The sequence below is a fragment of the Astatotilapia calliptera genome, chromosome 14 (genome assembly GCF_964374335.1).
Source record: "Astatotilapia calliptera chromosome 14, fAstCal68.1, whole genome shotgun sequence".
NCBI lineage: Eukaryota > Metazoa > Chordata > Actinopteri > Cichliformes > Cichlidae > Astatotilapia > Astatotilapia calliptera.
The window spans coordinates 34,320,095-34,378,569 of NC_137435.1; the positions used below are offsets into that span (position 1 = coordinate 34,320,095).

The window sequence follows — 58,475 nt, forward strand, 5'->3', positions numbered from 1 at the left end:
AAAAAGATATTTTTAATGGAGAAATATAATTACAGTAATATTGTAAAAGTAGAAAAAAACACCGAACCACAGTATTGTTTTGTATTTACATTCATATCTCAACAGAAAAAATCGTTTAGTGGTTTGATGCTTGATTGATTTCTGACTTCTGCTTTCAGTTCAGTGAATTCAGTCATTTAGTTTTAATCAAGTTTTTTGACAGATTAAAACAAATGTTATGGCAGGTGGTCTAATTATTTATTAGCACTGTAGGTGCAAAACACACAAGATCCGAGCAGAGCAAAAAGAAAAAACAGCTGATACAAGCCAATACATCTGTGAAGGTTCTCAGTCATCCAGGTCATCGTAATCAAAGGAGCTTGCAAAGAAAAGCGTCTGGACTTCTTTAAGTTACTTGAAGACGTTTCACCTCTCATCCGAGAAGCTTCTTCAGTTCTAAGGTCAAATGGCGGAGAGTCCCAGATATAAAACTAGTGGGAGTATACCCCACTAGCTAGAGAATGGCAACCTCAACATCGAAGTTTACCGGAAGCCCAGACACACGGACCAGTACCTCCTCTTTGACTCCCATCACCCTCTGGAACTCAAACTTGGAGTAATTAGGACCCTACACCCTACGGGCAGAACATGTTCCCTCTAAGCCTGAAGGAAAAAAGAAGGAACACACACATGTAAAGGAAGCACTCAAAACGTGCGGCTATCCTAAATGGGCGTTCTTAAAGTCAGCAAAGACGCACAGAAAAGAAGATTGGACACCAGCGAGGGAGGATAAGAAGGACAGACGCAACAACATTGTCATCCCCTATGTAGCCGGTGTATCAGAGAAACTCAGGAGGGTTTTCTCCAAGCATGACATCCCGGTGCATTTCAGACCCAGCAACACGCTCAGACAAAAACTGGTTCACCCGAAAGACAAAACTCCAAAACACAGACTTAACAATGTGGTGTATGCTGTACAGGGTAGCGAGGAATGCCCAGACCTCTACATTGGAGAGACTAAACAGCCACTTCACAAGCGCATGGCACAACACAGAAGAGCCACCTCCACAGGACAAGACTCAGCAGTCCATCTGCATCTTAAGGATAAAGGACACTCTTTCGAGGATGCCAATGTTCACATTTTGGACAGAGAGGACAGATGGTTTGAAAGAGGAGTGAAAGAAGCCATCTATGTCCACTGTGAGTAACCATCTTTGAACAGAGGCGGTGGTTTACGACACCAACTCTCTGCCATCTATAATCCAGTTTTGAGTTCCCTCCCCAGACGCCTTAACGCCCACTCACATCCTGGGCCATCTGACCTCAGGAATTTGCATGATAAGGTGGGGACAGGTTTCACAATGAACTCACCCGAAACTCTGGCTGATTGGGACCCACACCCAGTTTCACACCTTGGCTCAGGCAATTAGAGGATCATCAGGGGGTCCTTTTGTCCCTCTGTGGGGGGTTACTCCCACTAGGTTTATATCTGGGACTCTTCACCATTTGACCTTAGAACTGAAGAAGCTTCTCGGATGAGAGGTGAAACGTCTTCAAGTAACTTAAAGAAGTCCAGACGCTTTTCTTTGCAAGCTCTTTTGACAAGCCAATACAGTTTATCCCATCTATGACTGTGTTATGCAAAGTCATCTGTAGAGCAGACAGAAGAGACCTGTGAAAAAAAACGCTCATAATAAAATATTCAGTAGATCTGTGCTGTGGGAGCTTTGGGATTGAGAGAATCAATAAGAGGAAGCAAACGACACAGCATCTGAGACATATTTTTAAAAAGGGATGAAAAGGGGAGGTTGTAAACGCTGTGGGTTAAGAAGTGCAACAAGCCCCGAAGAGAGCTGAAACCCCAGTGTTCAGCTGAAATAGAAGCACAATTCAGCTTATGACTGCAGCCTTTTCTTCTACTGTCATGCCCACTGACTGTTAGTTTTACGGTTTTGTGAGTTTTTTGCATCACCTCATGTGCGCCCCTCGCGTGTCCCTCCGTGTGTTGTGGTGTCTTCCGGTCTTATGCTACTCTCTTTGCGTTGCTTCTTTTGATTTTTTTCTTCTTCCTGCCCTTATTTGTTTCCCTTGTGTTCAGTCACTTTAGTGTATTTATTGCAGCTTCATTGCCTTGTGCACTCTTGGAAAAAGATTTTATGTTTTCCCTTATTTGTTTATTTTCACCTTGTGTTTTTGCTGCCACCTTTTGTCATGATGTTTTCATGATGTTTTTTTTCTTTTCCTTTTCTGTCTTTTTTTTTAATTAAAGTTCTCCATTTGCTTTTTTTGTTTGTTTTTTTTAAAGTCTGTGTCCTGTGTTTGAGTATTTGTTTTGACCATATTTAACATCTACGACCATGGCCAGTTTTTACACGGTTGAAGCAGCCAGTGTTGCTGCCATGCTAGTGTGTTTATTTTAAACAGGTCTACAAGTCAAAATAACTCCTCTTACATTGTAGTTTCTTTACTTGTGCCCATGACATTGAATCCCCAAGGATTACAAATATACTTTACTTTATAGCAGCATTACTGTATTTATGATTGTCATGAGCAGAGATGGGCGCGTTACTGTAATCCGATTACTTTTTTCAAGTAACGAGTAAAGTAAGGGATTACTATTGCAAAAACGGTAATTAGATTACCGTTACTTTCCCGTAGGAACGCTGAGTTACTGCGTTACTAAAACCGTGATTTTTTTGCGAGAATGTCTCACGACAGTGACGTAAGCAAGTGCGACGTTCGTGACAACAGCTGTGTGCAGATCAACAATGGATAATATATATCGAGTGCGGGAGACAGTATGAGCGTTTAAAGTGTGGAAGTACTGACCTTACTTTGAGTTTGATTCCATAAAAAGTGACAAAAACATTAGTGTCCGTTGTGTGTGGGAAGAAAACTTCTTTTTACAGCGAAAAAAACCCCTAAACTTCCAAGCAAGCACCGAGTGCGCTATGACGTAATGGGAAACTCACAGAGAAACTCGCGGATTCTTCCACTGACCGCCGCGGCACACCTGCACCAGGGTAAACCTCCACCTACCCAACTCCTGCTTTACAGGTGAAAATAGAGCAAAAGGACCGCTAGTCTTTGATTTTATTTATTTTCTGCTGTGTTTTACTTGCATCTATTTGAAAGACTGAGTGTAAACACACACAAAAAAAAATTATGTGCTGGAATGTGCAGAAAATAGGTTGAAATATTAAACAAATTTCTTCCAGTCAGAGAATGTTGCATATAATTAAATGTTTGCTTGATGCATAAAGTTAAAAGATTAAAACTAATAAAACATGTTTTAAAAAGGGACCTTTCCATTTGATTACATTTTGTATGATGGATTATGTAGAAAAAGTAGAATTGGGCTGAAAGATCTATCGCTTTATCACCTATTCAGGTTGTAAATCGTGTTTTTAAAAAGTAACTAAGTAATTAATTACTTTTGAAAATAAGTAATCAGTAAAGTAATGGGATTACTTTTTGGGGAAGTAATCAGTAATTAGTTACTGATTACTTTTTTTCAAGTAACTTGACCACTGGTCATGAGTCTAACACAAAGAGTCGTGTAGCTTCATGTGTTTCTGTGTGGGATTTACGTTAGTCGGTTTAGAAGTGGTGCTTCCTGTGTTGTTTTTCCCATAATAACCCAGCTTTAAGTTGTAACCATGGTAAGCACAGCTTTCATCATTCACCTGAGAGTTATCCTGCTGCACTTGAGCACGACATCATCAGGGGCCGTCTGGTCAGTTGGCATAAATGGCATATTGATACCAATTGTAGCTGTCAATAACAAGTGGGATGAAAAATTCAGAATAATTAATTCAAATATGAGGACAAATAAAATGGTTCTATATTTGGATCTGATTAATTGATAAGAAGAGTTTCTTTTTTTCTTTCAGAATGTCCCCAGACTCAGTGAAACACAGGATTAAAGACTAAAATCTATGTGGGCAGTTATTCTGGAGACTCTCTTCCAGTTAATGTGTTGTAAGCAATAACTTTAAATTTAATGGTTAAAATTTCACAGATGGAATCATCAATCAAATCTGACAATAACTAACTTAATACATTTCTTGACTTTGGAAAAGCAAATACCTTAAAATCCTCACAAGTTATCCTCCTGCAAATCATCTGCAAAGCTGTATCCTTTTTAGGAAAAAATAAAGATAGCAAGCATTACGTCACCAACAGGTTATGAAGCCATGAGCTGTGAGATTTGAAACCGAACATCACAAGCTTACGCCGCCACATCAGGGTTTATCCGACTTTCTGGACCCAGTCATCATTCACAAAATACACTTGAGGTGTATTTTCAGGCTTCAGGCTTGAAACTAGTGAATGAGTTCATAAACTCTTTGGCAAAGTGTTTACTGAGGTCGCACACGGAGGAACTGAAGAGTTATTTTCTAATAGGCTTCTAAACTGCTCGACTTCTTTTAGGAACCAGAATAGTCGCCCCCTGCTGACTACTGTGAAGAATCCAGATTAAAAACCCTTAATAATGGGTTTTACTTTTCAGACCTGAAAGCTAGCTCCATCTCCTCAAACTATGTCAATGTCATGCTAGTTCATATTACGCAAGTGGTTAGCTAGGTTTATAATGAGCAGCAAACCGAAATCATGGCACAGGGTATAATAAAAAGGTCGGTCCACTGTGTCCATTTCACACTTCGCCTCTCAAATGTCTGAAATGTGCACATTTCACACATGTAGAAGTTGGGTCCACTACTTTCCACTCCACATGGTCTGCCAGCCCAGACCTTGACAATACATCTTTTGCTCACTACCAACTTCTTGGCTTTAAATGTTTAATCTCCCCCTGCTGATAATGTAACGTTTGCATGCGTGTTATTTTTACGCTTTAGCTCTCTAAAACAGGATTCTGTCAGTGCCAGCCTGTGTTAGCCTAATATGGTTTTTCATGTGCTTCTGGATGAATGCCCATCTTTATTTGCATGTGTGCCTACATGTGATACCTGCCTGTCCAACCGGTATTTGCTGCGACCCTGGAGCAGAGGGTGCACTCCCTGCAAGCAGACCATGAAGCCGGAGAGCTCAGACAAGAGCTTTAACTTTATCCCTACAGCTACAGTCAGGAGTCAAAGCTCAGCCTCTCTGCTCTTCCTCCCTCTTTTGCTTCTCTATAAATTTTCCATAGTAATGCATTACAATTTATTTGAGAAGCCTCACATTTAGCCCAATGCTCCTTTATAAGTATCCCCACTGTTTTTGGATGTGTCACAGCACAAAGATTGTCTCACAGATATACCAGCAGGGCAAAAGAGGAGGGATGGGCAGGTTTATTTTTGTCTTTCAAGAGGATATAAACAATAAATATTCCCCTGCATATCCACAACACAACATCTGCTCTGTGGCTTTAAGATGAAGGGATGAGGCAGAAGCCTCATTCAAAAGCAGCAGCATCAAAGCCCCGTGAAAAGGCAGCATGACTCTGCACTGTATTTCAGAAGCAACGAGTGGATAGTCTGAGGGTTTTTTTTCTTTGTCCTCAGTGAAAGCTCAGTGAACCTAAAAGTTTAACTTTGCAGCAATAATTTGAGAATAATGCTTCAAGATGCACCAGAGTAATCCAGTGTATCCAGTCCATAATACCCTCAGACAACTACTCCTAATCTGTTTTTTGGGTTTTTTAAAATAAATTTCATCATCATCTCTGTCTGTGTCTCAGCAGTTGCCTTGGGCATGAAAAGCAGGAGAAGAAAGAGATATGCTTAATACAAAAGAGAAAAGATCATGCACCAATGTACTATTACTGTGGTAAAGCGGTGCTGCTGTGTGATGTGTTGTGACAAGACTGATTAAAAGTGGCCAAGAATAGACACAAGTGAGGGGGTGGAGAAGGAATGAGAGGATTGTCTTATAGAAACCACGAGAAGTTAAATTCACAGTAAGTCATCTCAATTCAATTCAATTCAATTTTATTTATATAGCGCCAAATCACAACAAAAGTCGCCTCAAGGCGCTACAGAGAAAAACCCAACAATCATATGACCCCCTATGAGCAAGCACTTTGGCGACAGTGGGAAGGAAAAACTCCCTTTTAACAGGAAGAAACCTCCGGCAGAACCAGGCTCAGGGAGGGGCGGCCATCTGCTGCGACCGGTTGGGGTGAGAGAAGGAAGACAGGATAAAAGACATGCTGTGGAAGAGAGACAGAGGTTAATAACAGATATGATTCAATGCAGAGAGGTCTGTTAACACATAGTGAGTGAGAAAGGTGACTGGAAAGGAAAAACTCAATGCATCATGGGAATCCCCCGGCAGCCTACGTCTATTGCAGCATAACTAAGGGAGGCTTCAGGGCCACCTGGCCCGGCCCTAACTATATGCTTTAGCAAAAAGGAAAGTTTGAAGCCTAATCTTAAAAGTAGAGATAGTGTCTGTCTCCTGAATCCAAACTGGAAGCTGGTTCCACAGAAGAGGGGCCTGAAAACTGAAGGCTCTCCCTCCCATTCTACTTTTAAATACTCTAGGAACAACAAGTAGGCCTGCAGAGCGAGAGCGAAGTGCTCTAATAGGGTGATATGGTACTACAAGGTAATTAAGATAAGATGGGGCCTGATTATTTAAGACCATGTATGTGAGGAGCAGGATTTTGAATTCAATTCTGGATTTAACAGGAAGCCAATGAAGGGAAGCCAAAACAGGAGAAATATGCTCTCTCTTTCTAGTCCCTGTCAGGACTCTTGCTGCAGCATTTTGGATCAGTTGAAGGCTTTTCAGGGAGTTTTTTGGACATCCTGATAATAATGAATTACAGTAGTCCAGCCTGGAAGTAATAAATGCATGAACTAGTTTTTCAGCGTCACTCTGAGACAGGATATTTCTAATTTTAGAGATGTTGCGCAAATGGAAGAACGCAGTCTTACATATTTGTTTAATATGTGCTTTGAAGGACATGTCCTGGTCAAAAATGACTCCAAGGTTCCTCACAGCGTTACTGGAGGCCAAGGTAATGCCATCCAGGGTAAGAATCTGGTTAGATACCATATTTCTAAGCTTGCAGTACGACGAAACAATAACAACCGGAAACAGGCACAATAATAAATCATAAATAAATAACATGTTACAGCAACGTAACATATTATCAAATAATTGCAAATAATAGGAACTGTTTGGGGAATTATTAAAGCTAAAATCAAATGCTCAGGTGTGTCACCATAAACCTACTCAGCTAGTCACAGCCTCTCTCAAGCAAGCGAATTCAAAGAATACTACCAAATTTAGCATGTTAGCTCCTTTTACCTGGAGCAACTGCAGCAAAATAAAGATTGCTGCTCCAGGTAAAATACACAGAAAAGAGTAAAAAGATTTTATTCTGTTTATTTGTCTATTTAAGTTAAGTCTAAAATGTTCCTTTTTTGTTGCTGCATGAACTCTGATTATGATGCTGAAAAGTGTTGGAGTTCCTGTAACGTGCATTCTTTTTTATCACCACTAGGGGCATCTCCAATGGTTACAACAACAAGTCCAGTTAAGAGACTACCAAGAAAAAGCCTCGTGTTCCCTTTTCTATGTCTTCAATAAAAATTATCTTGGAGAGTATATGGGTACAACCAGTTGTTTCAGGTCTTACTGAAAAAAACACGATGCTCATTTTGTAAATTGTTGTCACCATCAGAGCCAAACTGACAAGTCACCCGACGACATCCTCACATGTCACGTTTACTTCCATAACCTCTACGTGGCAGCGGAGGGAAACGATCAACCTCACTAACGAAAGGGGGATGTCATAGTTGGTACAGCCATCTTTTTATACAGTCTATGAAGATAAAAAAAAAACAGTTTTGGTCTAATTTAACAGTTCCTAAATGTGACAGGGTAAAATTTATACTTAAAGTTATGCATAATGAAGGGAAGGCTGTTAAGTTTGGTTCAGCAAAAACATTTTATATTTCTCTGTCGGTTTTATGTTTGCCATCAAGGGCAATTTAAGGTGCATGTTTGTGTGGAAGCCACTAATGTCATGGTGATTAATGTGATTTGAACATACATGAAATTCTGTTAATTAAAGATATCCATGTGAAATAACATCTTAGAATGAGGGAGTTTTGTTTTGCTGACTTCTTGAAATACGATAAACCAACTGGCTGAAATGCAATACAGAAATGTAAGCTAATAATAATTAATGAACGTGGGATGTGAAATTTCACTGATGAAGCCTCAATTGGTGTTAATATCTGTGTAAACTTCTTAGTTGTGCCTCTGAACGTCTCTTCTGCATCCTGTATCATTTACTTCCTTTTTTAAGCCTGTATATGTGTCAGTCATGTGATCCTGCCAATTACATTTAGATTTTCATGAATGGCCAAAGTGCTTTGATTGTTTCTGATGTACTGTCTGCACAAAGCATCAGTAAACAAGTGAGTCATGGGTCTATAGATGCATAAAGCACCTTTTTTTTTCCTACCAGCAGCCGGGCTCTCCTTTTCACAAAAATGGATTTGAGGACCGTTACGTAAATGCTGCTTTTAGGTGAAGCACTTCAAAATTAGCACCTCGGGGTCTTTTAATGGTTGTTCCACAAAAAAAAAGATCATTTCATAAAATGTCAGGGTTTGGGTTTTCATCCTTTGATCCCTTTTTAGCAGCTCACATTCAATCTCCTGTAACCCTCCCCGGCAGATGTGCAGGCTGTAAACGTTCTGTTTCAGGAACCCAATGACTTCATTGTTTCCATCATTTCAGAGAAAGGTAACACACGTGGTGAGGGACATTTTGTATGTCTGCCCCGGTGTGTTGTAAAATGCCTTGGAGAGACTCTGAACACACTCTGGTGCCACATCATGCATTTCAATAAAGACCAAAAAACTGATGCGTCTCACCTATTCACACACAGAGACACACACAGATACACACATAATCGACCGGAGAGAGGGGAGGCTGACGTCAAAGTCCCATTCACAACCACTCCCTCTGCCTCTCTCGCTCGCTCTCTCTACATTGTGCCTGCCAAGCTTCTGAAAACCTGAGTTACGGAGCTGAATTATTGGCTGCTGGCCTCAGTAGTAATGAATGGAGAGCAGCCGGTCAGTCGCCAGGAGACAAACGCACAGAAAGGAAAGGCACAAAAGAAGAGAGGTGCCCTCAAACATTATAAGGCACACACACAAACACCACACCTACTATATTCAACACATTTTCTCAGTCATTTGGTTTACATGAGCAGCGGGAGCCTGTAAATGCAACATTTTTGCCACATTTAGAGCAGTTTAGGTTCATTTCTAGAAGCGGTTTAAGTCCTGTTGTACTGTTTGAAGGGGGTGGGCTCAGCTTACAAAAGGTGATGTAACTTACATATGTACACCAATCAGGATTTAGCAACATTAAAGAATCTGACAGACAGAGGTTCTTTGTTTTGCCCACTGTCTGTGAAATCTAATTTAAAGCTTTTTATTTTTCCATTTTGGCTTTAATTGCTGATTTTTACACTCCACCATACGCCTGATGGCATCACCAGGTCTTTTACTGTCCAGTTTACACATTGTAGTTATTCTGTAGTTTCCTTGTGTAATGTAATATATAAGGCCATATACTGCATTCATTGAGTTAAAGGAATAAATAGCTCAAATAAACAAGAAATTCTCCATCCATTCAAGATTTCTTTCTAATCTTCTGAACTATTAAATGACTTGACTTGCAAAGGTACAACGATGAGTCAGCCAAAAATATAAATCTTGAAGATAGTACGTCTCAGACTGTCCCAGTAGCTTAGCTGAATGTTAAAAACTTTCAGTTACATTTGAAAAATCTAGCTGAATATCTTGATGCACCTTTAATGTTTAGGATTTGACATTTGTGAAAGCTTAAGATTTTAGCATTAAATACCTTATATATACCGATAAATACCTATTGCCCAAAGCAGCAGTAATAGTTGTAATCATGTTGTGCACTCAGCATTTGTGGAAAAGTGGTTTGTTTTTGGCTTTTTTTTTAGTTAGAAAAACCTAACTAGCTTAGGCTATGAATGCTGTGGTATGTTGCATGGTACATGCTTGTCTGTTTTTCTTCTGCTTTGAGCTGCTCCCTTTAGGGGGTCACCACAGTGGACCATCTGCCTCCATCTCATCCGAACCAGCATCCTCCTCTGTCACACCACCCCTCTGAATGTCCTCCTTCACTACATCCATTAACCTCTTCTGGGATCCTCCTTTTTTCCTCCTGCCTGGTGGCAGTCCATCTTTATATCCTTTGTCTGATATGTCCCTCCTCTGCATATGTCCAAACCATCTCAGCATTCCCTCTCTAACTTTGTCTCCAACCTACTCAACCTGAGCTGTCCTTCTGTATTCCTTTTATGTACTCATTTCTAATCCTTTTCATTCTGGTGACTCCCAGCGATAATCTTAACATGTCCAGCTCAAGATCCTTTTGGTTAGTTACAATCAGCGCAGTGGTCTCTACAGAAATAAACATAAAATAAAATAATTGATACAACTTGCTGCTTGTTTCAGACAGTGAATGAAGTGAAGGGCTGCATCAAGGTCAAGTATAAGAAAAATAAATATCACTTTGAACTGTTTTGTAAAGTCACTAGAATCAAAGAATTAAAAATAAGAAGTAGAAGTGATAATATATTATTATATGCCTACTATTTTCCATCTTTATTCAAACTAAAGTAAAAGAGAACCTTCTAAACTTCCTCTTCACTTAAGTTTCTGTTCGCCAGAATAAACTTAATCGCCCTTGTGAGAGACGGCTGGAACAAAGACTCAGCCCAATTATTTTACATAATGTGTAATGAGACTGCAACCTGAGCTAGAAGTCAGTGTGGCAAAGTCAATCCTGTGCTTGAAAAAGTTTCACATTCACCACGTTACAAACGACATAAATAAATTACCATTTTGAAAAAGTGTGACATAACACAGCTGTATGAAAAAAAGGAAATTCTAATTGCCAATGAGAAACTTGTCATCTGACCTGAGAAAGCACTTTGTCTTTTTCAGTGGACAGGCGGTGGAAATGGGAGCGGAACTGAGCTGTAATTGGTTTCTGTTTACCAGTAATCTTTCCACGGACACAACCACAAGCAATTAGTCAGACAGCTCGGGCTTTATCAGTACAAAAGTGGCACAGTGTGTGGATGGGTGCATGTGTGCGTGTTATCCATGAGGGAGGGTGTAATTAGGCTGAAGGAGGCATGAGATAAAAATTAGCTCTTTTGTCCTGGTTCTCTTTTACTCCCTTGGCCCTGACAGTGTCTTCTAGAAGTTGTGAATGTGACAACAGTGAGCCTCTAAAGTTCCTTAATGAATGGGAAAAGATGCTGTATGACTCATCAGTTCCCACCCCATGTACATACACATTTTAAACACAAAAGGGTTTTAAAGCAGATTGTATAATGTTTTGAAAAGCTTGAAAATGGAAGTGCTGACAAATGTTTTACCAAAAGAAAAGAAGAAGAAGAATTGGGCTTTTTAAATCACATTAAATTGTTTACATTGTGTCAGGCTTTGTGAGTCATTGTGAGGAAGGACTGTGAGGATGCTGAAAAACCCAGAGAACCGTTTTACTGCAGCTGTGACAAAGCGAAAAAACAAGAAAAGCTCCACTGAATGTCAGACAGCCCGGTCAGTGGAGGATAGCCAGAACTGAAATCAAACGCAGCAAAGCAGTGGATTTATGAATGAAACTGCAAGCACTGCACACACACACGCACACACAGATTTATAATAGACAAGATTTGACAGGCAGCCAAAAATAAATAGAGATCATAGTGCACGCTGGTTGACGGCACTCTCTCTCTCTCTCTCTCTCTCTCTCTCTCTCTCTCTCCACACACACACACACACACACACACACACACACACACACACACACACACACACACACCTCCGCAGTCCCTCTGTCACCCCGCCCGTCTCTGGCTTTGGCGGAGTCCGTATGTGAGTCATCGGTGGACTTTTAACTGTCTCCGTCCCTCTGTGCTGCAGCAGAGACACAATGACAGCAGCCATTCAACACTTTCTGTTGGTAAACACACTATAAGCGCACTATATAATCAGCGCAGGCACACGGTAACTCATACATTCTGATTTCATTTAGTCCCTATCATTTAGGATTTTAACGGTGAATGGACCCTCAAAAGGTGAGTTAGTGTAAACAGCTTGGTCTTCCTCCTCCACCACATCTGAACAACAACAATAAGGTTTCTCAGAGGAAACTGAATTTCAAACACCGCCTGAGTCGCGCTCTGTGATACCCCGGGCAGCCCTATAAATACGGGGCTTTATGCATCTCTATTATAAGCTGTGATGATGGCTGCACGAACTAATTTCAGTCCGTATTTAGAGACAGAAGCACTTTTGTTTGGCTGCCTCAAATGAAATACCCGCGTGCGCGTGCTGGGCGTTTTTAATGTAAGTGAACTCGTGCGCGTGGGTGTGTTGCGTATCTCCTGGCTCTCTGACGCACGAGTCAGGTGGTTCCTCTAATAGCGCGAGGAGCTTTCCGCGGTCCTGAAATCCAGACTCGCACCGCGAGGCAGAGAGATGCTCAGCTCACTCCCGACCCTCGGCAGAAACTGAACTCCAGAGGTGAGCTATCTGTTGTTTGTACTCATGCCGTCTAACGCACGCGCTTTTCTCTTTTCTCGCCGCGAACAGAGAGCGGGCTTTTCAGTCGTTTAAAAAGAGCTTCGTTTTTTTGCCAACCTGATGCGCCGCTACAGATGTTGAGGAGCAGAGGTTGTGTTGGTCGCAGAGTGTCTTTGTTCTCGCGCCGCTCCAGGTTATTTTCGGAGCCTCTGTGGCTTTTAAGAGTAACTTTTAGTGCTGCAAATGTAAACATTAGTCTAACCATAATATTTGCTGAAGTTCGAGCAAGTTAAATGTAGCTCTGAAGAACCGATGGAGACGTAAATATGGTGCTTGTGATGCCGTAGCACTTCTGGTCTTTTCTCGTGTTCTTATTATTCTGTTATTCTCTATGTCCTTATTATTTCTCTCACTGAGACACAATTCTTGTCTTAGTGAGAGAAATGAAATGAAAGAAATAAAATTATTCTGTAAGTATGATTTAATGAACGCTGACATTTATGTGCGGACTTAAAAGTTCGAAAAATAAAAAGGTCAGAAAATGCAAAAAAATTGTTGTTCAGAGGTTTTCGGGCTAAAGGAGAGATTCCATGGGAACATCAGCCCTACCGGGTTACCTTGACAACAAGGGCCGTGACTCACGGAGAGCAGCAATTCGATGTCTAATGAGATTTTAGACGGGAGCTGGAAGGCGCTGCTGTTCCCGCTGCTGTTCCGCTGCTGGCGAACAGGCGGCACATTCCAGTGTGATCTCCAAATATCAGCGAGGGAAAACAAACAGTGTCTGACCTGCACGGTGATTTACACTCAGAGTCACGGCTACTACGTATTTTTACTTTGTAAAAAATATATTAACATACACTTGAAATGTGTCAGGTTAATAAAATAAAATAAACAATTCACTCTTCTGTCTGTCTTCAGGATTTTTTGTTAATTTAAAAAATGGTATGGAGTATGAAGTGCAGTATTTGTTTCCCAAATTCAGTAGAATACAGTCTGAAATAGGAGTGAATGAGGCCAAAATCTTTAAATCTGTAAGTACTTCTGTAAATGTAGCCTACTAAGGGTGGGGGTAGATGACATTTAGGAGGGCAATCATATTTAGTGGGAGCCCCACCACCGCTCCCACGCCCTCCCTGATTCTAACTACAGCAGAGCAGAGCGGATGTAAAAGGCTAACAGTAATTTAATAGTTTCTTCCCTGACATTTCACATTTATTCCAAGGTGTTTGACCTGGTTTCCATCAGAGCACCAGTCATCCCTGTCACAGACAAACAAATGGACTCAGTGTCGCCAAAGATGTCACTGTGGTTTGCGCTGTTATCATCAAAGCAGACATTTAAATTGACAATGACAGCAGAAGGCATTTTAGAAATGCCAGAGCGGTAACCACTGAGAACCTGTTAGGTATAACCGTGTAAAGGTCAGAGCTGACATGTGCTTCTTTTGTCTTTCATCTACAGGCGTCACCATGTCGTCACTCCCTGAGACCTCTGCCACAGGCAAACCTTTCCTTGTCTGTTTTGCCAACCTCCTCTTGCTCCTTCTCTTCCTCAGTTCCTCCAGCATTCATGGGGCTTCACTGAGGGCGCATAGACTTCGTGGAAGTGAATCAGAGAGTAGGAATGTCCACCAGGTTCCTAACGCAGATATGCTGAAAGCCTTGGAGTTCATTGAGAGCCTCCATCAAAGAACCAATGTGGAGCCTCCTCTCACTCCAGCTGCCGATGCTGGCCACATGGATGATGCTGAGAAGCTGCGTGCCATGGTGAGGCTTGCTTCCAACCCTACACAGAGCAAAGATGAGGAAGAGGAGGACGAGGAAGGAAGGGAGGATAAGAGTGAAGAGCTGCTGCAGGCTGTGCTCAGCACGCTCCAGCAGACGGAGGCCTCCAAGCCTGCTCTGCTTCGTCCCAGCGCAGAGAGGACAGACATGAAGCACAGGGTGTACGTGCAGCAGAAACAACAGAGCATCACGCCTCACAAGAAGCTGCCCTTAATGTTTGAGGATGAGGAGGAAGGTGAGGGGGATGAGGAAGAGGACGAGGAGGGGCTGGAGCATGACAGCCCATACAAACGTACCAATGAGAATGTGGAGGAGAAGTACACACCTCAGAACCTAGCCACGCTGCAGTCTGTTTTTGATGAACTTGACAAGCTGACCAGCCCAAAGACCACACATAAACGCTTAGATGAGGAGGACAACATGGAGAAGGATGATGTAGATGAAGATCTGTTTAATGCGAGGAATGCAGCGTATGACGATATAGGAGGGGATCTGACAGACTGGGGTCCACTAGAAGGACAGGAAGAGGAAGACGAGCAGGAGGAGAGGCAGAATAAATATGAGGCTTACAGAGGGCTCGATTACATCGACAACAATGACGAAGGGGCTGATGCGGATGAAGATGAGGAGGATGGTGAAGGGTACCCCGTTAAAAGGTCAAAAGATCTGGATGATGCAGGAAATCTGGTGGACTACTACCTCCTGAAGGTGCTGGAGAAAACGGAAGAGGAAGAGCAGAAAAGAGAGCTAGAGGAGGAAGAGGAAAGAGAGAGGGCGGTGAGGATGGTGGCTCAGAGTCAGTACAGAGATAACATAGATCCACGGGTCATCTACAAACTCATTCAGATCTCCCAAAAATACCAGATCCCACCCGAAGACCTGTTGGACATGCTGAAAACAGGAGACTTGACGAATCAGGACAAGTCGCAAAAGAGCAATGGTTTAGCCAGAGGAGAAACTACGCTCTCTAAGATATCCTCAAAGAAGATAAACACCATTCCTCAGGAAAAATTCTACAACAGACGGCTGCCTTATCCACAAAAGACCCCAGAGGAGCTAAGAACGGAAGAGATCCTTAAAATCCTGGGGCTGGGAGCTGCGGAGAATCCCATCAGGAAGCAGAAGCACCACAGAGGCTCACTGTCACGACTTCACAGTCAGCCTACGGGAGTGTTTGGGGAATCCACTCCCACGCAAAGGCGCCTTCCCAGCACTTTCAAAGATGACTACGATGACACCGTGGATGAGGATGAACTGGCAGCATATCTAGCTGCTCAGATGCTGGCACAGTATCCCAAACCTGCGTACAGGAACAACAAGGCGAGTCAAAAGCGGGAGGAAGCTGGCCAGAGCACAACAGGCTCTTTTGAAAAGGCCATGGAGGAATATTTTGATCAAATGGATTCAGATAATAGCCCAAAGGAAAAGAAACTGTCTGAGGGTGACGACAGGGGCAGTAACGCTCAAATGCAAGGCTTAGAGAATGAGGCGATGATGAAACTGCTGAGCTATCTGAACCCAGAAACTGAGGAAAGCGATGCCAAAACTGCCCCGGGAATATAAATCAGGCTGTAGATATATATACATAATTCTCTATTGTTTTGGTGGAAGGAAGAAAAATAAAGTATTTTGAAGAATAAAACATGCAGTCAACTTTAGTTATTCTGTAGGTTTACAACCGTTCCTGTTTATTAGCAGAAATGTAAGTGTTCAGACATTCTCTTGATGTTTTTATTTTTGTTTTTTTCCAGATGACTTGGTTGCTCAAACAACACTTAATGAGTACACGTGTCTCACCAGCCTTACATTTCAACGCACACACAATCAAAACCAGTGTTGGATCCTTTAGATTCACTTGTGTTTTTTTTGGTAATTCTTTCTTAAATGTGGTCATATGTGACATAGCTGAGGTAAATAAAGCATTGACTTTATTTTTTTCCTTACTGTCTAGTGTTTCTCCATTTGCTCACCACCACACAAAGCATTGGTCTTAATAAAGTCACAAAACAACTAATACTAAGTGAAAAAGGTGATATTGGCTCATTTCAGTCACTTACCTGTCACGAAACCCTGAGATTAATAAATATGAGCCTTCAAAGGCACTTACAGATGCAAACATCATTACTATTCTTCACACCTGAGTCAAAATATCACCAGGTTTGTGGTTGTTGTATGACCACAGCACTACCCTGAAAGAGTCTTTACTGCCAAGCGATAAACATCTCGCTTCATGCTTTCAAATGTGAACCATCCGCCGTCCTCTCTTGGCTCAGTAGGCAGGTTTGCTCATGTATTCTTCCATCGTCTGTGGTGACATAAGAGTCACAAGAATGAATTTTCAAAGAGTCAGGGCAAAGCTTGCACTAGCTAAATGTTTGACAAAAGCTTAATATACCTCTTGGAGTGTGTCGGCCTCCTCCATAGACACACCCACGGCCAGTTTGGAGGTTTCTAAGATCTCTCCTCCCATGAGGAATTCATCCAGGATGAAGTAAGCCTTCTCGAAGTTGAAAATAATGTCCAGCTCACACACCTGAAAAAGAACGACACAGCATGCATCAGATCAGAGAAATGAATACATCTCGTAACACTTCACTGAATAGTTGTTTTACCATAAACAATCAAACGATAATAATGTTAATGAATCATTTGCAATCAGCTTAAATCATTAGGGTGTGTACAAAAAATAACTCTGTGAATTACATACTGTTGTACACAATAACTATTATGGAATATGGAATGTACATTTTAAATATTACAAAAACAATTTGATAAAAACGTAAAATTTCATAGGTGGGTGATCATTTTTCTCTCATCTGTATGCACTCCTGAAAAAATGTGTTATGAACATCAGCTGTGACTGTAACCATTTAGATAATGTTGATACATGTTTTACAAATCAACTCTTTACCGATCAATAAACATCTATGTCTCTCAAACTACAAACTCAAGTTTAATTAACTATCAGTTTATTTTTTAAATGATACTTATTTAGTTATTTAAGTGTTATTAAGTGGATGAAACCACCAATTAAATTTCATTAAATTTTAGAAAGAAATTGCAAATATATGAAAGAAAGAAAGAATTACAAGGAAAAATAAATACATATATGCAGACTTTTATATATTGTTGTCAAGCCAGTTTGTTTCCCAAACAAATTAACCTCCCAGTGTTTTGCATTGAGAACGCAAACCACTCGTTCTCATTGGCTGGTTTTTGTAAATAAGAAGGTTCAGCTGATTTCTAAGTCTAGTCAAATCAGGAGTGCTTCAAAGTGTTTTGAAGCAGCGACAGATTACAGACACTAGAGGGAGTCTGACAAGCTTGAGCAAGGGAGTTTTTACTGTCCTCACCATGAAAAAAAACCCCACATTGCACTGTTTCACCTAAAAAGGCACCCACAGTTACTCTGTGTACTTGATTTTTAGACTAAGCTCCTTTAACCTAATCAAGGGGTCTGAACTGAAGTTGATAGAGCTACATAAAGTGCACTCAACTTCCATTCAACATATCTGTATCTATGTGCAGAAGTTGAACACAGGCTGTGAGCCAGGGCCTGCCACCTGACATCACCCAATGTATAAAAAAGCTGAACCAATTTAGCCTGAGTGAGAAAAAATGCCAGTAGTCAGGGTGTCCAACAATCACATACTTGAGTCCATACACGGTGGCTGTATCTTTTCAATATTTGAGAAGAATTTTGAGAGGCTTGCATAACTCCCATTATAACACTGGTGACTTAGGTCAACCTGTGCAGAGCTGTTATTAGCCAAAATAATTGAGAACATCTTAGCAGAGGTGCAGGGACAACTGAGAAAGATGGATGATGTTTAAAAAGAGCCCCTTAACAACCTCTGGATTGTTGTAGGCCATGGCATCCAACTCTACTTACGTTTCCAAAGTATTTATCCAGCAACTCAACATATCTGTGCAGCACCTCGAGGGCAAGCAGCTCATTATCCTTGTCCTCCAGACCAGCACAGAAGTACAGGCTGGCATACCTGCAGTGGAGGAAGAGAAAAGCTTATTGTGATCATTTTTACAATGTTGTCATAAAACAAGAATGCAATACAATATGGTGAAATATAAAAATACATATATATATGTTAAGTCTAATTGTTGAATGTGTCATTGTGTTTCTTAAATTTGTAAGGTCTTAGTTCGGGGGTGTAGCTGGGCTTGTGGAAACACAGACCCAACAATATATATATGTATATGTATCTAATAGATCTCCAATTTGTACATGTAAATGGAGAGTCCTCTTCACACACTGAGGTTAATTATGGAGTTCCACAGGGTTCAGTGCTAGGACCAATTCTGTTTACATTATACATGCTTCCCTTAGGCAGCGTCATTAGAAGACATAGCATAAATTTTCACTGCTATGCAGATGACACCCAGCTCTATCTGTCCATGATGCCAGATAACACACACCAATTAGTTAAACTGCAGGAATGTCTTAAAGACATAAAGACCTGGAAGGCCGCTAACTTTCTGCTTCTTAATTCAGAAAAAACTGAGGTTATTGTACTCGGCCCTGAAAAGCTTAGAAATATGGTATCTAACCAGATTCTTACTCTGGATGGCATTACCTTGGCCTCCAGTAACGCTGTGAGGAACCTTGGAGTCATTTTTGACCAGGATATGTCCTTCAACGCACATATTAAACAAATATGTAAGACTGCGTTCTTCCATTTGCGCAACATCTCTAAAATTAGAAATATCCTGTCTCAGAGTGACGCTGAAAAACTAGTTCATGCTTTTATTACTTCCAGGCTGGACTACTGCAATTCATTATTATCAGGATGTCCAAAAAACTCACTGAAAAGCCTTCAACTGATCCAAAATGCTGCAGCAAGAGTCCTGACAGGGACTAGAAAGAGAGAGCATATTTCTCCTGTTTTCACTTCCGTTCATTGGCTTCCTGTTAAATCCAGAATTGAATTGAAAATCCTGCTCTTCACATACAAGGTCTTAAATAATCAGGCCCCATCTTATCTTAATGACCTTGTAATACCATATCACCCTATTAGAGCACTTCGCTCTCGCTGTGCAGGCCTACTTGTTGTTCCTAGAGTATTTAAAAGTAGAATGGGAGGAAGAGCCTTCAGTTTTCAGGCCCCTCTTCTGTGGAACCAGCTTCCAGTTTGGATTCGGGAGACAGACACTATCTCTACTTTTAAGATTAGGCTTCAAACTTTCCTTTTTGCTAAAGCATATAGTTAGGGCTGGACCAGGTGGCCCTGAATCCTCCCTTAGTTATGCTGCAATAGACGTAGGCTGCCGGGGGATTCCCATGATGCATTGAGTTTTTCCTTTCCAGTCACCTTTCTCACTCACTATGTGTTAATAGACCTCTCTGCACTGAATCATATCTGTTATTAACCTCTGTCTCTCTTCCACAGCATGTCTTTTATCCTGTCTTCCTTCTCTCACCCCAACCGGTCGCAGCAGATGGCCCCGCCCCTCCCTGAGCCTGGTTCTGCCGGAGGTTTCTTCCTGTTAAAAGGGAGTTTTTCCTTCCCACTGTCGCCAAAGTGCTTGCTCATAGGGGGTCATATGATTGTTGGGTTTTTCTCTGTATCTACGAGGCGACTTTTGTTGTGATTTGGCGCTATATGAATAAAATTGAATTGAATTGAATTGAATATGTATATATGTATTTAAGCTTGGTTCCTCTACCAGAGGCCTGGGAGTTTGTGGGTCCTGTGCAGTGTATGAAGCAACTTCTTTTCTAACTAAAGTTAACTAGACAGCTGACCAGTAAGGTGCTTCATGGACACGTGTTAGTTTATTTCCTTGTTGTTTCTTCACCAGTGAATAAGGTAAAAGAGTTGGTTCCAAGGTAAATTTGCATTTGGGAACTTTGGCTGCGAAGCCATGACATGCAATCAAATAATCTCTCAAGATGCAAGTGAAACATGTCATCATTGGACAGCAAAAACAAACAAGTCCATCAGAGAGACAGCAGAAGCACTTTAAGTGTTGAAATGAGCAACCTGGCACACTCAAGAAGAAAAAAGTGCATAGGTAAGCATAGCAACAGAATGGCCTTGAGCCACGATCGCCCCAGAACTGCAGCCGATGATCACAGCATTCTTTCTAAGTAAAGAAAGCATACTCTCCATAAGGAATAAATTATCAAAGTGTGACACAAAGACCACAAAAGTTGCAACCATTCATCAGTCTTGATAGGCCAGAAACTGCAAAAAAAAACCCAAGCGCTACATCTCAGACTCTACAGGCATTTAACTTTAAATATCAAAGTTCAGGTCAATGCAATTAGAAAGATACTAGAAAGAACAAGTATGTTTTATTTGGAAGGTTTTTTAGGAGAAAGCCTCTTCTCTCTAAAAAGAACATGGCAGCACAACTTAGGTTTGCAAAGTTCTGCCTGGACAAACCACAATACTTGTCAAACAATGTCCTTTTGACAGACAAGACTGGAGTGGCGATATATGGCTGTAATGCACAGGGGTGGGGTTTGGGGGTGGTGCACACTAGAGACCTGTTCAAGGTGTATCCTGCCTCTTACCCTATGGTAGTTTAGATGAGCTTATATGATTCAGATAAGCAGTGGGTGGTTGTAGCTCAGGGGTTGAGCAGGTTATTGGGCCAAAATCCTCCTCAACAATGTGTGACACTAATAAAGCCACACAGAAAGCCATTATTTCAAATTATTGCTGCTACAGGCGACAGAGAGAGAGAGAATCTGCATAGTGTTTGTTAAGTAAATAATGACGTGTAATGTGCCTTGATATGTAAAATCTTAGAAGTGAAAGAGGGTGTGCTTTCAACATCAGTGTGATTGGTTGCATCTTTCCAGGACAGAAATCATATCAAACAAAAGAAAGGTGAAGAACCTCCAAATAAATACAGCATGTGTAGATGTTTTAACAGCTCTTGTCCGTTCTTTTCCATAACTACTGGATCTATTGTGAATTTCTCAACATTTACCATAAAGCCCAGTCTCAATACAAATGTGGCATTAAAGGCATCATATAGAAAAAATCTTTCCTTATTGGACTGTGTTCCCCACCTGTAAGCTAGGTCATCTGTGATCTGTGTGTTTATCTAGATCTTGACGTTATCTGCTGATAACAAGTGTGTTCGCTCTGTGTGCAATTTTGAAGTATGAGCAAAGGCAACATGCACGTTAACCATTAAGCAATAAAGAGCTGTGTGTTGTGCCGCCACCTCTTGTAAACTATCTTGAGGTCCCTCCATTGGAGAAAGTTGCAGGAACGTGGTGGACGAGCCAACACTAGCATCATCATGTCCCGGATCACCTTCTTTTTCTCCCGGTCTGTTAATGGCGTGAACCATTTCTGCAGTCGCAGCTTCCCCTGTCGACTGAACAGCAACAGAAAGCGCATCTGAAGGTAAAGCGGATGGAAGAGCAGAAAACAGTGACTTTGGTTTAGTCATTTTTAGCCCTGCAAACACATTGCTTGTAGCTAAAAAGTGGTTAATGTGTAGCTTTTCAGAGAAACACAAACATAGAGCGAAGCAGTGAACGGTAATACCTGCCTTTGCATGTGGCTGTGCCAAACCGCAATTACATTTGCCAACTAGACATGTGTAAAGATCACTAGGGAGACATAACACCTCTAAATCACCTTTGAGTGCAATAACACAGTAAATATAGTGGTTGTGTTGTGCAACAGCAATTAATGAAAGCTCTTTGCCCTGGGGTGTAGCTGCACAAAGCACTGCTTCTACCTGCAACAAGGTGACTATGAGAACGTGTGGAGTAAAAATAGCCATGTGTGGAACAATACTTGCTGAATCAGACACTTTTTAACCCTGATGCAATTATTTTCTATGCTGTGTAAATACCAAAGAAACTCAAGCACCACAGATTTGCATTCATTTACTTGTCTGACTGGATCTGGGCTTTACCCAAAGTCTAGTTATCCTAACATGAGGAGGAGAGGGCTCACACTATTTTTTCTCCTCTAATTTCCACTTCTTAAAAACGTTTGGGCCATGCCTACCGATTTCATGACCTCTGAACAAGGAAGTTCTTGCTATTAACTGATTATACAGCTATAATATACAAATCCAAATAACCTACAATCTGCTGATCTCAGGTTAAAAAAGAAACGAAGCAAACAACACACACAAACAATAATTTGGATACACTGAGCCAATAATTTGATGCATTTCATTGCCTATAAGCGGATAGAGCCACCTCAGTACATCCAGTTATGGGCACAGGTTACTTACCATTTTGTAAGCCGCCCAAATGAAACCCTGTAGCCCTGTAATTAAGCCCTGTAATCGCAGAATCCCAGTACTCTCACTTACTGCAGGATCGTGTGCACTCTCAAGTGTAGCGACATTGTTCATCTACCCAGAAATCCTTGCCGCTCCCACCTTCTTCCAGCCAAGAGCCGCGCCCTGCTACTCTGCAGCTGCTGATTGGCGCACTCAGACAGGTGAGCAGGCAGAGGGCTGCAGGTGGGGTATACAGTACACTTCAGCCTGGTGGGAAATGTAAGCTGCAGCCTCTGTTACATACTGCAACAGTGTCAAGCAAAGTTTGGGGTCACTCAATCACAAATATAAGAGAAAAGCTAAAACTATGGCTTCTGTTTCCGTTTCAGTTTATTTTCCTTTTAAATCAGCATTTTAACTTATAGCTAAATGTCATAGTTCTTTGTTTCTGCAGCAGGCTGTCAGTTGGGGTTTTTTTTGTCAGACTTTTGTCTCATAATTGTTGTGTATTTTTTTTCTCCTTAGTATCAACTAATGTAACTCCTCAGTATTATTAACTTATCAGACATTTTTCCCCTTTAAACACGGCTACCTTAAACCTAACTGTAAATTGAAAGAACTAGCTTTTTTTTGGCTAGCTATCAGTTAGCGGAATTCATGATGACTGCTTGGTAACCTATGTCTTTGTGGGGGGGGGGGGGGGGGTTATTGTATATTTCTATTTTATATTTTCGTGTATATTTACAATTTCTTTAAGCATCACCGTCTTGTATTACCCCAATAGATCACTTCACTCTGGAAGTGATCTATTAAGCTTTTAAATGCTTCCCATTTAAAAGCAAAATGGGAAACAGAGCCTTCAGCTTTCAGAGCTCTCTGTTGTGGTACCAGCTCCCAATTTGGATTTGTGACACAGACATCCTCTCTACTTTTAAGATTAGGCTTAAAACTGTCATTTTTGATAAATCTTTTTTTTTTCTTTTAATTTGTCGTTTTTCTTACCACTGTTGCCAAGTGCTTGCGCACAGGGGTCCTCCGACTGTTAGAGGGTTCACTAAGACCTACAATATAAAGTGCCTTGAAATAATTATTATTGGGGTTTTGTGTAAATAACATTGAATTGAAATTTGAATATTTTATGTTGAGTATTTCACTCGAGGCCTCTTACTGTCTTCCGGTTGGGGGGATGAGGTTTTTAGGGTTAGGGTAAAGCGTTACTGTCCGCTGGTGTAATGTCTTAGTGCTGCCGCTGGGCGGCCGGAAATGTTTATTCACGAGCTACACGTGGTTTTGGTCCACGGTAAAAGCTGGAGAAGTGAGCGGCGCACAGCGAGAGGCTTCCAGAGCAGCAACATGTCTCTGTACCGCAACTCCGCCTGGTTCCTGAAGGGAGTGACTGAGTTCACCAGGTAAGACATTTGTCCTGTTGTGTGTGCGCTGTGGGAGCCGGAGAGAGTCTGTGACTGTCCTGCTGTGCATCCTCAGTAGTGTGTGTGTTTGTGTGGAGGATCAGCACTCAGACTTTTCTTATAACTGAATGACTGAAAGTTGATGGTAAACTATTTATAGCAAGCTTATTATAATCAACTTAAATGTGAATAAAACCTTTTTAGTTAACTAAAACAAAAATGATAACCAGACCTTTGAAAGCATTCAAACTAATTAAAGTTTAATATAGTAAAATTTGGTATCACAAACTGCCTGATGAGGGTTTGATGGACGTTTTTATTGAGGCTTCGGGTGTGTGCAAGAGCTTTTGTGTCGACTGTTTTCAAAAAGTTCTGTTTATATTGTAATATCTAAATTGATTTGAATAACCCTTACCTCTGACATTTGGTGTAAATAAAATAAATTCATAAAGACTAAAACTAACACTGAAACTAATAAAAAAATAATCAAAACCAAGCATTTTCTAACAATACAAAGTAAACTGAAACAAAAAAAACACTCTGGAAGCTAACTGAAATTAAACTGAATTTAAAAAGAAATAAAAATAAAAACTAATAAGAAAATACAAAACTATAATTACTCAAAACCATAGTGACAGTAAGAAACGCCCACTGAAAGCAGTGTAAAGTATGAATAGATTAGGGGGTGGCTGCTGCTAAATGCTTCCTAATGTTAAAGTGAATGTACATTCCTGTGAATTAACTGTAAGTGTTACAGCACACTGTGTATTACTATGTTACAGTATTATCTTAATGATCAATTTTGATGTTTGACATTTGAAAGTGTGAAAATGAGGCTGCAGACTTAAGTCGCGGTTTATGATCACAGATGGAAGGTTTTAGCAACAGACCCCTGAACATCACAGATTTGTGAATCAGTGTACACTTTATAGTGACTAAGCAAGAGGTTTGTAGGACCATAACTCAGTTTTTGAACAATAACAGGGCTCTAAGAGCTTTATCAGTCTTATGTGATCTATTGCAGCCCCGAGATGCCTTTCCTCATCAGTACACAGCAAGCCAAGTGTTTTGAAGAGGTGCTTTCGTGATTGTTTCCCTTCTCTCCTTTGTTCTGTGTTATCTTATTCTCCCAGAGAGCTGCCCGACAACCCGCTCTGACCCTGCACTAATAGCTCTCTGCATGACACCATCGAACAGAGCAGGCATTTAACCTCAGTAATTCTCTCTCTGCCTGTCCCCTTTATGCCCCACTTTGACCGCCCTTAACAATGGGGGGAATTGAGGTCCTTGGTGGCACACACGCTTAGACACACGCATACTCATAAATGACTGCTGTTGTCACCGCCATCACTCTCATCCCAAACCTCTCCTTGACAGAGACGATGCCAGGCACACACTTTCCTTCATTGTATCTGTACAGTAAAGCTGTGAGGACATTTACAGTCAGCAGGATGATCTCAAACACTCACCCCTCAAACACAGAGGCAGAGCTAAATCTGATGGCAGCAGCAAATAAGCAGGCAGCTGGTATATATATGAAATGCTGTAGGTGTTGATGTTTTACAGGAATGCCTTCTTATCAGCGTCTAAGCGGTTTGTGGAGAAGGACCTGGAGGTGTCTGTGGCTGGACGTTCCTTTATGATAACAGGAGCCAACAGTGGCATCGGAAAAGCCACTGCCATGGCCATCGCCAAGAGAGGTACCACACCTACGACCCTGTTTGTCTACAAATCAGCCCAAACATGGCAGACAGGAAAGCAACACATAGTAAAATCGCTGAGAGAAAGAAGCAACATGCATATCCATATGGATCTGTGAATTCATAAAAGGCCCAACTCCACATTTTTTAAAAATTCCAATTCCAACACTAAAAAACACTCAAGTATTTTTTTTTTGTAGTTTTACAACACACAAACGTTGGGGTAAAATGTAAATAAAAATAAAATGTAATGGTTTGCAAATCTCATAAATACAGATGTTAAATATTTAAACATCAATTGTTTAAACTGATGCATAATTTTAAGATAAATAAGATTTTGAATTTGATGGCAGCCACACGCCACATAAAAGTTGATTGTCACAGTGTAGTGACTGTGTTTTCTTTTCATGATGCTCCAAATGTTTCAGCTGGGAAAAGGTCTGAAAGCTCACAACCCTCACTCTACTACTATAAAGCCATGCTGTTGTAACAGTATGCAGTTTAACATTGTCAAGCTGAAATATGCAAGGCCTTCACTGAAAAAGACATTGTCTGGATAAGAACTTTAACCTCCAGTGAGCTGTGATCATAGACAGTGATTTCTCGAAGTGTTCCTGATCCACTGATATCCACGAAAGAATGAAGTCGGTTTTTAATGCAGTCCTTGGGGGGCCTGAGGATTAACATCCAATAATAATTTTATGTCTTGTCTTTTGTGCAGAGAATCCGATTACTTTTTTCAAGTAACAAGTAAAGTAAGGGATTACTGTTCCAAAAAAGTAATTAGATTACTGTTACTTTCCCGTAAGCACGCTGCGTTACTAAACCGTGATATTGTTTGGGAGAGTGTCTCGTGACAATGACGTGCAAGCACGCAAGTCCATGGCAGCAACAGACGTGTGTAGACCAACAATGGATAATATGGAGTGCGGGAGAGAGTACAACCATGCAGTGTTTAAAGCTTGAAAGTACTGACATTACTTTGAATTTGATTCTGTAAAAAGTGACAAAAACATTAGCGTCTGATGTAAACTCTGCGTGGGAAGAAAACTTCTTTCTACAGCGAAAAATTTAACTTCTAATCTGAGAAAGCACCTAGCACAGTGTCAAGGGAATGTGAAATTCACAAAGAAACCCCCGGATCCCCCCACTGACATGACCGCTGCAGCACCGGGCAAACCTCCACCCACCCCACTCCTCCTAAACAGGTGAAAGAAGACTTAAGGGTGACAGGAGTTGGTGCTGCTGAATCTTTGATTTATTTATTTTTTGCTGTTTTACTTGCATCTATTTGAAAGAGTGAGTGTAAACACACAAAAAAAATATTTTATATGCTGGAATATGTAGAAAATAGGTTTAAAGGTTAAAGAATTTCTCCAAGTCAAAGACAGTTGCATATAATTTAATTTTTGCTTGATGCAATGTGCATAAAGTTTAAAACTAATAAAACAAGTTTTAAAAAGAGACTTTTTCATTTGATTTGATTTTATATGATGGATTCTGCAGATTCTGCAGAAAAAACAGAATTAGGCTGAAAGGTCTATTGCTTTATTACGTATTCAGGTTGTGTATCATGTTTTTTAAATGTAACTAAGTAATAAAGTAACTAAGTAATAAAGTAACTAATTACTTTTGAAAATAAGTAATTAGTAAAGCAATGGGATTACTTTCTTGGAGAAGTAATCATAGGGTGACCATATTTTGATTTCCAAAAAAGAGGACACTTTAAACAATGCCTTCTCTGTGCGGTTAATTAATTGTGAAATAAAATATGTCATATAGGCTTTTACAAGTCAACAAGTGCAAAAAAATAACTTAAAAACCTCTGGAATTAAATAATGGTACGGAAATAGTGCCTCATCTGCATTAAAAATTACCAGTACTGGGTTGGTATGAGGGCTGGACTGGGACAAAAAATTGACCAGGGCATTTTGACTAGAGAACAGCCCACCAGGTATTATAGGAGCCATAAGCCATAAAGCCTTTGAATGAAAACAAACGCTGTTGTGACAGTGATGTACACAGTCTTGTTGGTATATGTATGAATTCTATACATTTCAGATAATTATTTTTTAAAAGCAAGACATTTTAAATGAGAATAAGAAAGAAAAGTATTTCTTTGAGCCCCCCTTTCCCTACCTGGCCCCCTGGCAAAACTTTGCTAGACCCACCCCTGCACAGTTACCAGCTGTCAGCTACATAGAAAAGGATCCTGGTGTTATTTGTCTCTCAGAAACAGATCATAACTTCCCTTCAACTCATTCATGTCACCTAAAAGGCAAACCTGTTTCTCCATCACCTGTTCAGCTCTGATGATCCAGTAAGGACATCTCCTGGTTTCATCTTCATGTTTCCCTCTCACCACATATCCAAACCGATATCATATCACTATCAGTAACATTATAGCACCTGCCCAGCTGTATAGAAACTCCGTCATGCTAGCTAGTACGCAGTACGAGTTATTGTAACTGACTGTAAAATGTCAGCACAACAAAAATAAACTACACCTGAACTTGGTTTATATCTGACCCAGATAGACTGCAGGTCGTAACTTCTTACCCGAAGTTCAGTTCACCTGACACTCATCCACCTGCTGGCCCCTGTGGAAGCTCCGCCATAGACACCACCAAATAACTGAGTTATTTTTACACACCGGTCAGCATCTGGCCAATCCACCACCTTTCATTGTTTATACCGTTACAAAACAACAACAACAACAAAACCATCGGCTGTAAAAACAAAAAATCACCATCGGCCCACTGCGCAAATGCCCGATGGCCAGTCCAGCTATGGCCGGTACGAGAGAAATTTCTTTTGCAGTTCATCTGAAAAGATGCACTTGCGCTTTGGGATCTTTTAAACATCATTAGGCGTGTTGGTGCGCGCTGTCTGTCCCGTCTATGAGTGCAGAACAAGCGCTCACAAAGCAGCAGTTTCGGGGATGGCGTCACACACATGGGTCCTCTGAATACAGGAAAACCCGGACATTTTTATGAATCTCAAAAATCCCCCCAGAAGCCCCGGACAAAACGTGAAAAGTGGACATGTCCGGGGAAAAGGGGACAGTTGGTCACCCTAAGTAATCAGTAATTAGTAGCAAATTACTATATTCAAGTAACTTGACCAGCACTGCTTTTGTTGACAGAGATCTCGCTCTCCAGTTCATTGAATCTTTTTATGATATCATGTACTGGAGATGAATAGATAGTTAACTTTAGAATTTTATGTTGAGGAAAATAATTCTCAAATTTTTCCTCAATTTTCAGACAGTTTTTTCCAGATTGGTGAACTCTACTTCAGAGTAATTGCGTCTCTAAGATGCTCTTTTTTTTTATACCTAATCATGTAACAACCTGTTGCCAAGTAACCTAGTTAGTTGCAAACTGTTCCTCCAGCTGTTTTTAGTACCACTTACTGTTCCAGCCGTTTGCCGCGCTCTCCTAACCTTTTTAGGGGACTGTTGCTGTCATTAATTCAAAATGAGGAAAGTCTTAAATTTCTGGAAGTGGGGTTGTATGTGAGTAATAATAAAACAAAGTACATTCACAATCGAGTAAAACTCTCAAGTGCAGGTTTTAAGGAAGCAAACAGTTCCAAAATAGTGGCCACAAAGCACATTGATGCTCCTTAAAAGACTTTTATAATAATAATAATAATAATAATAATGGATTGCATTTATATAGCGCTTTTCTGGACACTCAAAGTGCTTTACAATTCCACTATTCATTCACTCTCACATTTTCACACTTTATATTTAAAGATTGTAGTATTCATTCAATTTTTCAGGAAAAGGTTGATTTTAAGGTCCTTCTTTATCTTGTCATTGTATTCAACTGCTTATTTCCATTGCTAGTACCATGATTTATGTTATGATCTTTGCCACAGGTGGAACGATCCACATGGTGTGCAGGAATAAGGACAAAGCTGAGGAGGCAAGGGCTGATATTGTCAAGGAGACTGGAAATAAAGTACAGTGTGACTCTCTTTTCATCAACAAGATAGACTTGCACAAACAACCTTTAGTTTTACACCAGAGTTGACATTGATATTCATTCTGCTAAATGTCTGGCGTCATTACAGGAGGTCTATGTTCATATCCTCGACCTGTCTGAGACCAAGAAGGTCTGGGAGTTTGCTGAGGGTTTTAAGAGGAAGTACAAGTCTCTTAATGTACTGGTGAGCAACATATTAGTCTTTTGGGGGGGGGTCCTGGCAACTGCGACCACTGAATGATCATATATTGATATGTTTTAGATCAATAATGCGGGTGCCATCATGAGCCAGAGGGATCTGAATGCAGAGGGGCTTGAGAAAAGCTTTGCTACTAATGTCCTGGGTGAGTCAAAGATCAGACAAGAGGTATGAAGACCAGTCTGATGAAAGGGAAAAATGGAAGATAGTTAATTTGTACTTCAATGTTTGGTCTTCTTCAGGGGTTTACATTCTCACCAAGAGTCTCATTCCACTGCTGGAGAAGAGTGTGGACCCCAGAGTGGTGAGTCTGATCATTCAACCCATGTTCACTGTCGGTCCACATAAAGTATTCACTCCTACAATACTGTGCAAAAGTCTTGAGTCACCACCCCTTTCTTTATATTTTGCTTGGAAAATGGGACATAGGTAGGTGATTTATTGAACCTTGTGCCAGAATACATCCAAATAAAGTATATAAGGCCTCAGTTGTGCAAAATTCTAACAAGCTGGAAAGTTAGTATTTGATATGACTGCCTGAATGCTCTTTGGCAAGCTCTCTTTTAATTTCTTTAAGTAGTTTTAAGCAATAGTTCTCCAGGTTTCTTAAAGGACATTCAAAGCTCTTCTTTGTTTTACTGTCTGTCAATATGATCCCACCATGAAACATCAGCCTTTTCCCTCAGTTTCCCTTCTTTAAGAATGGCTTTTTGACAGTCTGTGATACCACCTCTGATGAGGCTTCAGTGAACTGAAGCCCCAGATGCATTCCTCAGGTCCTGTATCAGACCTTTGCTAGATTATTTTCTCCTGTTTCCTAAAGACATGACTTAATATACTGCTTTACATCTTTTAGGCCTGTCACTTCTTTTGTCCTCTACTTGTCTAGCTTCCTCAGTTCTTTAAGGACACGCTGGACACTTGTACTTTTTTGTAGATTCGATTAAAAAATGCAAACATTATTTTTTTTAATTGACAAGCTGCTAGTAAGAAAATGTCAAAAGATGCAATTTAAAATCATTCTGTTCAACAACATTGGTTCATCCCTTGTGTTATTAGCATTTTTTTCTTGAAAGATTCATATTTCACTGTTTAGTGGCTTAACAAACAACAACAAAAACACTCCTCTAAAAATGCTCATCTACAAAGCCTAGAGTGAAAATGTGTGGAAAAGTAGCCAATGTCCAAAGAAAAAGTTCAGAATGCTGAAGAACTTGTGCTCAAGACCACTTTTCAAAATGACAGGAAATGTCTCGGTCCCTGTAAGCAAAACAAAAAGAAATGAGGAGTGTTTCAAGAGTTTTGCACAGTATTGTATATTGTTTTCAGAAACAGTCAGTAAAATATGAGGCTCTGGCCAACATAACTGGACAGTGTAATAATCAGGTAATGAGTCCGAGCTGTTGCATGAGGGCTATTTAATAGGTGAACAAGGATTCGCACAAGTAAACATTGCAGTAACACAATGACAAATAAAATACTAGATCGGCAACACTTAATGCAGGATTAAATGCAGTTGTAGTGATAATAGAGGATTTGGGATAAGTGTGGTTTATTTCGGTTTCTGTATTTGTGATCTGGTTTCAGTACATTTTTGCTCACTAAACAAAGCATTTAGAGCTGTAACATTGGGTTTTAGGAAACTTGTGAATATTTGGGGTGGGGGGGGGTGTCTACAGATTAATTCTCATTCCCCTGTGTTCAGATCACAGTGTCATCAGGTGGAATGCTGGTGCAGAAGCTCAGGACAGGAAACCTGCAGTCTGAGAGAGGCCGCTACGACGGCACCATGGTCTACGCCCAGCACAAAGTAAGATCTGAACTGGAAGCATCTACTCGTCACAATTGACAAGACTGGTCAGGTTTAACGTCCTTCAGCTGTCTGAGTTCTCCAGGAACCGAGCAAGTTTGAAAAGTTTGAAAATGAGTGAAAACAAGAAGAGTATAATTAGTCTTCTGGTCATTGTATCTATGTATCAGAATATGACAATTTTAAGCACAGTCTTTAATCAGATATTGAAAGAACATATTTATCTTTGGTATAGCTGACAGATGATTAAGTGATGATTTATGAATAGATTTAGGATCCACATTATATCAGTGGTTTAAAAATTTAAACTTGCATTCCAGAATTCAAAACTGAAAACTTACCCAGTGAGCAAACGTCTGGGTTCAGCCGGCAGTTGGATATTTGACTTAAAAGTATCACCTGCAGTGTTAAAGGTGTGGTTCATCACATGACAAAGACGGGCGTTCACAGTCGATCATTGAAGTACACGGATGTTAGATGCACTCAGACGTGCTTGATGATGTGTGTTCCAGAGGCAGCAGGTGGTGATGACAGAGCAGCTGGCAAAAACTCACACTAACATCCACTTCTCCGTCATGCATCCTGGCTGGGTGGATACTCCAGGTACACTCACATAAAGTAACATCCGAATGCTTACACAATTTACAAAAGCATTAGATGTATTCCATCTGTGTGCGTATTTAAATTGATTTGCTCTCTGTTACCTGTGTGTGTGTGTGTGTGTGTGTGTGTGTGTGTGTGTGTGTGTGTGTGTGTGTGTGTGTGTGTGTGTTTCCCAGCAGTGGCCAATGCTATGCCAGACTTTCATCAATCCATGAAGGACAGCCTGCGGACCCCAGAGCAGGGCGCCGACACAGTGGTGTGGCTGTCTGTCTCTGAGGCTGCTGTCAAAAACCCCAGTGGACGTTTCTATCAGGGTATGTTTTACAGTGCAAAATTCTTTTTTCCCCTTAATATGAACACAAAAATCCAAAATAAATGATCAAGATTTCCATTTAGGAATGTAAACTGGTAAGACAGAGAGAATAGCACAGCTGAATTGTGTATTGAACAGTAGTGAGATGAATGTGCTGCATGGGGTGTGCGTATGTGTGGATTTGGCCTGTGTCCATTGCAGCTGGAGGGGACTGCTTTGGTGCCAGATACCACCAAGGAGCACTCACACACAGATGCACTTTTTCATACACACACTCACAAAATGTCCCTAGCGGCCTTGAAGAGAAAGGTTGTTGTCTGACAGCACTCTTCAAACTAGACATACATACTGCACTTATAATAATATTTTCATAATAATAAAACCAAAAGTGACAGCAACTTGCTGTAACAACTGGAAGAAAGCCATAGATGGCTCTAATTTTTTAAAATTGTAATTAATTTAATTGGATTACTGCAACTCCCTTTTAATAGGGCATGGCCAAGACACTTTGCCATGCCTGCAACTGGTGCAAAATGCTGCAGCACGGTTTTTAAATGGTAAAAGAAAATTTGAGCATATTACTCCAGTTCTGGCCTCCTTAAACTGGCTTCCAATTGAATTTAGGATCTATTTTAAAATTATTTTACAGCTTTTTTTAAAAATACTGGTCTTTGCACCTGTATATTTGTCCAATCTGCTGAAGCCCTATGTCCCTCCTTATTAACTCCGGTCAGCTGAGTAGATGTTGCTCTCAGTCCCTAAATCACGGCTAAAACTTAGAGGAGCATTCTCTACTGTGGCCCTGAAGCTTTGAAATGCTCGTCCTCTTCACATTAGGCAATCTACTTCAGTGCTGGTCTTTAAATCCAGGTTAAAAACTAATTTTTATTTGCTGACTATGGCCTCAGTGGGTAACTGACACTGTGTTGTTTTTAAAGTGCTGTATAAATAAGTTATGGTATGGTAACAACTGCCTGCTTGAGCTTTTGCCACCTCATATACTTTGAAATTCAGACATATCTGAGGTGTTGGTGTACGTGTTGGCGCTGCTTTTGTGGTGGCCTACGGCAGGCGTTTATTGAGTTTTCTAACTTTGTGGGGGGAGTTTTGTTGTTTTTTAAATTCACCTTTTTTTTTTTTAAACTTTGTTTTTAACCTTGTTTTTAACTTGTGAGTGAACAGATTGTTTCCCTGATGTTACGGCGGGGTGCGCTGAGGTGTGTGGAAACAGGACCCAAGAGCAGATGATAACGAGTAGTTGAAAGTTTGAGCAGAAAAGTGATCCTTTATTTGATGACGGCAAGTGTAAACCAGGAAACCAAAATAAACTGACAAAACACTAAGAAACAAAAACACTAAACGGTACTGAGACCAAAACCTAAACTATAACTGTGATGGAAAATAACCAGCAATTACTATGACTAAGACTAATGATGAATAACAGGCGAAAACCATAACTAAGACTGAGGTCAAAATAAACAGAACCAGGCTAGAACTAGGGTAGAATAAACAGACGACCCGACAATGGCATGAAGAAAACAAAAGGCTTAAATACAGACATGAGGTGAATCAGGGGAAGTGGAAACATATGGGGAAACAGCTGACAGCCATAAACCTAATGACAGGACCAGGAGAGAAAAGCTAAATACAATTAACAGAGAACACATGACATTGTCAGAATAAAACAGGAAATACTAAAACTAAACATGACAACACAACTTAACAGACCTAATACGTGATGAATAAATACCAAACCCCAAAACATAGAAAACCCAGGAACAATAACCAATAACTGCCTAAACTAAAGGCAAAATAGGAAATAACACAAAAACTAATAACATATCAAAAAATACAAAGAAAACTCAGAGTGCTGGGTCGGAGACCCAGCCTGTGACACCTGATTTGTTTCTCATGTGTTTTTTTCCAAGATGGGGATTTTCTACCCTTTGTTCAGTCTCACAAACACTCTGGATCCTCCTAACTTAATTTTTTTATGTGATTCTAACTATTGTAATCTTAAGAAATCACTGAAAAAATTATTTCAATATGTCACCTGTCCTACAAGGCATAATAAAACGCTGGATTTGTGTTACGGACCAATTAAGGGGATATATAAGTCTGTGGCTGGACCGACAGTAGGTTCTTCAGATCACAACATTGTTCAACTCCTCCCTGCTTATAGACCTGTGATTAAGAGGGAGATGGTCTGTGTGAAGCGGTCAAAAGTCTGGACAAAAGACAGTTCTCTTGCCCTTTGCTGGTGTTTTGATTGCACTGACTGGTCCTTGTTTCAATAGAGCTCTTGTGACTTGGATGAACTTACTGATGTGGTTTGTAGCTACATTCCTTTTTGTAAAGACTCTGTGATTCCATCTAGACTTTCCCCAATAACAAACCGTGGCTCTCCAAAGACATCAAGGATCTGATTCTTAAAAGGAAAATTGCTTTTAATGAGGTTGACGTTTCCCCTGTGAGGATATTGAGGAAGATAAGATAAGATAAGATAACCTTTATTAGTCCCACACGTGGGAAATTTGTTTTGTCACAGCAGGAAGTGGACAGTGCAAAAGTTATGACGCAAAAATTAGAATACAATAAGAATAAATACAGTACACAGCTGTACAGAATAGAATCAAATAATATACTATATACAGTAGAATAAAATAGAATAAAAATATACAATAAGATAAAAATAGAATACAAATGCTATATACAACTGAGTAAAAATACAACGATGCCAGAAAAGATTATTGCACTTAGTGTTATTGCACATGTGTGGATGTGTGTGTTTGTTCAGTTAAAGTCTTTGTTGTGGAGTCTGACAGCAGTGGGGAGGAAAGACCTGCGAAATCTCTCCGTCCCACACCGTGGGTGCCGCAGTCTCCCACTGAAGGAGCTGCTCAGTGCTGTCACAGTCTGCTGCATGGGGTGGGAGACGTTGTCCAACAGGGATGACAGCTTAGCCGCCATTCTCCTGTCACTCACCACCTCCACTGGGTCCAGAGGGCATCCTAGAACAGAGCTGGCGGTGAAGGTTGTAATAAAGGAGGAAGGAGGTGAAGGTTGTAATAAAGAAGCCTAAGATGAGGTACAAAAATAAGATTGAGGCAGAACTCAGTAGTAATAACCTTAAGAGAGCTTGGCAGGGCTACAAACGAAGGGTAGCTGTAACATTTGCTTAGATGGGTTTACCTCCAACAAACATTTGGCAGATAGTTAGTATTTAATCTTCGTTTTGAGAATCTTGATCGTTCTATGCAAACGAGTACACTAAGAGAAAGGACTGCCATTCTCACATCATTTTGTATTGATGAGAGGGGTGTAGCTAATCTCTTTAGACACACTAAGAGTAAGAGTCATGGACCTGACAACATCTGTGGACAGGTACTGAAAACTTGTGCTGATCAGTTGAGTGTGATTTATTTATTTTTTTATCACATTTTTTCTCTTTCTTTAGAGTTACAGACAGTATCTAAGATTTGGAAACATGCTGTCATTGTTCCAGCTGCTAAGGGCAGTTCCCCTAAGGTACTGAATAATTTTAGACCTGTGACTCTGACTTCTTTAGTGATGAAGACCTTTGAGAAGATACTTAAGAAAGAGATTTCAATGTCAGCTGAACATCACCTTGACCCCTTCCAGTTCGCCTATAATGCAGGAAGAGGCATGGAGGATGCTGTTGTCACACTCCTGCATTTCTTGTATAAGCATCTTGAGGACCCTAACACTCATGCAAGATTATTATTTGTTGACTTCTCATTTGCATTCAACACAATTCAGCCCTCCTAACTTGCCGATAGGCTTTATAATCATTTTAAGCTTGACCATAGTCTGATCAGTTGGATCCTAGACTTTTTGACTAATAGGTCATGGATTGTGACCTATTTGACTAATAGAGATAAGGCGCAGTTGGTGGAAGCTAGATCTTACTACAGCAGACACTTGCTTATCGAGTTTGAGCGAGCTATCCAGCAGTACACCCAAGTTACTTACATAGTCACAGGAAGAGCTAGCAAAAGGACCCAGGGCAGCACAAAGTTGGACACGAGGGATTTTACTGTTGAACACCACAATCAGTCTTCTTATCGTTTAAAACGAGGGAATTACTCAGGAACCATTCTTTGACCTCCTGCACGCATTCTTGAAAGTAGTGCAGGGACACAGCAAGGTCGTCAGTAAGTTCAAAATAGATCTGTATGTCATCGGCGTAACAGTGGAAGGCGATATTGTATTTTTGAAAGATTGCGCCTAGAGGGAGCAAATACAATGAGAAAAGAATAGGGCCTAAAACTGATCCTTGAGGTACACCGCAACAGACCGGTGCAGAGGAAGAGGAGAAGGTGCCCAAGTTAACCGAAAAGGACCTGTCAGCGAGGTATGATTTAAACCAGTCAAGGGCAGTGCCTCTAATACCTAACACAGTGTGCTCAAGTCTTAATAATAGGATGTTATGGTCCACCATATCAAAAGCCGAAGAGAGGTCCAATAAAACTAGGACCATAGGGCGTCCAGTATCAGTAATTACAAGAATATCATTAAGAACTCTAACCAACGCCGTTTCAGTACTATGCAATGGCTTAAAAGCAGATTGAAATTTCTCAGCAATATTGTTCGTGTCCAAGTACGCCTGGAGCTGGGAGAGAACTAGTCTCTTCAGGATCTTGGACAAGAACGAAAATCAAAAGTTTGGGACTGTAGTGGCATGGGGCAGCCTGAAGGATCTGCTCTTTACTGTTGACTGTAGAATATGAATGATAGCAGAACAATTAAGATTGTGATATATGTACAGTAAAATATATTTTTGCTGACATGGCTCTATTCTGGGAGCTCTCCACTCATGCATGCATGGAGAGACTAAGGTGGGAGGAGCAGCACATAAACCACAGCATAGAACATATGACCAGGAAATTATGCTTAATTTCCTGCTGTGGCTGACAGGGTGAAGGTGGGTTACAAAGTGGCTTGCAGGATTGCTGCACCTGTGGGCTGGCTAAATCGGTTTTAACACCTTTCCCAATGTAATAGTTGCCATTTGGATGTTTAGAAGAGTATCAACTGGCACAGGCAATGAGGTTAGCTCACTGTCAATGATTGTGGCTGAGCCTGCCTGAACCAATGTTATGACTGATGGTCAGTAAAAGCTTCTTTTTAGTAGAGCAGATTTCTTTGCAGGAATGTCCAAACTATTGAACAGTACAAAATAATCAGTTTTCCCACAATTTTTTTGATTGACATGTTTTAATGTCAAGTTTCGAGCACACGCATTCTGTAGACATAGATATATACATGAAAACTTGATGATTTTTAAGTTTTGTTTTTTGTTTTTTTCTGTTGTTATTTCAATTATATTTGCATGTTTGAAATAAAATTCTATCTATCTATCTATCTATCTATCTATCTATCTATCTATCTATCTATCTATCTATCTATCTATCTATCTATCTATCTATCTATCTATCTATCTATCTATCTATCTATCTATCTTAATCTTTTTTCCCCCCTCTGTGCACACAAACACATGCACTGCTACTACCATACCTATTCCCTCTGCTCTCTGGTCATTAAAATTCATTTGACTCACAGCTGTCATAAAAGCATGTTGTCACTCTATGGCTATGTAGCTGGTCATATAAAAATGACTTAACTCCTTCATTCTCTTCATTGACACCATAGTGGACCACGAAAATTTTATATAGTATGTAGTATATACCTTATTTATTTTAATTATTAATATCTGGGTTTGTTCGATTTTGTTTTTTTGCACTACATTAGATAACCTCAAAATAGCATTGTGAAAAATAACAATGTTGCCATTTTTGTTATTTGTGTGTTGTAATCTTTATGAAAAAACTAAAAAACACCTCTTAATCTTTTGAGTTTGGTGTATGGCGGGGTGCTGTGGACACCCAAGTTTGTGATTGCGTAGAATTTTTAAATCAATACCATGGTTCGTCTACTGAAAATCTCAGTGAACTTGACTTGAGGTCACATTTTCTGAAAATCAGAGGAGTTCCACATTTATAACACAGGTATGTCTACTAGGAGGCTAAACAGTAGCAATGTATTTATAAAGAATTACAAACAACAATTATTATCCAATTTATTTATTGATTGATTTCCTAATTGAAAATTGAAAAACAAAAGCCAAAGTGATCATTATTGGAGCAGCTTAATTAATTTTTGCAGTGTAATTTGCTGTTAATATCCTTTTCTAACCTCAGTTTGTGTTTTTGTCACGTTTGCCCAGGGTCAAAGAAGCAATGCTGGAGATTGCTTCTGTGTTCTCTTATAGTGTCAATACATGGGAACCTCTTAGAGAGGCCAGGGTTGAAAAAGGGATGCCAGAGAAGCTCCAAGGTTGTTATCCGCTGGTTTGCATCCAAGGCCAACATCTGTTTAATAAGGGTGACAAATAAATGTTGGCCATTTTCAGGTTCTCTTCCAACCTTCATTATCAAGACATTTACGTTTTAAATATCCAGTCTCCATCAGTGTAGATGCCAGAGTCAAGAATATGATCTTTCGGCCTCATGTATCCATGAGGGCATCATTTGATGGATTGACTGCAATGGCATTCATCTATTCTATGAGAAACATTTCCATGCCATTCCAATGATTTATCCCAATGTCACATCTCACATTCAGCTTGTCAGCCTCTAATTGAGTCTCTGTGACAAGAAGCGCAGAGTGCAGACAGAGGAGGAGCAATCGATCTCTCCTTTGTGGTCACAAGTGTAAATGTTTAGATGTATAGCCATGTTACTTCCCATGTTAACTTGCACATCCATTAGAAGGAGCCAGCAGGTCTATAGACTCCCTCTGACCTGTTGGGCTTTTATCAGTGGGAGACTCTGCACCTGGACTCACATGTTTGTGTGCGTAGGTGTGATGAGTATTGATCAGTTCACAGGTGAGGTGAAAATTGTGCATTTTCTCTATTACAGAGTGAAAACTTTGATTTGTTTTACAGAATTATGGGTGTATATCCAAGTGTGACTTCCTTTGTGATTGTTTTTATGTCACAGGTCAGAACTGAGAGACACTAGAAGGTCGATGGGATCGTGACATAACCACCACAACCGTCTCCCAACACACACATGCGTACACACACACACTCCTCTCTCCCATAAGGAATGCCATTTTTCAGTCTGATGCTGACTTTCCTGTTTGAATTAGAGGTGCAAACATCAGTCTACTGTGATAAATTGTGTTTATCCAGGGCCAAAGGATCAAGGCGACTGTAATATAGTGTAAATTGATGAAGAAACAAAGAGAGGCACAACAAATGAGAGTGGAAAAAAATCCCAATGAAGTCAACATTGTATTTTGGCTGCTACAGAGAAAGGACAAAGAAGCTGAATGTGAAGCAGAAACAAAGGGATGGATGGATTTTAGCTTGAGTCAAAGAAGAGCAAGGCATGGGGGCATTAAGAGTGTCTGGAGGCCACACTTACCTCTTTCAGTGAGAGGAATGTGTACACTCACAGAGAGAAAATTAAGGTGTGCATTTAAGGAGAAGCATGAACAAATCAATGAACAGTTTAGCACCACTAGTCAAAGGGGTGCAGGATACTTTTAGGGTAAGACCAGGCTGGCGTTTGGATATGTGCTGACTTTCCACGACAGGTTATATGAAGGCTGATTTAATTTCATATTCCCCCTGATAAACAATTGAAATCAGTTTTATTTGACATGAAAATCAAACCATTGGTTAGACAACACAACAGTTTTTGTAAGTGCAACCCATTATGTTAACATTAGTGTGTGTGTGTGTGTGTGTGTGTGTGTGTGTGTGTGTGTGTGTGTGTGTGTGTGTGTGTTTGTTTGCAACAGACCGGAAGATGGTGTCCACCCACCTGCCTTTGGCCTGGACCCACAGCTCCCCTCTGGAGGAACAAAAGTTAATGTCTGTACTGGAGGACTTAGCCAAGACGTTTCAGTCACACTAAGTAGGCAGGAGACCAGTACAACACTAACGCAACAAGTTTACACCGACTGAGGCTGGGCTCAGATTTTTCTTTTTTTTTTTTAAACAGAACAGATAAAGTTCCCCAGGTGATGGAGTAAGAATGAATCTTCAGTGCCCATTTAAAGTGGCAGTGCTATCTGTAGCCGCTAGTTTTAAGTAGGAGTGTGAGTGCTAAGATGTGTTTGGGAATCCCAGCCTCATAATGCCAAACTAAAGTCACAGATGATGAAGGGATTAGCGAGATTTGTAATGCTTTATTACTACTTGAATAAAGAAGCTTTTTTATGTCTTTTGGACTTCATAAGAACTAAACACTTTATTGTAGAAGTGTTTGATAGTGATGCCTTTATAAGTGAGTTATTGTGTCGATTTGGAGATCCCTCATAAAGCACAGACAGCACAACCTGTCACTGAGACTTTATTAAAGTTGTCGATCAGATGGGAATCTGATGGGACCAAAGTCACACACGACCAGCCACGGGTTCAGTGTCCTGCTTGTGTTCTGATGACTTACAACGTAAGCATGTGTGTTTGAAAGCTCTGTAAGTAACCTGTGTATTTGCTTTACTGTAGTGTAGTTTTTGTAATGTTCAGGCTGAACCCAGACTGGTATTGTGCTGTACTCTTTATGAGCTTAGACACAGTGCAGCAGCATCACTTGACACATGCAATAAAATCTGTAGATTTATATTTGGTGATATCTGCTGAGCACCTTAAAAAAAAAAAAGAAAACCCAAAAAAACCCCAAAAACAAACAAACTGTTTTACTTACTGTGACTGCACTTGACTTTCTTGTAAATGCTTGCTTGAATAAACAACAGCAGTGCTCGTTTTCTGTGAGTTTGTTCAACAGTTCTTACAAGTGGAAAGAAAAAAACCCAACAACCCACAGTCAAAGAAAGATATCAAATATTTTATTGGGCATCATATTTTTCTCTCTGTGCTCTGGCCAGAGGGGACAGAGAGACCAAAGTCAGCTCCGTATTGTCAACAGTATTTCAAAATACAGTTATCTGGAGATATTAACATCTTATTTGGAACAGCAAGTGTCTTTTACAAGCAGTTGAAAGAGGAAAAAGTCAAGACAGAAATCAGCTTACAGAGTTTGATATTATGGGTGGTGGTGTTGTGGAATATGAGTCACGTTTTACATGTTAAAGTGGCCTCTCATCCATTTTAGTGTTTGCTGAACTAAAAACAACAAAAATGACTCCTGTTCAAGACTGTGAAAGAAAAGGAACTAAGACATTAACCACAGGATGAAAAAAAAAAAAACAGCTTGCTTCTGGCACTGTTGAAGATCTACTTTGTTCGCCATTTCTGCAAACAAAGAATCCAGGAGTTTCTCATACTATTAACACCCATCTGCCGTGCCTCTGACAGAAGACATGATAAGAATTAATGACTGGAGGAGACTTTAATGAAAGGAGAGCACTGACTCCTAATTGTACAGCAGCAGGACCATCAACCCTGTTGATCCCTAATGAATCATGGTGGTGTTTTTTTTCCCCCTAACAATACTTTGGGGTAGGACTGAAAGAACAGTCTGCCAACACTGACCAACTGCTCATCAGCCAGTTGCTGTTGCCCATTTCTGATACCACAGAGGCTCAGATAACAACAACAGCCTTGGAAATAAGTGAATACACGTTTAAGCTGCACTGAGGTTATCACATTAGTAATGACTCAATTACAAGCAGAAAAACCCTAAGGCTGAAAAAAAGGAAACCAGTTCTTCAAATGGTTACTTGAGGCAGGCTCTGTCCTCACAGACCCCCGTGAAGGAATGGACAACTTTACAGCAGAAATAAACATCTGGTCTCTATAGCTATTTTCTGCAGTTGTGACAAAAGTTAGGGTAATTTTCTTCAGCCCCCCCCCCCTTTTTTTTTTGTTGTTTAAATCAGCGGTCCCCAACCCCCGGGCCTCGGACCGGTACCGGGCCGTGAGAATTGAGGCTCAGGTGTGAAATGTATGGTTTTCAGGGTTTTTATCAGTTTTCAGCATTATTTTGTTATCGTTTTTATCGTTAACTCGGTTTCCTGGGTCTTTTCACGTGTGTTATGAATAACTCTTCTATTTTTCAGTACCGATACTAGTTTTATTTTGTTGTATTTATCCGCGACACCTTAAAGGCCGGTCCGTGAAAATATTGTCGGGCATAAACCGGTCCGTGGCGCAAAAACGGTTGGGGACCGCTGGTTTAAATTACATTTGGGCATAAAGTTTGGATTATACTGTCAGCAACATGCCAGTGTTGTTCACTTTTCATTCTGGTGTGAAAGTAAAACAAATAAATCAGTGGCCCTGAGAGGTCAAAAGGCACAGCAACCTAAGAAAACACCGGAAAAGCGAAAAACACTGCAAAAGCACACAAAATACAACAGAAGAAAAAAAAAAAAACGTGCAAAAGGTAAAAAAAAAAAAAAATCTATAGAAAACCAACCTCAAAAAACAAAAGAAACGCAACAAAAGTGTTTTTGGGGAGACGGACCAGCTGTGGAGGTGACAAACTAACAGTAAACAGCTAAAAGCAAACATGCATCTACAGTATTTTATGAATATGTGATTAAAACACATACTACCCCTCATCTTTTTCCTCAGGTCACAGATAAACCCTTTGTTTCTTTTAAGCATCTCTCAGAACAAACCTTTTACTTCCGCAGCTGTTCCATCACAATACTGTGTCCCTAAAAACATTTCGTTTTTGTTCAGTTTTGTGAGATTCTCCCCCCCCCCAAAAAAGACTTCCATTGACTTGTGTGTGATATTTTAATTTTTCTATTGGTCCTAAATGTCAAATAGACATTTTACTATTTGCTGGTGTTTCCTTAAGTATATGTGTTTGACCTCTCAGGTCAAACGTAGTTTTAATGTTAAAACTTTTAACTTTGGACTCTTCTCCTCTCAGCTTGGCTCCTGCCAGTTACAAAATACAAATACGCAGCTTTAATAATATTATTTTTTAATAAGTGCACAAATTTTAAGTCATGTTTTATAGCAGAGCTTCTGTGTCCACTTTGTGAAGAAATAAATCCCAAAAGAACCCAATATGTATGCTGACATTTAAAAATAAATTACCCTTCCTGTAAAGCTTTACATTATTGTCAGCTATCAGTCTAACCCCAAGTATAGCATTGTGTGCATGTAAATCATACATTATTTTGCTATAACAATCATCCCAAACCAATCAATCTCCATCCATGTAGCCATGTAAAATACTACATGATCCAACACCACAGATCATTTCAACATTAGCCAGTTTGCATGTGCTTTACTGAAGGTCTAGTTTGTCATTTATAACAAGGGAAATAAAGAAAACTAAGGATCCATTTACACTGATAACTGATAAATACTTTACTACAAATATAAATATACACTACATAATCAAAAAACTGGAATGTGAGTACATTTTGAAATCAGGAGTTCCAACATAATGTTCATTTGTCCACTTACAATAAGGCAAGCGTTAGTCTGACATGAGGGGATATTAGCCGCTATTTACAAGGATGCTACATGGAATTAAGCTATCGTTACTTCCACAGATTAACTTACCAAAAAATGTTTTCTTTAATTCAAAAAGCAACCATTGTGCAAGTAAGTGCAGTGCTGAGAACGTTATGAGACATCCTTAATGTACAGATGCACATCTGTGTTTAATCTGGGACAATCAGAAAGGGTGAAAGGAAACGAGAGCTTTGTGATGACATGAGTGCATGAGAGTGAGCGCGAGTGAACAGTCATAAGCACTGGCAAACCATTTAAAAAGGCTTTGTGTCCTTCTCTCTTTAAGGCTTTTGAAGGAACGCAGGCAGCACTCAGCTGTACCTCGATTTAGCTGGAGAAAAATTCAGCACGTCAGCATTAAGTGCTACATTAGTTTAGAGTACCTGTCTAGTACCCAAGAGCCTTTGTGGTGGCAGGAAATCAATTTTTACACCACAATTTTAAATATTTTCCAAAGAAAGCGACGCATATCTAAGAGGTGGCATGCTCCTGTGCTTTTTGAAAAACTCATTTGCACCAGCATGACGTTAGGGAATTTAACCTACAAAGCTAATGCTAATCACATCTCAAACGGTAACGCAGCTCCTCGGAATGGTGGCGACAGGACTTTGTGGCTGTCGGCGCCCGTTCATATGAATGTTTCCAACTTTTCCATCCTTCACCTGAGACGATGAGACGGAGGCTTGGTCACTGATGTCACGCAGCTGCATCAAATGCCCTGGGAGATATTTTATCAAGAGATTTCCTTCATCCTTCACAGAAGCACCTGTTCTATTAATTTTCACATTACACATTTATTTAAGGTAAAATTGACATCAACAGAGCCCCGCCTAGTGACAACCTACTGATGTAAAACCTCCTGAGAGTGATTTAAGGCCAACTAGTGAAAGAAATCAGAGACAGAGAGAGTCATTTCAAGCATCCAGCTCCACACACGTGACACAGGGCTATATACAGATGGTATGCTGTGATATGCAGTTTGTGGGCCACACTAATAAGCAAGGGAAGTTTTCACAGGAATGGCTAGTCAGCATTTTAGTGAAACACATACAATTCAAGGCCAAGAAAAAAGAAAAAGGAAAAAAGGACCTTTGTCAAAAGAAGCAATCAGATATACTTGAATGTAAACACTGATATCAATACCATTCGTCTCTTAGGAGAACCTGTTAGAGCACATGCACACATGTACACGCACACAGCCCTCGTTGTGCTTAGGGTGGCGTTTCAGATCAGAGCATCAAATCAGTCAAACACAGTCTGATGTAAGACTGATGGTGAAATTAAAGAAAAGATTGTTATGAGAAGCAAAAAGAATGTGGAGGGCTGCACGCACGCACGCACGCACGCACACACGCACGCGTTCACCGAGCAGAAGCCTGGCTGCAGCTGAAGATCTCAGGCGTGAAGGGGAGCTGTACTGTACAGAGGGGTTTCCATGACATTAGAAGAATGGGCGGAGCAAATGAAGGGCCAGTGGGGCCACTGTGTAGAGGCCTTGGCCAATCAGCGTGGGGAGAAGCCTGTTGCTAAGCTACAGCCAACCACCTGTGTCATATCCCATATCTGTGGAGACAAACAGCCAACAAGAATGTCAGGACAGATAAATGTGGATGTGAAGTAAGGAAAACATGAAACAACACAAACTCCACAACAGTGTACACAACACCCAAGACAACAGGCTAGAAGGTTTTCAAGCAAGGCAGATATTCAAAAATGTTGAGACAATATATGCAAAAAGTGAAAACATGAACTTTCTAAAGCTTTGATTGCATTAATATCATCACATATGACAAAAAAGTTGCAAATGTTTGCTAATGAGAATCTAAAACCAGAGAAATTTAAAGGATTTTCTTTTCTTCTTGAAAATTCAAACATGTTTTCAAGTGCCTTGGCTCAATGCCTCTCTTCCAATCTCAGCATCAATAGTGAGCAACATTAGTAAACAGTAGCTTAGAATTGGAATGCAATAAAAACAAATATCAAGAAACGGTAAGCTAACATTACTCAGAAGAGAGCATGTTTTATGTAAGCTATTCAGACATTCAATTTATAGAGGGACTGCTTATGTTTGGCAACAGAACACTGTCTCGAACATCTAGTAACTCAGTTAATCATTTAATTTATGTAGTGTAGATATGTCCCAGCTTGCTGGCTAACCACATCTGCCTTGCAAATGTTACCGCTAGCGAAAGGTGTGTGGAAATCCTAGTAGCTTACCAAAAACCATTGGCAGCTAACACCATCCATGACAGTAAGTTGTGTATAATGTGGTACTAATTTTAGCCAAATATAAATAATTTAATGGCAAAATGCAGAGATTTATAGCTATCATTCGTTTTCTACAATGATAGCCAAAATTAGTGGGGTTACTTAAGTTACAGCTTGGTTTCTTATTCTTCATATGCCAAATCAAATCTGTTGTTAATTTAGTCATTCTCAGGTTTACAGTATATATACTGCTCTCTCAGCTGTTGAGACAATAGCAAAACAATTCACATATCATACAATACATCCATAAATACAACAATACAATATTAATTACAATCATTAATAGTTCAGTATATTATGTGTTGCTCTTGCTAATTAGCCACCCCCACCATTAGCTAATAACTCCCAGTTCTACCATACACATATGGCCATGTCCAGTTTTATAAAATCAAGATGTCCAAAATACCAAACTCAGAGGTAGTCTGTGAAACAATGGGTGACGTCATGGTGGCCATCTCCATCTTTTACACACAGATTATGATCTAAGGTTTTTCAGATTTAACGGAGATCTGTTTTGGAAGGAGGATGAACATGACATAGCTCTGCACAATGTCACATGTAGTGCTGGTTTTAGCGGATGTGTGAAATCAGGAGTCCAATTAAAAGCAGTTTTTTAATGATATTTTTAAGGCTCTAATTCAGATTTAAAAGGTTTTGTATGCTGCTTTTTATAATGCTGAAAGGTTTTATAGGACTGCCTGTAAATATGAATGTTTTCATATACAAAAAAAATAGGTAAAGCTAGATTGTGGGCTTGATTTGCTTTGGGTTGCATTTTGCTTCAGAGGCTCTGTGCTTAACACAGCCTGCTCACATGCATGAATTATCTGGTATCAAAGAACTGTTGTTGACCTTAACAATGCGGTCACTTCCACAAGTGACCATCAGGCCTCTCGATGGATCCATGTCCATGTGAGCGATGTTGTGTTTCCCCTCGTGGAACGTGGCCAGCGGTGTCCGACTACACACACACAATGACAGCATTTCATTACTTTCCCTCACTAATCTGGTAAAGGGGTTATATAATGTGAATACTACACAAAATTAAACTCACTCTTCTTCTTTGATGGTTTCAAAGCAGGCATCGCACACCCGCACCGGGAACTCAAAGCCCATGATTGGAAACGTAGAGCGTTTGGAGCTACATTTTCCACACACGGCCTTGCCGCACTTCCTGCAGTGGTGCTGCACACAGGAAACAAGCTCATATCACATTGTGACTAATGAGGACATCAAAATGCTAAGGACACAGGCATGAGCAACCTACCTGTCTAAGTCCCAGGGTCTTAGTGTCCCACATCTGTTTGATATTCCAGAAGAAAGGCTGCTCACACTTCTGACAAGAGTCGCTGTCTAACCACTGAGGCGCCTGCAGACAGACAGACTCGAAGGCTAACATTACACACACAGAGACACTCGAGCATTCACACAAGGACTAAGATGAAAATACAAAGGAGCGACTAAACTCTTTACCACTGATAGCAACAATCTAATACTAAAACAGTGCACACAGAGAAAACTGGCTTATGATTCAAACCTCTTCTCTCTGCGTGTCCATGTTCCACACTGCGATGCCTCCATCAGCGGAGCATGACACCAACTGCCTGGTCAACTGGAGGTAACGCAGAGCCTGAACGCGCTCGCTAAAGGAGTCAAAGATACAGACAAGACAATACATATCTTAACAACTACAACAATAGTGGACAAGTGTTCACCTGGTGGACAGAAACACCGGTGGAAACAATTTTCTTTTTTACTACTCTTGTATATGACCGATGTCACTAACAAGGGATATGATCATCTCAGGGTACGACGACAACAGCCTCACTTGCTGTTCAACCTTTTGCTTGTGAGTGCCAGCAAATCAGATGAAAGTTGGCTTAGAGGGAAAAGGAAGAGAACTAAAACAGCTCGCTTCACAGAGTTTATGAACTGAAGGCTGCACCACGGCCAAGTATAAGCTGTGTATGGAAACCTATAATAAGCAGAACAGGCCGACATTGATATACAAGTAAACTGGAGGACAGGATAAGGAAAAAAAAGATACAGATCCACAACAGGGTTTAAGACCTGTAGTGTGTCATAACTCTCAGTTTATGGGTGTCTGAGAGATAAATGTCTGCAAATCCTGACAGGGAACAACGGGGTCTTTTGAGACTGGCTCTGATAGGCATCAGTGTACATGGGCTTTGTGGATAATTCCTGTACCTGGGAGGTGGTAAAATATGGATGAAGACAGGAGATAAAAATGGTGACAGTGCCTGGGGAAAGCTGCAACTGACACTAGGCGAGACCTGCCTTTGACAAGAGGATGCGGTTACAGAGTGTACTGCACATAGACACTGCTTTGAAAAGGATAAAAACAGGGACGTGGAGTTTTATTCCTGAAGAATTGTTCACATATCAACATCCCATTTTGCGAACTCACTTTGAAGTTCCCACATCTTTGACAAAAAGCAGAATGACAGCAAACTGGGATCCCATGCCTGAATGTAGCGACACTATAACTTACTGATGCCCCTGCAAGAGCAGTGTTCGTCCTTTGCGGCCTCCGATGTCCCACATAATGACACTGTGGTCGGAGGCCCCTGAGAAGAGCAGCCTCTGGACTGGGTCCCACCACAGCGCTCCTACACTACCTGGATGCAAAAGAAAACAGACTCATTATATGTGTTTCCATCTTCTGCCAGGAGCTCAACGGGACACAGGATCATGGTGCGATCTGCTGGCTCCACCCAGTGCCCGCTGGGAGAAATGCAGCCAGTTCCAAGTAACATTTTAGAGCATGACTCTCTTAATGACTCCAGCTATAATTTAATTATTTTGTCTAATAAGCACGCACTACCACTATAACATATTACATATTTCTGTGCTATTGAGCCAAATGAAAGCCACATAGAGCAACTTCTAACACCAGTAATATCAGCGATGACTCTGACATTACATCTGACCTTTATGTTGTCTTTTCCAATTTTAATGGAACATAATCTCCATTAAATATTTGGGGCTTGTGCACAGTTGGAGCCCACCTATTAATATGTATCACCATCTGTCCAATTACCATGTGTAACCATGAGCACCAGAGCACAGGTGCAGATCAAAGAGAGCAGTAACAAGATTCAGACTGGTTTAATGCAAGCGTTTGTATTTTTAGGTTTTCTAAAATCGTGTGATTTGCCTGTTCCACCTGGCTATACCACAGGCAACATGTTTGAGGCTAAAAATAAATAAATAAATAAAAACAGGCTCTGAAAGGATCACATATTTTACTCAGTGCCTGGTTATCAAAAACCCAAAGAAGAACACAGGGAAGTGTTTGTCTCACACAGCCAAGTGTCTCGGCAGTTCAAATTTGTTGTGCGATCCATTTTCTTGGCACAGCTACAAGGACACTGAGCCCCTTGACTGCAAATCTCATCTGAGTCACAGATCATCGTTTGCATTTGCATCTTGATACAAACTGAGTCATTCTCCCATCTAAAAAGCCTCAAGTGGCCACTGAGTGGTTCTGATGAGCATGAAAACATTGCAGCTGCCAAGCCTCAACTAAAACAAGCAGTTACAGGAATTTGTAGAGCTGCAAGTGAGAAGGCATTTTCCACCAACACCATCATCATCAACCAGCCAAAACAAAACTGCTGTTGAAATGAGAAACAAAGGTCTGGCTTTTGCAGCTTAGTGCTATACTCGACATGATGAATTTTGCCTCTTAAAGGCAAACAGCAGCAGTAGTGCTGTAAACTATGACGTGTTTACATCTTCCGTTAGCGCCACTTCTAATTTTTTAAACTTTGTTGATCATTCTTTCCGTTTACCTGCCTGCTGTGAGTGGACATGTTTCTTGTCATTGTTTCTGAGTGGACTGAAAGAAAACATCATGCAACAACAGGTCAAACACAAGATGGCACAAACAATGCAGCTCCACAAACAGCTGCTGACAGTTTAGTCTGTCATCTAGCAGTGGGATCTGATTGTCTGGTTCTGCTGGAGGTTTCTTCCTGTTAAAAGGGAGTTTTTCCTTCCCACTTTCGCCAAGTGCTTGCTCATAGGGGGTCATCTGATCGTTTGGTCTTTACCTGTGCAAAGTGAACTAACTTAGCCCCCCCCCTCCCCGCCTCAAGGAGCAGATCATCTTACGTTACACGGGGAGACGTCTCTGCCTCACTCTCACTATAGCAAACTGGTGTTTTAAGCATATGTAAACATGGTGAACTATTGTGTGAGACCAGTTTTCCTGAGAGGAAGAGAAATGGAACTTGTTTTTGTGCCAGCTGCAGCTGTCATAGAACAGGAAGATTACATTCCTGGTGATATGATATGAGTTCTGGAGGGGATTTTGAAGCCAGGCCTGTATGATACTGACAGCTGGTGCGGTTCCTTCTGTGCAAGCAGCTGCGTCACTTACACCTCCAGGAGCAGCTTCCCGTACTGGTGCTGGGGCGACCAACGGTCAGTGATTGATGAGAGATTCAGCTCAAGAAAAACACCAACTGTTCGCCATAAGTCACTAATTTGGAAGTTTTTTGTTTGATAACTTCCAAATTAGTGGGTATCACGAATTAAATAATGTGAATCAATAAGAGCTGATACTGACGTTTTAGTTTCTGTATAGCTTCTATGCTCAGTACAATACTTATATCCCAATATATGAGCACTAACCTTACAGTACCATATAGGAAAACAACATAAGCCAACGTTTTTCCATTTTTTCTCCTGATCCAGGTCTCCTTGATGTCTAACAAGTTAATAATTATAAGATTGTGATTTACATTTTCAAAATCTCAACCACACTTCTGTTACATGAAAGCTCTGTGGTTTTTGATTGTGCTATAAGCTCTGTTACAATGAATGACTTTAAATGTTTTTTAGGACATATATAGACTAGAAAATCTAGTCAATACAGTTATTGCTTCATTTATCTATACGTTTATCCACCGAGATCTCCAGACTGCAAGATGCTCTTAAAGCTTGTGGATGCATATTAATGAGAGATAACCCAGAACTCCCCTAAAAAGTCGCAAACAAGAAGGACCTCGAGAGAATATCATCACACATGAGAAATTGGTAGGAAAAAAAATAGCTCTAACAAGAAAGAGGGCAGGAATTATGTATTTAATTGCTGCATAAATGTTGGTATTTAGTGCCTGTTTATCAAGGAAGCGACATTTGTGTGTATCATGTATGCCTTTACCTTCATGACCCTTCAGTGTAGTGATGGTGGAGTACGTCTGCCTCTCCAGCTTCAGCAGAGTGATCTGTCCTGAGTGGTCGCCTACGAAGGCGTGCTGTGTCTCTTGATCGTATCTGAGCGAGGAGTCAGGGCTTGAACTGGCTTTACATGTTACTGTACTCTAAATGCGGCACAAACACTCAGTGAATAAAGGATACTGCAGGCAGGAGGCCCAGGCAGTGAAGTAGTGTCTCCCCAGCATGCTGCCACTCTGGGTGCACATCCAGCTCACACTCTTATCATGGCCGGTACTCACCACCCACTCACTCTCCAGGGAGAAGACCATATCTGACACGCGGTTCTGGTGGGCTGCAAAGAACAAATACATAATAAGTGCTAAAGAGCAACAATGCATGTAGATGACAAAAAGAAGACTTTGCTCTCTTTATGTCCTGATCCAATCACAGGTTCTGCTTAGTGTTCCTGTAATCCACACAAACGAATCCTTTCAAACAATTTGCAGTCAACATCTCAGCCTTTGCAAACAGCAGGGGCTCAACTACTCCTGTTGTACTGTATTGTTTCAAACTGGCCAACAGCTACATTCAAATAAATCACAATACATCCCACATACTATGTGCCCATGTGTAGGTTTTTCCAAGTATATTGAAAGCAGCACTGATTAATGGCAACAGAACATAAACTAACTATAAAGTGGACAGAGGAAAGGTATTATAAGAATATATATGGCCTACTTTCACAACATTAACCTGTGTTGCAATTTCAAGGGCTTCTGGTAAGATGTTTTCTACACCTTCTCTAAAAAGGAAAAAAATCTTTCCAAATGACCTGGGTGAGATGAGTGAAATAACCATTGTGTGCTTATTTAAATCACTGAAAAAATAAATATGGTGACTACAGCAGCTTTAAATCAAATCACTTTATGTCACTAATCAGAATAATTGCCTTGCCGTTGTTTTCTTCTGTTAACTAGTAAAGTTCACATGTACAGAACTGAATAATCAAGTGTCAGTGTTACCAAATCAAAGACAAATAAAATAAAAAATAGTCTCAAACTCCTCTTCTGAGCCTGAATTATGGAATTAAATTGTGTGTGTGTTTTTTATAGACGTCACAGTGAAGCTAACCTTTGGAACTTTTTAATGTAAAATGCCATAACCTTCTCATTTATTACTGCCATTATCTTTATGGCTGATAGAAATGTAAAACATCACTGATAAAGTTCAGAAGGGAGTCATATTTGCCTAATCCAAGTGCACATGACCACATGACTAATTCTCTCCGTTACTATCCATTTTGTATTTCCTGTGTCTGTATTCCTTTTTACTGCATTTGTCTTGTCTGCATAACTAGAGGAACATTTTTATCCCCTAAATCCATCTAGCTTACTTACTTAAATCTGTAATCTGTGGGTGACTTGAGTGCTGGTGATGTAATGGCTATTACATCTATTATGACTAATAACGACAAATAAGAATGTCCTCACCAGGTCACGGTGAACACGCTCACATAATAAATGGAGCACAGACTTTGCTAAGTAATTAAACTGAAGTCCAGAGAGGAAAGATTTTTCTAAAATCATTCTTTTACAAAAATTTAGAAGCAGACTGAACACGTGCTGGCATAAAGGACGTTAAAAGAGGTCAAGGTTCTCTCGTGTACAGCTCTAAGGAAATGAACACTGCCTGCCAGTGATGATGCTAAACTGTGCATGGCTCACAGCCCTCGTGTATGTTTAAACTGACTGTGGGTTTCTGTCGCTGCCGGTCAGGCTTGGCAGCTTGATTGTGCTACGAACGGTAGAAACCAGATGGACCATTATAGTGGTGACATGTGCTGGCTCAAGCCTGCTGAGGAGGATAAATAGCTGCTGGTACAGTCACAGGAACAAGCAACAGTGGCAGTATAACAGCAGATGAAGATCACAGTGGAACAACAGTTTAAAGGTGCCTGTGTTACAAAGCAAAATAATTTTCTGAAACGCCTTCCACTTGGATCTATTAGCACAGTTTAAATGTGCATTTGTGGAGGGCTGACCTTCTGACTTCTTATTGCGATGAAGAAATATTTTGTGGGTGATGCTATTTGATAATACACCGGTAGTTTTCAAACCACATGTCATCAGTTCTCTTTTTGACAGCTCATTTGCATCATCTCTGCAACAGATGACTCACTCAGGCTAAGGGCTGTTGACATCCCGGACCGGCTGAAGCCATGGCACATTTGTAATACTGTCTTTTTCCTTCTCTCTTAATCAGGTGAGTCATGCACCAACCAAGAAAGTTTTCAATTTCATTTCCTCACTTATTAACCTCCCAGCTGTCAGTCAGGGCCTTTGCTGTGTCATAGTGTCCACTAACCGGAAACTGACAAGTTCTTTTTTACAAGCTTTTTGAAGTTTGAAAAGGGAAATGGATGTGTAAAAAGTACAGACAGAGTGAAGTAGCAATCATTTGACAACTTTTTATTTGGGGGGAGGGGCAACCAATCTAAATATCAACAGTACTGATGCCAATGCTGATATTGGTATCGAATCAATACTAGGATCGATATTTTAGTTTCAGTGGCTCTTCCATGTTCAGTACTTGCTCTCGTTCATCAGAAAGTAGACATGTTTGTGCAAACACTGCTCCTCTCACATAAACGCATGCTGCTCCCCCTGTGTGGCTGTTCTGTGACTGTCAAACCACACAAAGTGTGTTTTGACAAGTCATTAGCCGATACCCTGGATAAGCCTCCTTTCTGCAACTTACAATGACCAGAATTTTTAAAAATGGACTTAATGTGTTATTCATTATGACCTGAAATGAATAATTTAGGCCATAAAATCATCAGGAAAGTTTTCACACAAGTCAAGGCTGAGGGCTGTTGTCCCATAGACTTCTATACGACCGGAAGACCTTTTGACCTGTTCACCTGCCAGGTAATGCCCCTGGTTGCTATTAAAAAGAATGCAGTTTTAAGGCACTTCATCATTGCCTTCGATTTTGATATCATCTGTGGTTTAATAATCCATCATGTAGAGTTAGGCCTTTTAATTTAAGTCGAATAACTCGCTGATTAGCCTCGTACACTCAAACTGGACTCTACTTCTTCTATTAATTTTCTTATCTCATGATCTCACCTGGATACGTTTTCACGTGGTTCATCTTGTTGAAGTCTTCGGAGATGAGAAACTCCTGCAATTCGAGCAAACAAACGGAAATAACTTCAAATTAAATAACTCTTCAAACCCTCTAAAGCCAGATTCAACAAAGAAAATATGAAGCCAACGTGTCTGGGTTAGCTGCACTCACCACAATCGCCCCATTGTCCTGGCCTATGAAGATGCGTCTGCTGTCGTGGTGATACGACATGCAAGAGCATGGAGCTGGAAAGAAGTGAAGACATTCACAGTGAGCGGGAACGTCACACACAGGGGGTTTCATTATATGGCTGTAAATGCAGTCAGAGCAGGGGGGTAATGGATGAAAATAATTGTCAGCAGTTTCTGAATATATTTGTTTAATTCTGACTTCAGCTGTAGCTTTAAATTATTGAAGGATTCAAATTAGAAAAAGGTTCTTTCATAAAGACCAACTGCTATTAATTCATGCCTCTTTTGTTGTGAGGACAGGAAAGATTGCATCAAGATGAAATCGAGCAGTAGATGTCATCCCTCTAAAATTCCTCTCTGGCAACATCGCCGTCTCTCTAACTTCAAAAATGTGCAACACAGACACGTTCATGAGCAGTGCAACCCTTCTGTCATCAGGAAAAACCTCAACCTGATCTGATTACAAAGCAGCAGCGATAAAAATGCACTCGTAAGAAACGCACGAAGATATATGAGAATATGTGATCAAAAACAACATTTGTGGCACTCTTGATTCTGCAGCAGTTAAGTACGTGGCTAATGGGAGAAACAGCCATGTCAAATAAAATCAGTAACTGATGACATTTCAAAGTAGTCTCACCCAAGCGTGATACAGCGTTACTTACAGGAGACTGTATGGTAGATGCTCGGCCAGTACTGACCACTGTCTCTCTTCAGCCACACACGGATGGTTCTGCAGGAATATGTCACACAGGTGAACATTTAATGTACTCTCCAGTGTTCAGTTAACTAAAAGCAACGACATTCTCATTCTGTGCAGGACGTATTTTATGACATTCAACTTAACACCTTCCATGGAGGAAAGTACTCTGTACCTTAACAAGACCTGACTGTCAGAAGTAATATTAATACCAGAAGTGATGCCGACTTCATGCTTGACTGAGATCACAAATAAAACCACATTTTAGAAGAGGTGACTCAAAGCTAAACTTAGCATTAAACCACTTCTTGGATCTTCTTTTGGCCTGCTAACATCTGGAACCTGATTTTAACAAAAGCACTTCTAATGCAGATTTGGTTGTGATTCTTTCCACTGTAACACCTTATGACTCAGTCATTAAACGTGCCATTTACATAGGAAACTGGGCAGCTTTGCGGAATTCTTGTGTACTGTTGCATCTTCAGCACTTTTCATTTCAAGTGCAGTCAAAGTACGCTTCCCACAGCCTTTTTCTTCCATTAAAAAGGGAATTCAGTCAGTTTCACTTACTAGCAAGTAACGTGTCTGCGAGGAAAAGAAAAACAGACATGAAACACAGCGTCTGTGCAGCTTTCTTGAAGGAACCCGTTTTAACACCCCACAACTTCTCCTTTTCATATGTACTGTATAACATTGTTCGTATTAACTGAGTTCCCTTTACTCTGAAGGCGGATGTAGTCTCTTTTTAACACTTGTGACCAAGCATGCATTTTCTAAAATCTAACATGTCTAAGTGTGGTATTTAATGTCCACAAAAAAAAAAAATCAAAAAAAAAAAAATCACAGCCACTTCGATTACTACAAAAATGGGTTCCATTTCGACAAATAAATCCTCGAGCACTTGAAGGCATCATTTTGACTAATGTTTACTGTACTCGGTAGCAAGCTAGCTAGCAAGCACAACATTGCAAGCAGTTTTAATATCTTTACACATATTAAGCCACGAGTAGTAATAATAAACGGTACATACTGAACAAAAGAAGCTTTATTTTTACATTTCGTATTAGGTCCATTACTATTATCCAGAGATTTTCCGGATTGAACTCAGATTCTGAGTGTATTTCTATCCCCACACCCTCCTACGTTCTCCTCAGCTATTATGAAGCCTAGAAAATATATATTCTCAAAGCGATACACGTTGCTTATTATCTTTATTCTGTCCTTCTTAAGCCAGTGCACCAGGTATTATGAGTCTAAAGACCAGTAAATATACCGAGCCCCCGCTAGCTAGTATTAGGCTACACTTAGCTTGCCTGGTAAACATACCTGTCCTCGCTAACCGTGATTACTCCATCTTCTTTGGGTATTAAAACGGCTGCATTGACAGCGTCCGAGTGTCCCTCGATCTTGTTCAACAGAACCGGTCTAGCTGTCTGGGGCCTCGAGTGAATCTCCGCAGCCATGGTTTTAACTAGCCAGGAGTGTTTTCCTTCAGCTGATTTTCCTCCTTACTCGCCAGTAAAGGAGGATCAGCTGACACCCGGAGCCGCTGTCGGGATCACCGTAATAACGTGAGGAATGCGACCAACGAATTCAGACTGTGAATTTTATAAATGCTGTATGAGAGACTATTTGGTTTTTCAAGATGCTGGATCACAACACAAGCAACCAAGTGCCACGAGACACTAACTAATATTGCTGAGTTAAACCAAACTATAAGTAAATCACATATAATTCCCTTTCGTCTGTTTAAACGACTTTTTCACGTAATAGGGCCACCAACAATTACAAATATGTGTTCAATGACAGGGACAGTGACAACCTACGGAAGAGGATTAAGGCCACTGGGCACGTCTATTTTTTCTTCTTTTCTGACTTTAATCTCAGAATTCTGACTTTTTATTCAGAATTCGGGAAAAGAAGAAAAAAAAGACGTGCCCACTTTTTTCCCCCAGTGGCCCTAATCCTCTTCCGTAGACAACCTTCTTAAAACGAGTAAAACCAATACAAATCTGTTATTAAGAAATACATGTTGACCTTGCAGAACCATCTAATTTTAGACCAGTCTCAGTCTATCCAACGGTTAGAGAAAGTGTTCTTCCAGCAGCTGCAGTCTTTTCTACACGATAATGACACCGGTGTCGTTTCTAGTCTGGTTTGATATTCTATCACAGCACAGGACCTGCTCTTTTAAGACTTTTTAATAGCCTCTGGTGTATTGTTGATGATGGCGACTCTGTATACTCGTATTACTGAATCTCACTGCTGCTCATTGTATATGCTACCATTTGCGTCTATATTTTTTTTTTAAAAGGAAAAGAAAACAAAAGAAAAAAAAGACAGAGACATCATGTAGACATGCAAGGAGATACAGTAGAGTGTGCACAGTACTGTATATGGTAAAATTGGTGTCTTTGTCCTATTGTAAATGATATATAGGGTTTTAACAATTTGTAAAATATATTTTAATTCATTTATGTAACACAGGATTTAGACTTTTTACCCTGGGTTTTATTGGCACCCACATGACCAATACAGAAAAAAAATTTTTCCTGTGGAACTTGTATAAACAAGCCATCCATGACCCTCAATAATGAAAAGCTTTCAAGTACATTGGTGGCGCTGACTAAAAACTAGATGGATCCGCTAAATTACTAATATATGACTGCCAGAGTTTATAATTGAAAAAAAAAAGTACCATAATATTCAGATATGCATGTAAAACTACCATAGTAGAGAAAATAATTATTTGATGTCCTGCTAAATGTATAAGTTTGCTCATTTCAAAAGAATTGAAGAGTCTCAAATCTTATGATACTTTCATTTTTTTAGTGAAGAAAAGCAACTGAAAATCCAGAAATATATTCATGAAAGTTACGCATTGATTTGCATGTCATTGAGTGAAATAAGTATTTCATCCCCTACAGCCCAGCCTGAACTCTGGCTCCCACAGATTTGATT

The 58,475-nt window shown here is 40.4% G+C and overlaps 4 protein-coding genes across 6 annotated transcripts; 2 read left to right on the forward strand and 2 right to left on the reverse strand.

Moving 5' to 3' along the window:
* Positions 1 to 12,392: 12,392 nt before the first annotated feature.
* On the forward strand, positions 12,393 to 16,248 carry scg2a (secretogranin II a). Its single transcript, XM_026192507.2, has 2 exons — positions 12,393 to 12,530; positions 13,995 to 16,248. Exon 2 carries the CDS (start codon positions 14,003 to 14,005, stop codon positions 15,878 to 15,880), a length of 1,878 nt encoding a protein of 625 aa, XP_026048292.2. The 5' UTR covers positions 12,393 to 12,530; positions 13,995 to 14,002; the 3' UTR covers positions 15,881 to 16,248.
* ap1s3a (adaptor related protein complex 1 subunit sigma 3a) lies at positions 15,972 to 22,764 on the reverse strand. 2 transcript variants are annotated; one of them, XM_026192513.2, is made up of 5 exons: positions 22,628 to 22,764; positions 21,515 to 21,693; positions 18,210 to 18,318; positions 16,713 to 16,850; positions 15,972 to 16,622 (listed from the first exon to the last, which is right to left on the reverse strand). In XM_026192513.2, exons 1-5 carry the CDS (start codon positions 22,667 to 22,669, stop codon positions 16,587 to 16,589), a joined length of 504 nt encoding a protein of 167 aa, XP_026048298.1. In that variant the 5' UTR covers positions 22,670 to 22,764; the 3' UTR covers positions 15,972 to 16,586. The 2 variants fall into 2 exon arrangements, with proteins under 2 accessions (XP_026048298.1, XP_026048295.1); XM_026192510.2 differs by having other exon boundaries at positions 22,547 to 22,710.
* Positions 22,765 to 23,748: 984 nt separating this feature from the next.
* Positions 23,749 to 41,372, forward strand: dhrs12la (dehydrogenase/reductase 12-like a). 2 transcript variants are annotated; one of them, XM_026192509.2, is made up of 10 exons: positions 23,749 to 23,946; positions 25,513 to 25,646; positions 29,532 to 29,614; positions 29,727 to 29,822; positions 29,901 to 29,982; positions 30,080 to 30,141; positions 31,543 to 31,647; positions 32,160 to 32,250; positions 32,430 to 32,564; positions 40,397 to 41,372. In XM_026192509.2, the coding sequence occupies exons 1-10, from the start codon at positions 23,801 to 23,803 to the stop codon at positions 40,510 to 40,512; spliced, it is 1,050 nt and encodes a 349-aa protein (XP_026048294.2). In that variant the 5' UTR covers positions 23,749 to 23,800; the 3' UTR covers positions 40,513 to 41,372. The 2 variants fall into 2 exon arrangements, with proteins under 2 accessions (XP_026048294.2, XP_026048293.2); XM_026192508.2 differs by having other exon boundaries at positions 23,845 to 23,946; positions 32,427 to 32,564.
* Positions 41,373 to 44,813: 3,441 nt separating this feature from the next.
* Positions 44,814 to 57,205, reverse strand: wdfy1 (WD repeat and FYVE domain containing 1). The gene is made up of 12 exons (XM_026192674.2): positions 56,841 to 57,205; positions 55,480 to 55,547; positions 54,795 to 54,868; positions 54,623 to 54,677; positions 51,696 to 51,846; positions 51,499 to 51,611; positions 48,820 to 48,946; positions 47,845 to 47,950; positions 47,575 to 47,676; positions 47,362 to 47,492; positions 47,160 to 47,268; positions 44,814 to 45,602 (listed from the first exon to the last, which is right to left on the reverse strand). Exons 1-12 carry the CDS (start codon positions 56,975 to 56,977, stop codon positions 45,543 to 45,545), a joined length of 1,233 nt encoding a protein of 410 aa, XP_026048459.1. The 5' UTR covers positions 56,978 to 57,205; the 3' UTR covers positions 44,814 to 45,542.
* Positions 57,206 to 58,475: the final 1,270 nt, after the last annotated feature.

Excerpts from the sequence above, each read along its gene's own strand:
- scg2a (XM_026192507.2), top strand. The coding sequence starts at position 14,003 with ATGTCGTCACTCCCTGAGACCTCTGCCACAGGCAAACCTTTCCTTGTC.
- ap1s3a (XM_026192510.2), bottom strand. The coding sequence starts at position 22,669 with ATGAACAATGTCGCTACACTTGAGAGTGCACACGATCCTGCAGTAAGT. Across the intron at positions 18,319-21,514 it reads CTCAAGATAGTTTACAAGAG|GTATGCCAGCCTGTACTTCT; the intron begins GTGGCGGCACAA and ends CCTCCACTGCAG. Across the intron at positions 16,851-18,209 it reads TGGATAAATACTTTGGAAAC|GTGTGTGAGCTGGACATTAT; the intron begins GTAAGTAGAGTT and ends GTTCTTTTTCAG.
- dhrs12la (XM_026192509.2), top strand. The coding sequence starts at position 23,801 with ATGTTTATTCACGAGCTACACGTGGTTTTGGTCCACGGTAAAAGCTGG. Across the intron at positions 23,947-25,512 it reads GGAGTGACTGAGTTCACCAG|GAATGCCTTCTTATCAGCGT; the intron begins GTAAGACATTTG and ends GATGTTTTACAG. Across the intron at positions 29,983-30,079 it reads CTTTGCTACTAATGTCCTGG|GGGTTTACATTCTCACCAAG; the intron begins GTGAGTCAAAGA and ends GGTCTTCTTCAG.
- wdfy1 (XM_026192674.2), bottom strand. The coding sequence starts at position 56,977 with ATGGCTGCGGAGATTCACTCGAGGCCCCAGACAGCTAGACCGGTTCTG. Across the intron at positions 48,947-51,498 it reads TACACTGAAGGGTCATGAAG|GTAGTGTAGGAGCGCTGTGG; the intron begins GTAAAGGCATAC and ends TTTTGCATCCAG. Across the intron at positions 47,269-47,361 it reads GAAACCATCAAAGAAGAAGA|TCGGACACCGCTGGCCACGT; the intron begins GTGAGTTTAATT and ends GTGTGTGTGTAG.